This window comes from Thamnophis elegans, chromosome 1, assembly GCF_009769535.1.
Source record: "Thamnophis elegans isolate rThaEle1 chromosome 1, rThaEle1.pri, whole genome shotgun sequence".
In the NCBI taxonomy this organism is placed as follows: domain Eukaryota; kingdom Metazoa; phylum Chordata; class Lepidosauria; order Squamata; family Colubridae; genus Thamnophis; species Thamnophis elegans.
The window spans coordinates 176,994,831-177,050,065 of NC_045541.1; the positions used below are offsets into that span (position 1 = coordinate 176,994,831).

The 55,235-nt window shown below is 45.1% G+C and overlaps 1 protein-coding gene across 1 annotated transcript; it reads left to right on the forward strand.

Annotated features, from left to right (window-relative positions):
• Nucleotides 1–883: 883 nt before the first annotated feature.
• Nucleotides 884–35,718, forward strand: GNA15 (G protein subunit alpha 15). The gene is made up of 9 exons (XM_032226824.1): nt 884–972; nt 3,136–3,209; nt 5,678–5,950; nt 15,598–15,782; nt 18,344–18,498; nt 21,173–21,301; nt 23,449–23,578; nt 25,708–25,861; nt 34,986–35,718. The coding sequence occupies exons 3-9, from the start codon at nt 5,824–5,826 to the stop codon at nt 35,216–35,218; spliced, it is 1,113 nt and encodes a 370-aa protein (XP_032082715.1). The 5' UTR covers nt 884–972; nt 3,136–3,209; nt 5,678–5,823; the 3' UTR covers nt 35,219–35,718.
• The last annotated feature ends 19,517 nt before the right edge of the window (nt 35,719–55,235 follow it).

Sequence of the window (55,235 nt, forward strand, 5' to 3'; positions counted from 1 at the left end):
TTCTTCTTTCTTCCATCCTTCTCTTTATCCTCCTTCCTTCTTGTCCTCCTCCTTCTCTCTTCCATCCTTTTTCTTCTCAACTCCTTCTTTTCCTTTCCATCCTTCTCCTCTTCCTTCTCCCTTCCATCCTCCCTCCCTCACTTCTCCTTGTCCCTTTAATCCTTCTTCTGCCCAATTCCATTTCCCTTTCATTCTTCTTTCTTCCATCCTTCTCCTTCTCTTTATCCTCCTTCCTTCTTGTCCTCCTCCTTCTCTCTTCCATCCTTTTTCTTCTCAACTCCTTCTCCTTTTCCTTTCTATCCTTCTCCTCTTCCTTCTCCCTTCCATCCTCCCTCCCTCACTTCTTCTTGTCCCTTCAATCCTTCTTCTACCCAATCCCTTCTTCTTTCTCCCATCCTTTTTCTTCTTCACAATTCTTTCTCCTCCCTTCCCCCTTCTCATTTATTTATTTATTTATTTGTTTGTTTGTTTATTTAATCAAGCATGTATTAGATAACGGATATAAGTAGAAACATGATTATGAATACATAAAATGGATAAATATAAAAGGGGACAGTAGGACAGGGACAATAGACACATTGGTGCGCTTATGCACGCTCCTTACAGACCTCTAAGGAATGGGGTGAGGTCAACACTAAACAGTCTTTTTCCCTTTCATCCTCCTTCTCCAACTTCCATCCTTCACCTTCTCTGTCACTTCTCCTCCTTCCATCTATCCTTCTTTCCACCACGTCTCCCCCTTCTCCTCCCCCTTTCATCCTTCACCTCCTCCCCCCTCCTCCCTTCCATCCTTCTCCTTTTTCTCCCCTCTTTTGATTGGGCGCAAAGCGATTTTACACAACCGCATCCGGAAAGTTTTGCAATTTGCCTTTCCTGTAATTCGCAGCCTTGTCAGCGTTAGGATCCGGGCTGCCAACCTCCGCGATTTTGGGATTCCCACCGGGCAGCGCCGTCCAAAGGCCACCCCGCAAGGTAGTCCCCTCCCCCCGGGGGTGGGGCAGATGGGGAAGGGCCCCCACCCAGCCTGGCACAAGCCCGGAGAAGCGGCGGGCGGGAGGAATGCGCCACGGAGCTCTGGAGGGTCCTCCGAAGCGAAAGGAGGAAGCGTCGGGTTGGCTCCAAGTTTGGTTTTAACGCGATGCTTTTATGTGAACTTCTCCTTGCTTCATAAACTGGGGAGGGGGGGGGTGATTGGAAATCTCCGCTGATTGGATGATTAGGAAGGATGGGGCTCTGGAAGCAGAGACCCTCCCTTTGAAGGCGGTGTCCTCCTCCTCCTCTCCTCCTCCATCATTCTCTTTCTCCTCTCCTCCTTTCGTTCTCCTCCTCCATTCTTCTCTTCCTCCTCTCCTCTTAATTCTCCCCCTCCTCTCTTCCTCCATTCTTCTTCTCCTCCTCTCCACCTTCATTCTCCTCCTCCTCTTATCCTCCTCCCTTCATTCTCTTCCATCTCCTCTTTTCATTCTCCCCCTCCTCTCCTCCTCCATTCTTCTCTTCCTCCTCTCCTCCTTTCGTTCTCCTCCTCCATTCTCCTCTTCCTCCTCCTCTCCTCTTAATTCTCCCCCTCCTCTCTTCCTCCATTCTTCTTCTCCTCCTCTCCACCTTCATTCTCCTCCTCCTCTTATCCTCCTCCCTTCATTCTCTTCCATCTCCTCCTTTCATTCTCCTCCTCCTTTCATTCTCCTCCTCTCCTCCTCCATTGTTCTCTTCCTCCTCCTCTCCTCCTTTCATTCTCCCCCTCCTCTCCTCCTCTATTCTTCTCCTCCTCCTCCTCTCCACCCTTCATTCTCCTCCTCCTCCCCTTATCCTCCTCCCTTCATTCTCTTCCATTCTCCTCCTTTCATTCTCCTCCTCTCCTCCTCCTCCATTCTTCTCTTCCTCCTGCTCTCCTCCTCTCATTCTCCTCCACATCTCCTCCATTCTCCTCCTCCTCTTCTCCTCCTCCCTTCATTCTCTTCCTCCATTCTCCTCTTCCTCCCCTCCACCTCCATTCTACTCCTCCTCCTCCTCTTCTCCTCCTTCTCCCTCCATTCTCCTCCTCCTCCTTTCTTCTCCCTTCCTCCTCTCCTTCTCCTTCTCCCTTCATTCTCTTCCTTTTCCTTTAATAATCCTCCTCCACATTTTCCTTCCTTCTCCTTTAATCCGCCACCACCTCCTCCTCCTTTTCCTCCTCCTCTTCCCTTCCTTCTCATCTTATAATCCCTTTCTCCCTTCCTCTTCTTCCTCTCCCTTCATTCTTCTCCTCCACCTTTAATCCTCCTTCTCCTGGCCCAAAGTTAAACCCTGGCTTATTTTTTTTGGTGGGCTCAGAAATTAAGTGGGGATAAACCTGGTTAATCCTGGGATGGGAGACCACCAGGAAATCCCGGGAACATTGATTAAAAAGGAAAAAGGAAAAAAAAACACATCATAAAAAGAACCACAAACCAGAACCTTGCTGCATGGACCTGCCCACTTACAGCATTGAGCCCAGACTAAAAAAAGATTTTGCTTTGAGGTGGAATGTTAAAGAGGGGGCACCAGTTTTCATGGAGGGCATCTAGACGGACAGAGGCAACTTCAGGAAGAGAAGATAAATGAGATGATGAGACCCATGCCATGAATTCTTCTGAGATCAAAATTTTATTTTGGAGTCCTGGGTGCAGATGACTTTTCCAAGACAACCCCCTGCCCTCCCCCCCGATTAACCGAATGGAAAATTTTGAAATCTATTTTAAGAAGAGGACTGTTTGCACAAAATAGGGCGATTTATTTTGAAGAAACTGCTCACCTGGACAATGGTCTTCCCTCCCTTGTCTAAAATCAAAGCAGAACACCTTTACCCACCTGAAAAGGATGCCCACAGGATTGGGGGTGGTCCATTACTGGAGGTTTTGAAAAATAGACTGGAGAACCCTTTGACCAGGATGGTATAAGGTTTCCTGCCTTGAGCCGAGGGTTGGACTAGAGGACCTCGGAGGTTCCTGCCAGCCCTATGAGTTTATGTTTTTAAATTGCTCGCTTGGGTGATGACCTTATTTTTGCTCTCTTCGTCTTGAGATTTTAAGAAAATTTTAAGACAGAACAAGGAAATGAAACTTGGGAGTGGGGTGAATTGTCAGTTTTCATTCTGATGGTGTCACTTCTCTCTTTCAGCTGATAAAGCGAAAAAGAAACAAGTGGAAGAGCGGAAGAAAACTGGATTCTCATAAAACCCCTGGATTATCAGGGTGAGCCTTGCTGAATCAAAAGCAGAGGAGAAACTGGGATGGAGAACAAAAACAGAATAGAGCAGAATAGAATATAATAGAATTACAGAATAGAATAGAGTAGAATAGAACAGAGTAGAATAGAATAGAGTAGAATAGAATAGAATTACATAATAGAATATAATAGAATTACAGAATAGAATAGAGCAGAATAGAATATAATAGAATTACAGAATAGAAGAGAGTAGAATAGAATTACAGAATAGAATAGAGTAGAATAGAATAGAATTACAGAATAGAATAGAGTAAAATAGAATAGAATAGAATTACAGAATAGAATAGAATAGAGCAGAATAGAATAGAATTACAGAATAGAATAGAGTAGAATAGAATAGAGCAGAATAGAATAAAATTACAGAATAGAATAGAATAGAGTAAAATAGAATAGAATAGAATTACAGAATAGAATAGAGTAGAATAGAATTACAGAATAGAATAGAGTAGAATAAAATAGAATTACAGAATAGAATAGAAAATAGAACAGAATTACAATAGAATAAAATAAGGAATAGAGCATAGTAGAGCAGAGTGAATTAAAGTGGAATGGAATAGAATAGAATTACAGAATATAGAATAGAATAGAATTACAGAATAGTAGAATAAAATAGAATAGAATAGAATTACAGAATAGAATAGAAAATAGAATAGAATTACAATAGAATACAATAGGGAATAGAGCAGAGTAGAGCAGAGTGAATTAAAGTGGAATGGAATGGAATAGAATAGAATTGCTGAATAGAATAGATTAGAATAGAGTAAAATAGAATAGAACAGAATATGATATATGGCCGTGATGGCGAATCTATGACATTTCTGACATTTTCTCTCAGCTCCAGCGCATGCTGGCCAGCTGATTTTGGCCTTGATTTCCGTCCGTTTTTCCCCCTCCAGAGACTTCCCTGAAGCCTCTGGAGGGAGAAAAACGGCCCAACGGGCAACCCAGAAATCTGTTCCCGGTTTGTGTGTTGGGCTATTTTTCACCCTCCCCAGGCTCCTAGAAAGCCTCTAGAGCCTGGGGAAGGGCGAAAAACGGACCTACTGGGGCCACCGGAAGTCAGAAAATGGGCTATTTCTAGCCTCCAGAGGGCGTCTGGGGGTGGGGGGGCATATTTGTCTTCCCCAGGCTCCAAGAAAGGCGTGTGCGGGGTGTGTGTGTGTGTGTGTCACGCGTGCCTGCAGAGGGGACACGATGCATGGGAGCATTAAATTAAGCATGTGCGATAGCATGCACATACGTGGTTTTGGCACCTGAGGTGAAAAAGGTTCGCCATCACTGATATATGGTATATGGAATAGAAGGGAATATGGATCAGGACCGAAGACAATAGAATAAAGCTGGAAGGGACCTTGGAGGTCTTCTAGTCCAGCCCAGGGAGGAGACCCTGAAATGTCATTTCAGACAAATGGCTGTCCAGTCTCTTCTTAAAAACTTCCAGTGTTGGAGCATTCACAACTTCTGGAGGCAACGTCTGTTCCACTGGTTAATTTTCCTCAATGTTAGGAAATTTCTCCTTAGTTCTAGCTTGCTTCTCTCCTTGATTAGTTCCCACCCATTGCTTCCTGTCCTGCCTTTGGGTGCTTTGGAGAACAGCTTGACCTCCTCTTCTTTGCGGCAGCCCCTCAAAGGCTGGGACACTGGTATGTCACTCCTAGTCCTTTTCTCTAGACTAGTCATATCGAATTCCTGCCATCGGTCTTTATATGTTTTAGTCTCCAGGCCTTTCTTCACCTTACTTGTTCTCTGCACATTTTCCAACATCTTTTTGGGTAGTGCAGTGCCCAAAGTTGGTTGCAGTTATTCCAGGTGGGGTCTTACTAAGGCTTTAGTAAGGTGGCGCAGTGGTTAGGGTGCAGTACTGCAGGCCACTTCAGCTGACTGTTATCTGCAGTTCGGCTGTTCAAATCTCAACGGCTCAGGGTTGACTCAGCCTTCCATCCTTCCGAGGTGGGTAAAATGAGGACCCGGATTGTTGTTGGGGGCGATATGCTGACTCTGTAAACCGCTTAGAGAGGGCTGAAAGCCCTATGAAGCGGTATATAAGTCTAACTGCTATTGCTATTGCTTTATCATCAATGACGGTCAAGTGGCGCAATGGTTAAATGCAGCACTGCAGGCTACTTCAGCTGACTGCAGTTCTGCAGTTCGGCTGTTCAAATCTCACCGGCTCAGGGTTGACTCAGCCTTCCATCCTTCCGAGGTGGGTAAAATGAGGACCCGGATTGTTGTTGGGGGCAATATGCTGACTCTGTAAACCGCTTAGAGAGGGCTGAAAGCCCTATGAAGCGGTATATGAGTCTAACTGCTATTGCTAAGTAGCTTCCCATGAATGCTGGAGAGTGAAACTAGCCTAGCCCACATTGCTGGCATCCGTGGGGTTTTTCCCTGCTGAATTGTTTGATCTCATGCTGAAATTTGATCTCCAAAACAGTTTCTGCTGGACGCCACTTCCCAGATGATCCTCCGCTCCGGCCGCGCCTCGGTGGAAGGGCTCCGCCAGCACTCCTGTTTTAAATCCTGACCTCGTCGGTTCCCCCTCTGATTTTGGGAAAACCTGGAGCGGGTTTGGGAAGCACCATGGTTTGGTGCCTGTGCTTAATGTCCGAGGACGAGAAAAATGCCATGGTGATCGATAAAGAAATCAGCCGGCTGCTCCAAGAACAGAAGAAACGAGATCGGCAGGAGTTAAAGTTACTACTGTTGGGTGAGTACAATAGAATAGAATTCTTTATTGGCCAAGTGTGATTGGACACGCAAGGAATTTGTCTTTGGTGCATATGCTCTGAGAGAGAGGGAGGGAGAGAAAGAAAAAAAGAAAGAAAGAAAGAAAGAAAAAGAGAGAGAAAGAGAGAGAGAAAGGGAGAAAAAGAGAAAGAAAGAAAGGATAGAATAGAATTGAGAATAGAATAGAATAGAATTCTTTATTGGCCAAGTGTGATTGGACACGCAAGGAATTTGTCTTTGGTGCATATGCTCTGAGAGAGAGGGAGGGAGAGAAAGAAAAAAAGAAAGAAAGAAAGAAAGAAAAAGAGAAAGAGAGAGAGAAAGGGAGAAAAAGAGAAAGAAAGAAAGAAAGGATAGAATAGAATTGAGAATAGAATAGAATAGAATTCTTTATTGGCCAAGTGTGATTGGACACGCAAGGAATTTGTCTTTGGTGCATATGCTCTGAGAGAGGGAAGGAGAGAAAGAAAGAAAAAAAGAAAGAAAGAAAGAAAGAAAGAAAGAAAGAAAGAAAAAGAGAGAGAAAGAGAGAGAAAGGGAGAAAAAGAGAAAGAAAGAAAGGATAGAATAGAATTGAGAATAGAATAGAATTCTTTATTGGCCAAGTGTGATTGGACACGCAAGGAATTTGTCTTTGGTGCATATGCTCTGAGAGAGAGGGAGGGAGAGAAACAAACAAAGAAAGAAACAAACAAAGAAAAAGAGACAGAAAGAGAGACAGAAAGGGAGAAAAAGAGAAAGAAAGAAAGGATAGAATAGAATTGAGAATAGAATAGAATAGAATAGAATTCTTTATTGGCCAAGTGTGATTGGACATGCAAGGAATTTGTCTTTGGTGCATATGCTCTGAGAGAGGGAGGGAGAGAAGAAAGAAAAAAAGAAAGAAAGAAAGAAAAAGAGAGAAAGAGAGAGAGAAAGGGAGAAAAAGAGAAAGAAAGAAAGAAAGAAAGAAAGAAAGGATAGAATAGAATTGAGAATAGAATAGAATTGAATTCTTTATTGGCCAAGTGTGATTGGACACACAAGGAATTTGTCTTTGGTGCAGATGCTCTCAGTGTACAAAAGGAGAATAAAATACATTCATCAAGAATCATAACGCACAGCTAATCTCAACCATTAACAATTAGCCTACTTAATACGTTGTCTATCCTATAATGTGACTGTATGGTCACTTCAACTCCGCGGTACTGTATTGTTTTAAGTGTAAAAATAATAAAAATATATTGGGAAAAAAAAAGAATCATAAAACACAACACTTAGTGATAGTCACTAAGTTACTAATAAGCAATCAAATTATACTAGGAAACAAATAAAACAATATAAAATTGAAAGATCCAAGCAGCATGGTAAGAGTCATAAGTGGGAAGAGATAGATCCTAGGAAGGAAGAGAAGAATAATAGCGATATAATCTTAAAGTAAATAGTTTGACAATGTTGTGGGAATTTAGTAGTTTGGCAGAGTGATGGCATTCGGGACAAAACTGTCCTTGTGTCTAGTTGTTCTGGTATGCAGTGCCCTTTAGCATCGTTTTGAGGATAGAAGTTTCATCTTCTACCCATAGAATAGAATAGAATTCTTTTTTGGCCAAGTGTGATTGGACACACAAGGAATTTGTCTTTGGTGCAGATGCTCTCAGTGGGTACATAAGGAGAATAAAATACATTCATCAAGAATCATAAGATACAACACATAAGATACAACACTTAATTTAGTCACTAAATTACTAATAAGCAATCAAATTATACTGGGAAACAAATAAAACAATATAAATTTTAAAGATACAAGCAACATGGTTATAGTCATAAGTGGGAAGAGATAGATGCTAGGAAGGAAGAGAAGAATAATAGCGATACAATCTTAAAGTAAATAATTTGACAATGTTGTGGGAATTTAGTAGTTTGGCAGAGTGATGGCATTCGGGAAATAACTGTCCTTGTGTCTAGTTGTTCTGGTATGCAGTGCCCTATAGCATCGTTTTGAGGATAGAAGTTTCATCTTCTACCCTTAGAATAGAATAGAATAGAATAGAATTCATTATTGGCCAAGTGTGATTGGACACACAAGGAATTTGTCTTTGGTGCAGATGCTCTCAGTGGACATAAGGAGAATAAAATACATTCATCAAGAATCGTAAGATACAACACATAAGATACAACACTTAATTTAGTCACTAAATTACTAATAAGCTATCAAATCATACTAGGAAACAAAACAATATAAAATTGAAAGATACAAGCAACATGGTTATAGTCATAAGTGGGAAGAGATAGATGCTAGGAAGGAAGAGAAGAATAATGGTAATATAGTCTTAGTAGGTAATTTGACAGTGTTGTGGGAATTAGTTGTTTAGCAGGGTGATGGCATTCGGGAAAAAACTGTCCTCGTGTCTAGTTGTTCTGGTGTGCAGTGCCCTATAGTGTCGTTTTGAGAGTAGATAATTATACAGGCAGTCCTTGACTTACGACAGTCCACTTAGGGACCGTTCAAAATTACAGCGGCCCTGAAAAAAATAAATGACCAGACTGTTTTTCACACTTAATGATTGTTTACAACATCCCCATGATCCAAATTCAGACACTTGGCAACTGACTCATGTTTATGACGGTCGTAGTGTCCCGGGGTCAGGGGAATCCCTTTTTGCAACCTTCTGACAAGCAACGTCAATAGGAAAGCCGGATTCCTTTAACGACCGTGTTATTAACTGAATAGCTGCAGTGATTCCCTTAACAAATGTGGCAAGAAAAGTCCGAAAATGGGGCAATACTCACAAATTTCTCACGTAACAACATCGATTTTGGGCTCAGTTGTGGTTGTAAGTCGAGGACTACCGGTGTGTAGTATTATGGGTCAGATAGCCACAGGCATGAGTAGCTTAAGAGTCGTGGTGGCGCAGTGGTTAGAATGCAGTATTGCAGGCTATTATGCTAATTTGCGTCTGCCAGCAGTTTTGGCAGTTTGATCCTGACCTTTTCAAGTTTGACCTCGGCCTTCCATCCTCCCGAGGCCGTTTTTCAGATCTCTGTAATGCAGCAAAGTCTAGTTTTGAAAAAAAAAACAAAAAAAAAAAACCCGGCTTATGTTTGTTGTCTCCAAATAGTTGCTTTCCACCTTTCCACTCTTCCCTCCTTCTCTCCTCATCTCTCATTCTCTCTCTCTCTCCCTCCCTCTCTCTCTATTTCATTCTCTCTTGTTTGTTTTCCTCTCTCATTCTCTCTCTTGATTTTTCCTCTCTCATTCTCTCTCCCTCCCTCGCTCTTTTATTCTCTCTTGTTTGTTTTCCTCCCTCATTCTCTCTCTCTCTTTTTCATTCTCTCTCTTGTTCCTTTTCCTCTCTCATTCTCTCGTTTCTTTTCTTCTCTCATTCTCTCCCTCCCTCTTTCATTCTCTTGTTTGTTTTCCTCCCTCATTCTCTCTCTCTTTTTTTCATTCTCTCTCTTGTTCCTTTTCTTCTCTCATTCTCTCTCTTTCATTCTCTCTTGTTCTTTTTCTTCTCTCATTCTCTCTCTTGATTTTTCCTCTCTCATTCTCTCTCCCTCCCTCGCTCTTTCATTCTCTCTTGTTTGTTTTCCTCCCTCATTCTCTCTCTCTTTTTTCATTCTCTCTCTTGTTCCTTTTCCTCTCTCATTCTCTCGTTTCTTTTCTTCTCTCATTCTCTCCCTCCCTCCCTCTTTCATTCTCTTGTTCTTTTTCTTCTCTCATTCTCTCTCTTTCATTCTCTCTCTTGATTTTTCCTCTCTCATTCTCTCTCCCTCTCCCTTTCATTCTCTCGTTTGTTTTCCTTTCTCATTCTCTCGTTTCTTTTCTTCTCTCATTCTCTCTCTCCCTCTCTCTTTTTCATTCTCTTTTTCATTCTCTCATTTGTTTTCCTCTCTCATTTCCTCTCTCTTTTTCATTCTCTCTCTTGTTTCTTTTCCTCTCTCATTCTCTCTCTCATCTTTCATTTCTTTTCTTCTCTCATTCTCTCTCTCCCTCTCTCTTTCATTCTCTCATTTGTTTCCCTCTCTCATTCTCTCCCTCCCTCTCTCTTTCATTCTCTCTCTTGTTTTTTCCCTCTCATGCTGCTTCCTCCCTGTCTTTTTCATTCTCTTGTTTTCTCTCTCTCATTCTCCCTCCCTCCCTCCCTCTCTCTTTCATTCTCTCTGTTGTTTTTCCCCCTCTCATTCTCCTTCCCTCCCTCCCTGTCTTTTTCATTCTCTCTCGTTTCTTTTCCTTTCTCATCCTCTCTCTCTTTCATTCCCTCTCATTTCTTTTCCTCCCCCATTCTCTCTCTCTTTCATTCTCACTCTTATTTATTTTCCTCTCTCAATCTCCCACTCTCCCTCTCCCTCTCTCTCTCTCTCTCTCTCCCCGCCTCCCTTTTAATAGCAATAGCATTTAGACTTATAGACCGCTTCCCAGTGTTTTCCGCCCTCTCTCAGCAGTTTACAGAGTCAGCTTCTTGCTCCCAACAATCTGGGTCCTCAGTTTACTGACCTGGGAAGGATGGAAGGCTAAGTCAACATTGAGCCTGGTGAGATTCGAACTGCCAAATTGCCGGCAGCCGGCAGTCAGCAGAAGTAGCCTTCCAAGGTGAGTAAAATGAGGACCCAGATTTTTGGAAGGGCCATGTGCTGACTCTGTAAACTGCTTAGAGAGGGCAGTAAAGCACTGTGAAGCAGTATATAAGTCTAAATTCTATCGCTATTAGAACACAGGTGGAATAATTTTATCTCCTTTAATCTCTCCTGCAGTGTTATCTATCAGAGTGTGTGGGTAATGGTTTCCTGTGTCATTCATGAAGTCTTTAGTGGTAGTCCTTGACTTACGACCATAATTGAGCCTGGCAATTATAGTCAGAAAACATAAGAGTTGTGAAGTGGGTGATCTTTACAATATTTTTTTGCAGGAATTGTTAAGCGAATTCGTTGTTAACTGTGGAACCAGGTTGTAAGTAGCTTTTTTGGGGGGTGTGGGGGAGCCTGTCATAACTTGCTACATGGTTGCTAAGTCATTATTTGTAAATCGAGGACTACCTGTATAATAGAAGGAAGAAAAGTGATTTGCAAGCCTCTTATAATACTTCCAGGGACGTGGTGGCTCAATGGATAAGACGCTGAGCTTGTCGATCAGAAAGGTTGGCAATTCAGTGGTTTGAATCCCTAGCGCGGCATAACGGAGTGAGCTCCCGTTCCTTGTCCCGGCTTCTGCCAACCTAGCAGTTCAAAATCACGTTAAAAATGCAAGTAGAAAAATAGGGACCACCTTTGGTGGGAAGGTAACAGTGTTCCGTGCACCTTCGGCGTTGAGTCATGCCGGCCACATGACCACGGAGACGTCTTCAGACAGCGCTGGCTCTTCGGCTTTGAAACAGAGATGAGCACTGCCCCCTAGAGTCTGGAACGACTAGCACATATGTGCGAGGGGAACCTTTACCTTTATAATTCTTCCAGATTCTCTTTTGGGGGGGCCATTTTCCTCCGACTATCCAAAATCTAAAAACCCGAAGCAAAATAATAAATTTGGGCAAGGAAGTGTTAGCATCAAGCAAATACGACTTCCTGTAACCCCATAATGGTCAAAAAGGTCAAGATGGCAGCCACAACACCATGAGGAAAGTGCCACTTATTTTTAACGCCGGACATTAAAGCAGACAAGCTATTGTTTTTTCCTCCCAACCTATAAAAAATACCCCTTTTTTAAAAGAAAAAGCCAAAACTACATCTGTTCGATTCTGGTGAGGCACCTATTTATTGCTTTAGGCTTAAAAGTAAAAACACGCCTGTAAAACTGAGTGTTTATGCAATTTATCGGAGGCTGTTTTCACGATTAACGCTTGTTATGAGAAATGTCCAGGGTGTGTGCCAAAATCCAACAAACTTTACTGCTGCAGCTCCAAATATTATTGTTAAACCCACGCCCGTTTTTATGGATTCATGAAGATTAAAAGCAGCTGAATAAAAAGTTTCAGGAGCCCTTAGCTTGCTATCACCTGCAACTGGGATGCTTTTGGGAAAGAGACAATGATGAAGCCAGTTTCCGATAGCTGAAGTGAGACTTTAGTTAGTTCGAGAACGGTAGATATTTCCACTTTAGGTTTGGGAATGACCCCACTTAAAAGTGGGGTTCAATTGAATTTTCATGATGCTGGGACAGTAAAGCCATGGAAAGTGGACTTCTCAGCTAGATATCTACTGACAAAAAGGGGGCCAATCTGCAATTTCCACTACTGGTTCAGGTGAACTAGTCCAAACCGGCTGAATGCCACCTCAATGTGTATGAGCTTTGCTCGCGCATGCACATTCCGGCGGGGGTGGGTTCCTGCCAGTTCTAGCCTCTTCTATAGAAGAGGTTCCACAAATCTACAGTGCTGTTTAGAACCGGTTCCAGCTCCCTCCCTACGCCCGTCCGCACATCATCAAGATGAAGAGTGAGAGGAGGAATTCTGGGAGTTGAAGTCCACAAGTCTTAAAGCTGTCAGGTTTGAACACCCCTGGGGTTTTTTTTTCCTACAGGGTTAGGGGTGCAAAGGTCTTGTAACTTGACAGCTTTAAGACTTGCACACTTCAATGCCAGAGTTCCTGAGCCAACATGACTGGAGGAGGAATTCTGGGAGTTGAAGTCCACCAGTCTTAAAGCTGTCAAGTTTGAGCACCCCTGGGGTTTTTTTCCTACAGGGTTAGGGGTGCGAGAGTCTTGTAACTTGACAGCTTTAAGACTTGCGTGCTTCAAATGCCAGAGTTTCTGAGCCAACATTTTGGTTGCTAAGCAAGAGCGTTGTTAAGTGAGTTTCACCACATTTTACAAGTTGGTCACGCCCATCCAGTCACATGACTGCCAAGCCACTCCCATCCGGTCACATGGCTGGCAAGCCACTCCCACAAAGCAGGCCACACCTACAGAAGAGGTTCTAAAAAATTTGGAAACCCACCACTGCCTTCCGGGCTGGGTTGCTCCTGGCATTACTGCCAGTTCGGTGTGCACAAAAATGTGTGCATGCGTATTTGCACAAAAACAGGTCTGCGCATGCGCAAAACATTAAAAAAAGGAAAACAAATAAATTTGTGCAATTACAATTGATCTGCGCAAGCGCAGAACCGAAAGTCAAGATGGCATCCCCGTAGGAGAAACCGGTCTGGGGGTGTGGCAGGCCTGGATCGCTGCCGGTTCCAGCGACCCAGCCCATCAAATCAATACCGGTTCGGCAAATCTGTTCGAACTGGTAGGAACCCATCTCTGGCACCTTCCACACATTCACACGGTCTTAAACACATGCCGAAATAGGATGGCATAGAGCCGGGGCGGGCCCAGCTACCAGTTTCTGCTACCGATTCGGGCGAACCAGCCCGAACCGGCTGAATACCACCTCTGAAGTCCACGCACTTCAATGTGTGTGTGTTTCAATGTGTTGTTAAGGTTAGGAAATACTGATTTAGATGCTGGCTGGAGAATTCTGGGAGTTCAACTGCACAAATCTGGCTGAGGGATTCTGGGAGTTGGAGTCCACACACTTTAACGGTGCTAAGGTTGAGAAACATGGTCCAGAGGCTAGCTGGGGAATTCTGGGAATTCGACTCCACCAACGTGGCTGAGCAATTCTGGGAGTTGAAGTCCACGCATCTTAAAATGGATAAGGTTATGAAACACTTTTTCTAGAGAAACACTTCCCTGTTCTTTTATTTTCTCCTTTTCAACTGAAGCGACTGGGTTCCAAGCCAGCAAATTGTTCCCTGTAAACCTGGAACTTTGCCATTGAATCACTAACTTCTTCCTTCCCCAAAGACTGAATTTGGTCTCTTGTGTTGATCAATGCACTCCTAAGTTCCTTCTTATCACCTCCAGCCTAATGGTTATAAGAGGGTTGGTTGTAAGATAGGCAGCTCCATAAATGTTTTAAATAAATTAAATCAATCAGTCATTGCTGGCACCGGTGATTTAGTGCCTTTGAGCACCTGGTACCATCGAAGGAAACGCTTGCAAAATTGTCAAACTGAATAGCAGAATTGGGAGGGACCTTGGAGGTCTTCTAGTCCAATCCCCTGCTCGAGCAAGAGTCTTTATAACACTCTGGACATATGGCTGTCCAGTCTCTTCTTAAAAGCCTCCAGTGTTGGAGTACCCACAACTTCTGGAAGAAAGTCATTCTACTGATTAATTGTTCTAACTGTCAGGAAATTCCTCCTTGGTTCTCGGTTGCTTCTCTCCTTGATTAGTTTCCATCCTATGTTTCTTGTTCTGCCTTTGGTGCCTTGGGAGAGTAGCTTGACTCCCTCTTCTTTGTGGCAGCCCCTCAACTATTGGAATACTTCGATCATGTCACCCGTAGTCCTTCTCTTCATTAGACTAGATATACCCAGTTCCTGCAACTCCTGATCGTATGGGTTCAGTTCCCTAATCATCTTTGTTGTTCTGAAAAGCAGAATAGGAAGGGACCTTGGAAGGCTTCTAGTCCAGCCCCCCTGCTCAGGCAGGAAACCCTACCCCATTTCAGACAAATGGCTCTCCAACATCTTCTTAAAAACCTCCAGTGTTGGAGCATCCGCAACCTCTAGAGCAGTGTTTCTCAACCTTGGTAACTTGAAGATGTCCGGACTTCAACTCCCAGAATTCCCCAGCCAGCATTCACCTGCTGGGGAATTCTGGGAGTTGAAGTCCAGACCTCTTCAAGTTGCCAAGGTTGAGAAACACTGCTCTAGAGTAAGCCGTTCCACTAGTTAACTGTTCTCACTGTTAGGAAATTTCTCCTGAGTTCTAAGTTGCTTCTCTCCTTGATTAGTTTCCACCCATTAGCAATAGCAATAGCAGTAGACTTATATACCGCTTCATAGGGCTTTCAGCCCTCTCTAAGTGGTTTACAGAGTCAGCATATTGCCCCAACAATCCGGGTCCTCATTTTACCCACCTCGGAAGGATGGAAGGCTGAGTCAACCCTGAGCCGGTGAGATTTGAACCGCTGAACTGCTGATCTAGCAGTAGCCTGCAGTGCTGCATTTAACCACTGCGCCACCTAAAGGCTCATTGCTTCTTGTTCTAACCCTCAGGTGCCATGGAGAATAGCTTGAGTCCCTCTTCTTTGTGGCAACCCCTGAGATGTTGGAAGACTTATATCATGTCTCCCCTGGTTCTTCTTTTCATTAAACCAGACATTAAACCAGACATACCCAATTCCAGCAACCATTCTTGATACGTTTCAGTCCCCAATCCTCTAATCATCTTCTTCTCTGCACTCTTTCTAGAGTCTCAACATCTTTTTTACATCGTGGTGATCAAAACCGGATGTAGGATTCCAAGTGTGGCCTTACCAAGGCCTTATAAAGTGTATTAACCCTTCACGTGATCTTGATTCTATCCCTCTGTTGAGGCAGCCTAAGATTGCATTGGCATTCGTCCCGCTTCTAAGGTGCTTTTGATGGCGTTGCCCGCTGTCTGGTCCAATTCTTTTGAGACTGTGGTTGATTTTACTGGCAGGTGATAAGGAAGTTGGTCAGGATGATGCCGCAGCATCTAGGCCTCCGTACAAAGAGGGTTGGACTAGAAGACCTCCAAGGTCCCATCCAACTCTGTTATTCCTGTTAAGTTGGACTAGACTTGGAGCACAGATGTTCTACTGGAAAATCAATGTGGTTTTTTTTGTGTGCATTATCCATCAGGCACCGGGGAAGGTGGAAAAAGTACCTTCATCAAACAGATGAGGATTATCCATGGAGTGGGATTCACGGAAGACGAACGGAAGGAATTTGCCAAAGTGGTCTATCAAAACATCTTCACCTCTGTCCAGGCCATCATCAAAGCTATGGAGAGCCTGCAGATTCCTTACGGCCAGGAGGAGAATGCAGTGAGTATCCATATTGGGCCTCCGGGATTGGGCTGCCTATAAATTTAATAAATAGAAATAAATAGAAATAGAAATATACAGGCAGTCCTTGTTCTGACCCAGGCTTCCCAAAAGCACAAAGCCAATTCCTCGTCCCGATAAAACCCCTTTATTTAGGTTAAAGGGAATTCCTCTCCTGCAAAATCCCAGCCAGGAGTCTTTCTAGAGATTTCACAACTACAGGCCTGTATCAGGCTTGGAGAGCTGCCAGGCCGATATCTTCCAAACGCCCCTCTGTAGAAGATAATACTTGGCAAGAAGTCAGGAACAGATCTTCACCCTAAGGAATTGAACTAATTGTCTCCTGCAAACTCCCCTCCCCTTTCCTTCCTCTTTATTCCCTATGGGAGGGGCCATTCACCATCCACCTCTGGCCTTACTCCCGAATTGGCCCTTGTTCCTTAGCTGTTCCTTTCATCTGACAACTCTGTGCATGGGCACAATGGGAACAGGCTCCAGCTGTTCTTCTAACCCACTAATCTCTGACTCCAAAGGCAGCTGATAACTGTCAGACGGCCCTGGCCCCCTCTCTGCCTCCGACGCAGAGCCCTCATCCGAGCCTTCCCCAGACTCCAGGACTGGCCCATCTTCCTCCCCAACCTCCTCACTGTCCGAATCTGATGCCAGATCTGCTGGCTGCTGGCAGGCCACAACAGTCCTCAACTTACAATCAGTACAACCAGCGGCTGTTGGAAGTTACGACGACACTGAAAAAAAGTGACTTATGAACTGTTTTCACACTTACGACCATGGTAGCATCCCCATGGTCACACGATCAAAATCCGGACTCTTGGCAACTGGCATGTATTTATGACGGTCGCAGTGTCCTGAGGTCACGTGGTCGCCAGTTGCACACTTTTGATAAGCAAAGTCGATGGGGGAATCCAGATTTGCTTAAGGACCTCATGATTCACTTAACAACCATGGGGATTTGTTTTAACAGCTGTGGCAAAAAGGTTGTAAAATGGGGCAAAACTTATATAACAACCTTCTTGCTTAGGAACAGAGATGTTGGAACTGAATTGTGTTTGTGTGCTTCATCATTAATTGGCTTTAGAGCAAGGGTTGGGGAACTGTGGCCCTTTATGACTTGTGGACTTCAACTCCCAGAATTCCTGGCTGGGGGTTGAAGTTCCACAAATCTGTATTGATTATGAATGACAAACAGATCAGGGTTGTCCTGAAATGACTTCACACCTCCATGATCATTGTCTTTCCCTTGGCAGCATTCATGAAATGTATTTCCTCTGATTATTATCACCCTCATTTAACAACCTCATAATCCCTGGTGGGGTGGAGTCTGGGAACTGAATGGAGCTAGCAGAGTTTTTACTGGCCGGATGCCCTTCCTGTCACCAGTGCGGAGTTTTGTTCAGCAGATATATTCTCATTGTGCCCAGAGAAATATCTGCCTCTACCTAGGATTGAACTCACAGCCTCCTGATTGTGAGGTGAAAGCTCCCCCTCTAGGCCACCGCATCACTCACTGTCTCCTTTGACTATGCATCTAGAATTTTTCTACCCAACATTTTCCATTCTGCTCTGAACAGAATAACAGAGTTGGAAGAGACCTTGGAGGTCTTCTAGTCCAACCCCTTGCCTAGACAGGAAACTGTTCTGACCCCCCCCCTCCATACGGTGAGTCACAATGACACAAGGTTACTGCTAGACAATTTATTCACAACAAATTAACACACTGACAAGACTTTGGCAGCAACCCAGACTTCCACAGGTAAGAAATACACACAAGAGCTTCTCCAGCTTTAGTATAATAGTTGAGTTCTGCAAACAGCCTCCTCCCAAAGTCTCTTCTTATATACTCTCTTGGGAGGAGCCTAATCACAACCACCTGGCCCCAATTATCTTCTGTATCTCCGTAGTTGCTGTCGGCGCTTATCTGCCCGTCTTTGCCTGGCGTCCGGGACCAACTCCCTTAGCTCCTCCCCACTGCTCCAGGGCCTGATGTCAAGGACAAACTCCCCTTGGCTTTCAACCGCTGCTCCATGCCTCAGGCTCCTCCCGGTGGCCAACCAGCCTCTCTGGTCCCTGCTCGGGGTCTGAACCCTGTCCAGGGTCCTCCACATCTTCCAGACCCGACTCATAGGGTCCCTCGTTATCGAAGTCTGTTTGCAGCTCCAGCAGCTCCTGCTGGGCCACAACAGGAAACCCTATACCATTTCAGACAAATTGCTGTCAAGTCTCTTCTTAAAAGCCTCCAGTGATGGAGCATCCACAACATCTGGAGGGAAGCTGTTCCATTGATTAATTGTTTTAACTACCAAGTAGTTTCTCCTTAGTTCTAAGTTGCTTCTCTCCTTGATTATTTTCCACCCGTTGCTTCTTGTCCTGCCTTCAGGTGCTTTGGAGAATAGCTTGGCTCCCTCTTCTTTGTGGCAGCCCCTGAGATATTGGAAGGCTGAGACCATCTCACCCTTAGTCCTTTCTTCTCCCTAAACTAGGCATACCCAATTCCTGCAACCGTTTTTCCTCTCCGTCATAAAACCGTTCTTTTCTGCCTCTAGCAAAACGCCCGGCTGCTTCTGAGCGTTGATGCCTACAAAGTGGCCTCCCTGGAGCCCCACCACGCCAGGATCATCAGTGGCCTCTGGAAGGATGCTGGCATCAGGACTTGTTATAAGAGGAGAAGTGAATTCCACCTGCTCGATTCGACGTCCTAGTGAGTCTCTTTAATCCTTGTTCACTCCTTGTTTGGAGTGACCACCGCAGAGGTGGGTTCCTACCAGTTCGCACCAGTTCGGTAGAACCGGTTCGTCAAATCTACCAAACCGGTTAGAAGAGGTTCCACCAGAAAGCAGGCCACACCTACAGAAGAAGTTCCATAAATTTTTGAACCCTCCCCCCCACACAGAGAAAGAAAAAGAAAGGAAGAAAGAAAGAAATAAAAAAATAAAAAAAGAAAGAAAAAGTGAGAGAGAGATGAAAGAAAAAAGGAAAAGTACAGAGAGACAAAAGGAGGATGAGAGAGAGAAGAGAGAGAGAGAGAGAGAGTGAAAGTGAGAGGAGAGAGAGAGGAGAGAGAGAGAGAGAGAGAGAGAGAGAACACATGGCCGGCAAGCCACTCCCACCAGGTCACATGGCTGGCAAGCCACTCCACAAAGGAGGCCACACCCACAGTAGGGTTCGAAATTTTTTGAAACCTACCCACTGGACCACCGCATGTTCTTACCTTGGGTTGATGGTTGATGATAGAGAAAGTAAGATCCAACACCCTACCAGGTTTTTTTTAACTTCTTGGCACTGTGGTGGTGCAAAGATTTGTGTGCTTCCTGAGTAGGCAGTGGACGCACACCAGAACAACAACAACACAAGGACAGTTATTTCCCCCACGCCGCCATCACTCTGCTGAACAACTTATTCCCACCACACTGTCAAACTCTTTAGTAAGACTGTTTTCATATTATTATTATTCTCATCTTTCCTATTACCTATCCCATTTCTACTTACGACTATCACTTTGTTACTTGTATCTTTACAATTTATATTCTTTTATTTAGTTTGCTAGTACAATTTATGTTGATTCTATCACTCAGTGTTGTATCTTAAGATTTATGATGAATGTATTTTTATGATCTGTCATCATGCTTTATCACTTACTAGCTGATAACTAGTAAGCCTGGGTATGTATTTAACCAAAGCCTGTATTAGAGGGAGCCCCCTTGTGGAGTGCTGCAAAGCCGTTAGCATGACAACTCCACTGTGCTGTACAGTAGAAGTCGTTTTAAGGCACCACAGGCTGTATCTTAACAGAACTTGAATCCAAAATGCACACTATCAGTGTCAAAAGTACTGTGAGTTGACACTATAGATAGAATTCAGTCCTTTTCATTTCAGTGGTCCAGGTGTTCCGGAGTTATGCTGGAACACCCACACATGGACACACACCCACACCACACACACAGATAGATGATAGATATATAGATAGATAGATAGATAGATATGAGATAGATAGATAGATAGATAGATAGATAGATAGATAGATAGATAGATAGATAGATAGATAGAGTGGTGGGTTTCAAATTTTTTTAGAACCCCATCTAGGTGTGGCCTGCTTTGTGGGAGTGGCTTGCCAGTCATGTGCCCGGGTAGGAGTGGCTTACCAGCCATGTGATTGGGTGGGCATGGCCAACCTGTAAAATGTGGTGAAACTCACTTAACAACGCTCTTGCTTAGCAACCAAAATGTTGGCTCAGAAACTCTGGCATTTGAAGTACGCAAGTCTTAAAACTGTCAAGTTACAAGACCCTTGCACCCCTAACCCTTTAGGAAAAAAACCCCAGGGGTGTTCAGACTTGACAGCTTTAAGACTTGTGCACTTCAACTCCCAGAATTCCTCCTCTCGCTCTTCATGTTGATGATGTGCGGATGGGCGAGGGGAGGGAGCTGGAACCAGTTCTAAATGGCACTGTAGATTTGTGGAACCTCTCCCGTAGAAGAGGTTAGAACTGGCAGGAACCCTTCCCTGGATAGATAGATAGATAGATAGATAGATAGATAGATAGATAGATAGATGGATGGATGGATGGATGGATGGATGGATGATGGATGGATGGATGGATGGATGGAAGGATGGATATGGATATGGATATGGATATGGATATGGATATGGATATGGATATGGATATATAAGATACAGATAGATATAGATATAGATAGATATAGATATAGATGATATAGATATAGATATAGATATGGATATGGATATGGATAGGATATATATAGATATAGATATTAGATATAGATATAGATATAGATATAGATATAGATATAGATATAGATATAGATATAGATGATATAGATATAGATATAGATATAGATGTATATGATATAGATATAGTATAGATATAGATTAGATATAGATAGATATAGATTAGATAGATATAGATATAGATATAGATATAGATGAATAAGATAAGATACATAACTTTTATGTATTTAATTCCTTGTGTGTCCAATCACACTTGGCCAATAAATAATTCTATTCTATTCTGTTTTGCTCTGCTCTGCTCTATTCTATTCTTATTCTACTCTATTCCATTCCATTCCATTCTATATTCCTTATTCTATTCTTATTCTTATTCCTATTCCTATCCCTATCCCTATCCCTATCCCTAACCCTATTCCTATTCCTATTCTTATTCTTATTCTACTCTATTCCATTCCATTCCACCACAACTTTCCCAGATTTCAGGTTGGCTGGGGAATTCTGGGAGTTGAAGTCCACCTATCTTAGAGTTGCCAAGTTTGAAAGGCACTGCACTAGAGAGGTGTGTCCACTCATTTTCATATTTCTCCGTGCATCGCCCAGAGTGACCGGTGTGTCTCTGTTTCAGTTTCCTTTCGAATCTGGATCGCATTGCTTCTGAGGGGTATATGCCAAACTCCCAGGATATTCTGAGAACTCGCGTGCCCACGACGGGCATTAACGAGTACTGCTTCTCGATGCAAAAGGTGACATTAAGGTAAACTGAAAAAAGATTCATCCCAAGTGTTTATGTTTCATAATGGATTCCTTAAAATAAAGATACAAACCCGGGTCGGTAGCTACACTGGTAGTCCTTGACTAATAACAGTTCACTTACTGACCGTTCAAAGTTATGACATCCCTGAAAAATGTGACTTATGACTGTTTTCACACTATGACCCAGTGGTAGCATCCCCGTGGTCACACGATTTACCTTCAGATGCTTGATAACTGACTCGTGTTTATGCCGGTTGCAGTGTCCTGGAGTCTCCCGATCCTCTTTTGCGACCTTCCGACAAGCAGTGGGGGAAGCAGATTCAACAACCACGATACACATTTAACAACTGCAGTGATTCACTTAATGAAGGTGGCAATAGAAGTCGTAAAAGGGGGCGAAACTCACAATTTTCTTGCTGAACAACAGGAATTTTTGGGCTCAATTGTGGCCATAAATTGAGGATTACCTGTGATCCCTTCATGATTTGTGGACTTCAATTCCCAGAATTCCTGAGCCAGCCATGCTGGCTCAGGAATTCTGGGAGTTGAAGTCCATAGGTTGTAAAGGGGGCCATAATTGCTCATCCCTGTCAGAATTGCGAGATTAAATATCCAGGAAGGGTCAGTCATATTTTGAGAGACTTTTGTGTCGTTGTGTAAGAATGACACACATGAGCACAAATGGCAGAAAAAATGCCCTCCTCTTCTGAGATGGGAACGCATTGCAGTCTCATCCCTGAGATCCTCGCACTTACGACCACGGCAGCACCCCCGCAGTCACATGATCAAAATCTGGTTGCTTGGCAACCGGCATCTATTTACAATGGTTGCAGGGTCCCTGGGTCACGTGATCACCATTTGCGACCTTCCCACCTGGCTTTCGACAAGCAAAGTCAATGGGAGAAGCCGAATTTGGTTAATGACTATGTGATTCACTTAACAACTTCAGTGATTTGCTTAACAACCATGGCAAAAAGAAAAAGGTCATAGAATTGGGTATGACTCGCTTAACAATAAACTTGTTTAGAGTGGAGATTCTGGTCCCAACTGTGATCATAAGCCAATTGATGAGAACAGAGCAGGAAGGGACCTTGGAGGTCTTCTAGTTCAAACCCCTTGCTCAAGCAGGAGACACTCTACCATTTCAGATAAATGACTGTCCAGTCTCTTCTTAAAAACCTCCAGTGATGGAGGCACCCACACCTCTGAAGGTAAACCCTTCCACTGGTTAATTGTCCTCACTGTCAGGAAGATTCTCCTTAAGTTCTAGGTTGCTTCTCTCCTTGATTAATTCCCATCCATTTCTTCTAGTCCTGCCTTCTGGTGCTTTGGAAAATAATTTGACCTCCTCCTCTTTGTGGCAGTCCCTCAAATATTGGAAGCCTGCTATCATGTTACCCCTGGTCCTTTCCCCTCCTCTAGTTTGGCCATGCCCAAATCCTGCAACCGTTCTTCATATGTTTTAATCTCCAGGCCTTTAATCATCTTAGTTTTGCCAAAGTCTAGGAGAGGCATGATAGCAGTCTTCCAATATCTCAGGGGCTGCCACAAAGAAGAGGGAATCAAACAATTCTCCAAAGCACCTGAAGGCAGGACAATCAGCAACAGATGGAAACTAATCAAGGAGAGAAGCAACTTAGAACTGAGGAGGAATTTCCTGACAGTGAGAACAATTAATCAGAGGAACAGCCTGCCTCCAGAAGTTGTGAATGCCCCAACACTGGAAGTCTTTAAGAAGATGTTGGATAGCCATTTGTCTGAAACGGTATAGGGTTTCCTGCTTAAGCAGCGGGCTGGACTAGAAGACCTCCAAGGTCCCTTCCAGCTCTGTTATCCTATGCTCTCAATGTCCTTTTTGTCATGTGGTGACCAAAACTGGATGCAGTATCCTAAGTGTGGACTTACTAAGGATTTATAAAGCGGTACTACATTAATACTTCATCTGATTTCGATTCTATGCCTCTGTTTATACCCTACAACCCAGGATTGTATTAGCTTTTTTGGCTGCTGCTGAACATGGCTGGCTCATATTTAAAGAATCATCCACTAGGACTCCAAGGTCCCTCTCACAGTTACTGTTTTTGGTCCAGGATTCGCCTAAGACAGTGGAGGACTATAGATTTTTTTTTTCATTTCTATTTTTTTTAGGATCGTTGATGTTGGTGGGCAGAAAACCGAACGCCGGAAATGGATCCACTGTTTCGAAAACGTGATTGCCTTGATCTACCTGGCCTCTCTGAGCGAATATGATCAGAAGCTGGAGGAGAATAATACTGAAGTAAGGAGCAGCGTTGAGGCAGGAATATTTGGGGGAATGTGGGGCTAGGTTCATGGTGGCTAAGACGCTGAGCTTGTCGATCAGAAAGTCAGCAGTTCAGCTGTTCGAAGCCGTTCGAATCCCTAGCACTGCATAATGGAGTGAGCTCCCGTTACCTGTCCCAGCGTCTGTCAACCTAGCAGTTTGAAAGCACGTGAAAAATGCAAGTAGAAAAATAGGGACCAACTTTGGTGGGAAGGGAACAGCGTTCTGTGCGCCTTCAGTGTTTAGTCATGCCCGCCACAGGAACACGGAGACATCTTTGGACAGGGCTGGCTCTTCGGCTTTGAAACGGAGATGAGCACTGCCCCCTTGAGTCGGGAACGACTAGCACATATGTGCGAGGGGAACCTTTACCTTAAGGAGCAGCGTTGAGACAGGAATATTTGGGGGAATGGAGGGACAATTAAGGGATAGGATTGTGTATGCCTGCCTCTCTCTCTCTCTCTCTCTCTCTCTCCTCTCTCTCTCTCTCTCCCTCCCTCCCTCCCTCCCTCCCTCCCTCCTCCCCCCCACTCCCTTCTAGCACTGAGGATGTTACCTAGTTGGGTAATGAAACTTCTACAAGGGAACAACCAAGCTCAGAGAACACCGAGGTCCCCACGTCTTCCTCTTCCTCCTCCCTTTTTCTTCCCCTTCTTCACCACCACTCCACAAACCTCACTCCCTTTTAGCCCTGATGATATTACCTAGTTTGGTAATGAGATGTCTACGAGAAAACAAGCAAACAGCCAAGCTATACCAAGAATCTCATAGTCATTTTCTTCTTCCTCCTCCTCCTCCGCCCCCTCTGCTTCTTCTCCACTTTGTAAAACTTACTCCCTTTTAACACTGATGATATTACCTAGTTTGGTAATGAGATGTCTACGAGAAAACAATAGCATAGCACAGCAATAGCAGTTAGACTTATATACTGCTTTATAGGGCTTTCAGCCTCTCTAAGCGTTTACAGAGTCAGCATATGCCCCCACAGTCTGGGTCCTCATTTCACCCACCTCGGAAGGATGGAAGGCTGAGTCAACCTTGAGCCGGTGAGCCGAACTGCAGATAGCAGTCAGCTGAAGTGGCTGCAGTACTGCACTCTAACCACTGTGCCACCTACAGCCAAGCTGTACCAAGAACCTCATAGTCGTCCTCCCCTCCTCCTCTCCTCCTCCTCCTCCTCCTCCTCCTCCTCCTCCTCCTCCTCCTCCTCCTCCTCCTCCTCCTCCTCCTCCTCCTCCTTTCCCACCACTTTTTCTCCTCCACTCTATCAAAACCTCACTCCCTTCTAACCAGTGGTGGGTTTCAAAAATTGTTCGAACCTACTCTGTGGGTGTGGCCTGCCTTTTGTGGGAGTGGCTTGCCGCCCATGTGACCGGATGGGAGTGGTTGCCGCCCATGTGACGGGATATGAAGATGCCGACGACCCTTGTCAGAACCACCTTAAATTACCTCTCACACAGCACTGGCATGCATAAGAATATGATGTAAACTTCTTTTTGAAAAGGCATCTTTGGTTTGGCGTTAAAACAACTTCAAGACTTGCAATGTTCTGATTGGCACCACAAAGCCAGTAGTCATCCTTACCTTTCACAGAGGCACGAGTTTTATAAATAGGAGCATGATAGTGTAGAATAATCATATCCAAGGACCAGTGGGGGGTTTCAAAAAATTTTTGGAACCTCTTCTGTAGGTGTGGCCTGCTTTCCGGGTCCACTGGTGGAACCTCTTCTAACCGGTTCGGTAGATTTGACGAACCGGTTCTACTGAATAGGTGTAAACTGGTAGGAACCCACCTCTGCTTCTAACACTGATGATGTTACCAAGTTGGGTTATGAAATGTCTGCAAGAAAGCCACTAACCTCAGGGAACAGCAAGGCCCCTACAGTTCAACCCTGAGCTACAAATATTCTCTTCTGTCAGAATTTACACATATTTTTCTGGCCTTCTGATCCAGCTGAAATGTCCCTTGGTCGTCTCTCTGGGTGAAACCGATGTTTCCAAAAAAGCCCTCAGCCACAAACTCCAAACCTCACCATGCTGCTCAGTTTATGATTTTTTTCCTTCTTTTCCGCCCTCCCTTCATCCCCCCTTTTCTTTCCTATCAGAACCGAATGAGGGAGAGTTTAGATCTCTTCAGGACCATTCTGGAACTGCCCTGGTTCTGGAACAACTCGATTATCCTCTTCCTGAACAAAATGGACATCCTGGAGGAGAAAATCCTCACCTCCGATTTGGCTGCCTATTTCCCCACTTTCCCAGGTAACGTTTCCTGCTTTGGGGCCGACGGGCATGCTGTAAGGAGCGGTTAGAGAGGGCTGTCCCAAAGCGGCACGTTCTAGAAAAGGATTGCAGAATTGAGTGCAAATTGGAGGCCTGCCTCCCCTAATCCGAACCCTCAGCTAAATTATGGGGAAGTTGCTCTTCGTTACCCAGTTATAGGTAGTCCTCAACTTACGACCGTAAACGGGGCTGGAATGTCCCTCGCTAACTAACATAGCCATTAAGTACCCAATTTTACAACCTTTCTTTTTTTGCCACAGGTGCTAAGCAAATCGCTGCAGTTGCTATGCAGATCGTGTCGTTAAGCAAATCACTGTTGTGGCCCGCCAGCGTCCAGCGAGCTGGCGGCAGATTCGGACAGTGAGGAGGTTGGGGAGGAAGATGGGCCAGTCCTGGAGTCTGGGGAAGGCTCTGATGAGGGCTCTGTGTCGGAGGCAGAGAGGGGGCCACGGCCGTCTGACAGTTATCAGCTGCCTTCAGTGTTAGACATCAATGAGGCAGAAGAACAGCTGGAGCCTGTTCCCAGGGTGCGTATGCGCAGGGTTGCCAGACGAAGGGAACAGCTAAAGAATAGGGGTCGATTTGGGAGTAAGGCCACAGGTGGACGGTGGAATGGCCCTCCCAGAGGGAATAAAATAGGAGCGAAAGGGGAGTGGAGCTTGCAGGAGGCAATTTGTTCGCTTACCATATTTTTCGGAGTATAAGATGCACCTTTTTTCCTCAAAAAAGAGGGCTGAAAATCTGGGTGCGTCTAATACACTTGAATACAGAATTTTTTTGCCTCCTGAAACCCCAACCCCTTCATCAAAATGGCCATGCATAGCTTGTAGAAAGCTTTCACAGAGTTCCTGGGGGCTGGGGAGGGCAGAAATGAGCAAAAAATGGGGTGTTTTTTGCTCAATTTTGCCCCCCCCCAGCCCTCAAGGAGCACTCTGTAAGCTTCCTAATGCCCTTTTTTGATTAAAAAAAAAACAGGCCAGTTTTCCCAAAAAAGAGGCCACTTTTTGCTTGTTTTTGCCCCCCACCCTCCAGGAACATTCTATAAGCCTCCGAAGGGCTATTCATGCCCTTTTTTTGAAAAAAAAACACAGGCCGTTTTTGGGAGGTGTGTAGTGTGCAAAAACTTTTTTAAAAAAAAATTGCCTCTTCAAAACCTTGGTGCGTCTTATACTCCAGTGCATCTTATATTCTGAAAAATATGATAATTAGTGTGAAAATTTCTCTGTGACTCGCAGGCACTCCTTGCCAAGTATTTTCTTGTACAGTATACAGTGTTGCGTTCTCCAACACCTGATAAGGTCTGTGGTTGTAAATTCACCCTTGAAAAACTGCTTGTCGGGACTTTGCTGGATGTGAATGAGAGGAAATGAGAGGAAAAAAAGGGTTTATTGGGACAAGGAGTCTGCTCGTGATTTTGTGAAGCCTAGGTCAGAAGGATCACTTCCGCCATTCACTTTGCTGTGTCAGAAGCCGGATGGGAAGGTCGTAAAGGGTGATCACGTAACTCCGGGACCCTCCTACCATTATAAATCCATGCCAGTTGTTGCCAAATGCCCAAAATTTTGATCGCAGGGCTGGAGATGCTACTATGGTCATAAGAACAAGGACTGGTTGTAAGTCACCTCTTTTTCAGAGTTGTTGTAACTTCAAACAGTTGCTACCTGTGCTAAGGCACTGTTAGGCTGGTTCGAATATCTGGAAATCACATTATTACAGCTGAAAATTGGGCTTATTAAAGCTTCAAACTGAACTGATATTTTTGAGACAGCCTGTATTATCTAAAAGATAAAATCCCTTTCCCCCCTCACAAACCTCTAGGGACATCACTAAAAATCCATTTAATTTTCAGGGCAAAATATAAAGCGGAGATATAAACATAACTAGGGTAAACTAGCAAAGATAAGGAATAAGAAATGATATGAAATTATATTTGGGTTTGTTAGATAAGCTCCCCATTGGGAGAGCGAGTACGTTCAGCAAAGTGTTGTGAGAGTTGTGTTGGAGAACACACAAACCAGCATACAGAGATACTGCAGTTTAAATAGGCTTTTACTTTCGTGGAAATAGAGGTATCAGAGTCCATCAAACAGTCCAAGTCATACACGGATAAGACAGTCAGTCATCAATGTCTTTCAGTTAAGGGATAATCCAATAACATAGTCCATAATCATACAAACAGTCCAGTACTCAAAGTTTGCTAGCAGTTGCAAAACTTACAATAGCTCACGGCACTTTCTAACAGCCAGCTTCCAAAACACTCAGATCAGATCAGCCCAGCATCTAACAAACAGAGAGAGAACTAACAGTCGTTCTGGCTCCCTCTTATGGCCGATTGAGGAAAACAGCAACCAATCACATTTTAAGGTATGATTTAAAGAAACAGGTACAACATTGTTATATGATTTATATATTGCCAACCCAACCATTAGAATTACATTCCAAACAGGGTTGGTGGAAATACCATCCCAAGGAAACATAAACTGAGTTTTGAAATATACACCAACCATAATAGAAAAAGAAAGGGAGAGAGGAGGAGAGAATGAAAGGAAGACGGGGAAAGAAGAAAGAGGTAAAGAGAGGAGGATGGAAGGGGGGGAAAGAGAAGGAGAGAGGGTAGGAAGGGGAAGATGAAGAGTAGGAGTAGGAAAAGGGAAGGGAAGAAGGAAGTGGAAGGAGAGAGGAAGGAAGGAAGTAGAGAAGGGAGGAAGGGAGAAAAGAAAGGGAAAACAAGTGATGTTACAAGGAGGAAGGGATAGTAAATAAAGCAACCCAAACTATACATTATAACTTACTAAATGAAATAATAAATGTATAAGAATGATAAATGTAAAGAGAATAACAATTATGTGAATGTATACTTAAAATGGATTGCAAAAGGATAAAACAAATAAAAATTATTCGGGAAAAAATCAGGGCAAAATTACAAGCATGTATTGCCATAGCTCTCCCCCAGAAGTCTTTAAATTCCCGGTCCAGGCTACATTTGGTGATTTCCTTGTGGTGTCCCATCCAGTGGCTATCCAGGTCTATCCGTGCTTAGTTTAAGATTAGTTAAGTGCTGCCCCTGCTGGGTCATTCGCTTTCCAAACCTACGGTCACAAATGTACTGAGAAATAGTAACGGTTAGTCCTCGACTTGCAACAGCTCGTTTAGTGACTGTTGAACGTTACAACGGCACTGAAAAGAAGGGACTTGTGACCATTTTTCACACTTACAACTTTCGCAGCATGGCTCCCCGTGGTCACGTGTGTTCAAAACTCAGGCGCTTGGCAACCGAGTCATCTTTACCACTTAACAACTGCAGCGATTCACTTAACAACGGTGGCAAGGAAGGGGACGTAAATGGGGCAAAGCTCACTTAGTGAACGTCTCACTTAACTACAGAAATTTTGGGCTCCGTCCCGGTTGTATGTTGTGGAGTATCTGTGTAATCTCCATGCATCGCCAAGTAGATCCATTCATGCCTGCCCTGGGAGGCAATGAAGACAACTTTCAGATTCGACGTTCTGTGGAGTCCCTGGTGCGCTGTTTCCTTGCAGATATTTCATCACCCAACTAGGTAACCTCATCAGGCATCTGTGATGAAACATCTGCAAGAAAACAACCACGCTCAGAGAGCAGCCAGATCCCCGCAGTCAACCCTGACCTAATTCCCCTTTTTGTGTGGCTTGTATCTAGAAAACACACATATTTGTTCTGACTGAGGCTTCCCAAGAGCATGAAGCGAACTCCTTGTCCCACAAAAAAACCCTTTTATTAATTTGACTGTGAATTCTGCTCATTCACATCCAGCAAAGTCTTTCAAGGGAGGATTTACAGTCACAGACCTTATCTGGCTTGGAGAGGTGCCAGCCGAGATCTGCAAACCGTGGCAAGGAGTCTGGGAGAGTCACGAACAATAAGAGAACGAATTGTTTCCTGCAAACTCCACTCCCCTTTCGCTCCTCTTCATTTCTTCTGGGAGAGGACATTCATCGTCCCACCTGTGGCCTTACTCCCAAGTTGACCTTGTTCCTTAGCTGTTCCCTTCACTCTGGCAACTCTGTGCTGCGCACACTGGGAACAGACTCAGCTGTTCTTCTGCCCCACTGATCTCCAACTCCGAGGAGCTGATAAACTGTCGGATGGCTCTGGTCCCCCTCTCTGCCTCTGGAGCACTCGTCAGAGCCTTCCCCAGACTCCAGGACTGGCCCAAGTTCCTCCCCAACCTCCTCACCGTCCGAATCTGGCGGGCCACAACAATATCTTTCTGCAATGATATGGGATATTGGGGGGGTCCGAAGGAAGGGGCAGATTAAGTAATGGTCAGATAAGAGGCAGCTGAGCCTGCAGAAAGAAAAGGGGGGTGGCAAACATCTCAGAAGGAAGCTCCCTTAGTTTCTTGGGCTGTGGAGACAACAGGGATATACAGGTGTATCACTAAACATCTGTAGAGATTCTCAGCCATCCAGGTCATGGTTGTCCCAAAGCTTTTTTTCAAGAGGCAACTGAACTTTCTTTGTTTCTCTTCGAAGACATTTCGCTTCTCATCCAAGAAGCTTCTTCAGCTCAGTTAGAATAGAATAGAATAGAATAAGGAATAGAATAGAATAGAATAACAGAGTTGGAAGGGACCTTGAAGGTCTTCTAGTCTAATACCCTTCTCAAGCAGGTGACACTATACCATTTCAGACAAATGGCTGTCCAATCTCTTCTTAAAAACATCCAATGTTAGAGAGGTTGTTTCTTGGTTAGTTCCATCCAGTGGTGGGATTCAGCCGGTTCGCACCTATTTGGGAGAACCGGTTGTCAACTTTCTAAGCAGTTCGGAGAACCGGTTGTTGGAAGAAATCTTATTTTGGTTTTTTTCCACTTCACAGGGCTAATCCTGTAAGGAAGGCAGGAAGGAAACATTCTGGTGTTGTTTCTAGCCTCATCTTTATTGCCCTGCTTACAGAAACTGCCTCTCCGATTAACCCTTATTACCATTGTAACAACTAAGGCGAAGTGCTCATCAACCTGAGTGACATTGACTTGGTCACACCCACATGATCACATGACTACCAAGCCCCGCCTACCCAGCTGGTCATTAGGGCAGAGAACCGGTTGATAAATTATTTGAATCCCACCACTGGTTCCATTCATTGCTTCTTGTCCTGCCTTCTGGTGCTTTGGAAAATAAGTTGACCTCCTCCTCTTTGTGGCAGCCCTTCAAGGGTTGGTGGCACAGTGGTTAAATGCAGCATTGCAGACTACTTCAGCTGACTGCAGTTCTGCAGTTCGGCTGTTCAAATCTCACCGGCTCAAGGTTGACTCAGCCTTCCATCCTTCTGAGGTGGGTAAAATGAGGACCCGGATTGTTGGGGGCGATATGTTGACTCTGTAAACCACTTAGAGAGGGCTGAAAGCCCTATGAAGCGGTATATAAATCGAACTGCTATTGCTATTGCTATTCAAATACTGGAATGCTGCCATCGTGTGTCCCGTGCCCCCCGGTCCTTCTTTTCTCTAGACTGGCCCTATCCAATTCCTGCAAAAATATGTTTTTTGCCTCCAGGCCTATGATCATCTTAGTTGCTCTTCTCTGCACTTTGTCCTAGTCTCAACACATTTGTGGGGTTATAGCCAAAGAAGGATGTTTAGAGGACATACTGGGGCTGTGGTTAAAGTGAAAATAGGGCCCAGCCCTGAATGATTTCCTGTGGCATTCGAATGAACAAAACACGTTGGTTTAGTGACGATGGTGGCCAGCCACACCTCTTCTTAGAATTGGCGCACAATTCTTTCATCTTCACGCTGTTGTCCCTTTAAGTGTTTTTCAACCTTGGCCAGGAATTCCCCAGCTGCTTCTTGGCAACTCTATGATAGGTTGACTTCAAGGTCCAGTATTCCTCAGCTAGCTAGCCATTGGCTACTTTGTGATCGTGGACTTCGTGTCCCAGAATTCCTCAGCCCTTGGCAATTTTATGATACCTGGGAGAGTAGAATAGAGCTGGAAGGGACAGAATGAGAATGTTTTAACATATTAACAGAGTTGGAAGGGACCTTGTAGGTCATCTAGTCCAACCCCCTGCTCAAGCAGGAGACTCTTCACCATTTCTGACAAATGGCAGTCCAGTCTCTTCTTGAAAGCCTCCAGGGATGAAGCTCCCACCACTTCTGAAGGCAACTTCTGTTCCACGGGTGGATTGTTCTCACTGTCAGAAAATGTCTCCTTATTTCTAGGTTGAATCTCTCCTTGGTTAGTTTCCATCCATTATTCCTTCTCTGCCCTTCGGGTGCTTTGAGAAATAGCTTGACCCCCTCCTCTCTGTGGCTGCCCCTCAAATATTGGAAGACTGCTCTCATGTCTCCCCTGGTCCTTCTCTTCACTAGACTAGCCATGCCCAGTCCCTGCAACCATTCTTCATATGTTTTGGTCTCCAGTCCCCTAATCATCCTTGTTTCTCTCTGCACTTTTTCTAGAGTCTCTGCATCTTTTTTATGGTGTGGTGACCAAAACTGGATGCAGTACTCTAGGTGTGGCCTTACTAAGGCTTTATAGAGTGGTATTAGTGCCTCACTTGATCTCCTAGTCCAGCTCCCTGCTCAAGAAGGAGTCCCTATACTATTTCAGATAAGTGACTGTCTCGTCCCTTCTTAAAAACGTCCAGTGATGGACCAAAGGTGCTTTTTCAGGAGGCAACTGGACTTCCTTGTTTTTTTCTTTTGAAAACGTTTTGCTTCTCATCCAAGAAGCTTCTTCAGCTCCGACAGGATGGTGGGGAATGGAAGGATTTATACTCCTTGCAGACAGCTGGTCATTTGCATCCTTTGAGAGGGTCCTTGAAGCCCTTGGAGGTTTATCCATGTCCTCAGGGTCACCTGATTGGTGCGAATGGTTCCTGGAGACTGCTATTTTTTCCTCTGGAAATCCATTCCTTCTCCCACACCATTCCAAGGGTGTTCATCCCAAAATTGTTTAGCTAAAAGTCTGTAGAGATTGTAAATCGCCCAGGAGAGGACTGTGTTGTGTTGTGTTTAGAGAAGGATTGCTTCTGTTTGGACAGCTGCCAAAGAGGCGAAAGGTTTCTAGCTTCTTTGTTGGTTGCCAAACGAGAGCCGGTAAAAAGGTTGTTGCTGTCTATTTCCCCTTCTGCGGAATCCCTGGTGCCCTCTGCGGTTGGTTGTTTCCTTGAAGACATTTCATCACCCAACTAGGTAACCTCATCAGGGCATCTGTGATGAAACATCTGCAAGAAAACAACCGAGCTCAGAGACGACCCAGGTTTCCCGTAGGTCAACCCCGAGCTACAAGTATCCTCTTCCATTAATTCCCCTTTTTTGCGTGGCTTGTATTCCATTTAGACAAGGGTGAAATCAACTTACCTTTCTACTGGTTTGGTAGCAATGTGAGCGTGCACGAAGCACCTCTGCGCATGCGCAGGCCCTTCCACGCATGCGCAGAGCATCAAAAACAGACATGATGACGGGCAGGCGGAGCCTGCTACCGCCTGCAAAGGTAAGTGAACAGTGAGCAGGAGGAGAATTCACTGTGCCACATGATTTAGATTAGCTAGAAAGCAGGAAATCCTACTTTCAAGCTAATACAAATTGTGCCTCACAGCTGATTGTCGGAAATACCAGTTTAGGTGAACCGGTAGCTTTTTTACCACCAGTTTGGGACAACCGGTAGCATTTCGCCCCTGTGTTCAAAGCAGGGGTGTCAAACTCGATTTTATTGAGGGCCGCATCAGGGTTGTTTGACATTGGGGGGGGGGGGCTGGGTGTGTGGGACAATAGGGGATCAACGGTGGTCGTAAGTCGAGGACTACCTTTAAAGGCAGTGGCTAGGCCAGGGGTCGGCAAACTTAAACACTCAAAGAGCCATTTGGACCCGTTTCCCACAGAAAAGAAAACACTGGGAGCCACAAAGGTCCTAACCGGAAGCCCCCTGTTCAATGCTGGAGCTGACCGGAAATTCAGTTCCCCCCCTCCTAGTGCGGCGTCCTTTTTCCTCTATCTGTCATAACCGAAAGCCCTATCAATGGCGGAGACAACTGGAAACCCCCCCCCCCTTGCCATAGAGTCTCCTCCTGACACACTGTGCTTCTCTCCCCCCCCCCGGAACCTCCTCTCAAAATTGTGGTGCCGACCGGTGACGGACCCACAACAGAGGCAGCCGCAGTTTGCTGACTCCTGGGCTAGGCAATCGCCTCCGAGCGCTGCTGCACACGTTCCTAGATGTGCAGCCATGGAGCAATGTAGATTATTCTTTATACTATTTATGTTGTTTGTACTTCATGTCCTGGCTTGCACCAGTGAGGCTAAAACCAATTTCGTTGTATTCATGATGTACAATGACAATAAAGCAGTGGTGCAATTCAGTCGGTTCTATCCAGTTCAGGTGAACTGGTAGCGGTGGCGGCAGGAGGCTCCGCCCACCCGCCCAGACATCATCACATCCTGTTTTTGAGCCTCTGCGCATGTGTGGAGGTGATGCGCGCGTTCACATGTGTAAAAGTACAGTGTTTTTGGAGTATAAGACGCATCTTTGTTCTTCCAAAAAGAGGGTGAAAATCTGGGTGCTTCTTATACACTAAATACAGCATTTTTGGCCTACCGAAACCCTGCCCCCTTCTAAAAAATGGATATGCAGAGGGTTTGGGAGGCCTCCAAAGTGCTCCTGGAGAGGGCAAAGCGAGCGAAAAATGGTCCGTTTTGTGCTTGTTTTTGCCCCCCCCCCAGCCCCCAGGAGCATTCTACAAGCCTCCCAAAGCCTATGCATGCCCTGTTTTTTTGCACAAAAAAAATGGCCCCTTTTTTTTGCTTGTTTTTGCCCCCTCCCCAGCTTCCACGATCACTTTGCAGGCCTCTCAAACTCTCTGCATGCGCCGTTTTTCACAAAAAACGCATGCAGAGGGTTTGGGAGGCTTGCAGAGTGCAAAAATGTTTTTTTTTTTTAAATTTACCTCTTCAAAATCATGGTGCGTCTTATACTCCGGTGCGTCTTATTGTCTGGAAAATACATTAAGCAGATTTCACTCCTGCAATATACTATACTGTATTATACTATAATCCAGGCTTAAGGCTGCAGGGGGAGGGAGGCCTCAGTGAATTCACACAACCTCTTCTCCTTTCCCAGGTCCCAAGCGAGACATTCACGCGGCCAAATGCTTCATCCTGGAGATGTACAGCGACATCTTCCATCAGTTTCTCGACGGGCCTCTATGCAGCGGTTCCCCTTCGTCCTCCCGACCCCGGTTCCTTTACCACCATTACACCTGCGCCACCGACACGCAGAACATCTGCGCGGTTTTTGCAGATATCAAGGACGCCGTTCTGGCAAGCTACTTGGAAGAGTTTAACCTGGTTTGAAACAAGCCGGCTCCAGCTGCATCACGGAATTTCTGGGCTCGCCATCCAGATGTTGCCTCGGACTCGTGAGAAAGCGGAGAGACTGAATTCACAAGGAAGCATTCCTGTGGGTGGAGCCGGGGTGAAGGAGAGTCACTGTTTCTCATATCCTTTGCCCCGTCTTCCTGTGGGAACCTTGGATAGAACTGGGGCAGAGGGGATATTCAGCCGGTTTGGAGCGGTTCGCCCGAACCGGTTGTGGAAATTGCAGGCGGGGCTTCCCACCCGCTCCTGCTCTGTGCCGTCCTATTTAGGCACGTTTTCAAGCCACGCGCATGCCAGCAAGCCGCGCACGACAGTAAAGCACATGCACGGAAGGCTGTGTGCATGCGTTGATGCGCCCGCTCACATTTGCGAACCAGTTGGTGAATGCCTCCCCTGAACTGGGGGCAATCTAGAGTCCCACTGCTGGGCAGGATTTTTTGAAATAATGTTGCAGCTGCACCACTGAGCAGATGTACGACTTAAACAGAGTAACAGAGTTGGAAGGGGCCTTGGAGGTCTTCTAGTCCAACCCCCTGCTCAAGCAGGAAGCCCGACACCATTCCAGACAAATGGGTTTCCAATCTCGTCTTAAAAACCTCCAGTGTTGAAGCAGCCCCAACTTTTGAAGGCAAGTCGTTCCACTGATTAATTGATTAAATTAATCAATGAAACTGATGATCTGATTAAAGTCTTAGTAAGGCCACACCTGGAATAACTGCATCCAGTTTTGATCACCACATGACAAAAAAGATGTTGAGACTTTGGGGGAAACAATGCAAAGAAGAGCAACTAAGATGATTAAAGGCCTGGAGACTAAAACATACGAAGAATGGTTGCAGGATTTGGGTTTGGCCAGTCTAGAGAAAAGAAGGACCAGGGAGGATGTGATATTCCAGTATCACAAAGAAGAGGGAGTCAACTTATTTTCCATAGCACCAAAAGGCAAGGGAAGAAACAATGGATGGAAACGAATCAAGGTGAGAAGCAACTTGGAATTAAGGAAAAACTTCCTAACAGTGAGGGCAATTAACCAGTGGAACAGATTGACCTGTGGGTGTTTCATCACTGGAGGTTTTAAAGAAGAGACTGGACAGCCATTTGTGTGAAATGGTATAGGGTCTCCTCTTTGAGGAGGGGGGTTCGACTAGAAGACCTTCAAGGTCCCTTCCAGCCAGTGGTGAAATTCAAATTTTTTACTACTGGTTCTGTGGGCGTGGCTTGGTGGTGTGGCAGGGGAAGGATACTGCAAAATCCCCATTCCCTCCCCACTCCAGGGGAAGGATACTGCAAAATCTCCATTCCCTCCCCACTCCAGGGGAAGGATACTGCAAAATCCCCATTCCCTCCACACTCCAGGGGAAGGATACTGCAAAATCTCCATTCTCTCCTCACTCCAGGGGAAGGATACTGCAAAATCCCCATTCCCCCCACACTCCAGGGGAAAGACACTGCAAAATCCCCATTCCCTCCCCACTCCAGGGGAAGGATACTGCAAAATCCCCATTCCCTCCCCACTCCAGGGGAAGGATACTGCAAAATCTCCATTCCCTCCTCACTCCAGGGAAGGATATTGCAAAATCCCCATTCCCTCCACACTCCAGGGGAAGGATACTGCAAAATCTCCATTCCCTCCTCACTCCAGGGGAAGGATACTGCAAAATCCCCATTCCCTCCCCACTCCAGGGGAAGGATACTGCAAATCTCCATTCCCTCCTCACTCCAGGGGAAGGATACTGCAAAATCCCCATTCCCTCCCCACTCCAGGGGAAGGATACTGCAAATCTCCATTCCCTCCCCACTCCAGGGGAAGGATACTGCAAAATCTCCATTCCCTCCTCACTCCAGGGAAGGATACTGCAAAATCCCCATTCCCTCCCCACTCCAGGGGAAGGATACTGCAAAATCCCCATTCCCTCCCCACTCCAGGGGAAGGATACTGCAAAATCTCCATTCCCACCCCACTCCAGGGAAAGGATACTGCAAAATCCCCATTCCCTCCCCACTCCAGGGAAAGGATACTGCAAAATCCCCATTCCCTCCCCACTCCAGGGGAAGGATACTGCAAAATCTCCATTCCCTCCCCACTCCAGGGGAAGGATACTGCAAAATCCCCATTCCCTCCCCACTCCAGGGGAAGGATACTGTAAAATCTCCATTCCCTCCCCACTCCAGGGAAAGGATACTGCAAAATCTCCATTCCCAACCCACTCCAGGGGAAGGATACTGCAAAATCCTCATTCCCTCCCCACTCCAGGGGAAGGAAACTGCAAAATCTCCATTCCCACCACTGTGGGGCCAGCCAGAGCAGTACTTGCCGGTTCTTCAAACTACTCAAAATTTCCACTACCGGTTCTCCAGACCCTGTCAGAACCCGCTGAATTTCACCCCTGCTTCCAGCTCTGTTGTGATTGATTGATTGATTGATTGATTGAATTGTTCTCACTGTCAGGAAATTTCTCCTTAGTTGTAGACTGGTTCTCTCCTTCGTCAGGAGGGCCCCGTCTTACAAGAACTGAAACGTTGCATGATCAAATTTGACCGCTGACGAGAAGGAGAACATGAAGAGGAGCAAACAAGTTGAAGAGATAAGGAAGTCAACTATGAAACAAATGGAGCTAAGAAAGTTAACTCCCACGGTATCTTGGTGTTGAACCCAGCAGTGTGAGAAGGCAGCTGAAGTCACGCAGAGTGCAATGTGGGACAAAATGCATTTTATCAGAAGATAAAATGAAGGCTGGACTGAGGGCTGGAGGGAAATCAACGTAACCTAAAGATTATGTAGATAATAATGTGAATTATGTATGTGTGTAGTACCTATGTACAAGTAGGCCTTGACTTACAACCATTTGTTTCAGGACATTCACATTGACGACAGTGCTGAAAAAAGTGAGTTATGGCCATTTTTTCACACTTACAACCCTTGTTGACTCCCCATGGTCACCTGATCAAAATTCAGACACTTGGCAACGGTTCGTTTTTATTCCGGTTGCAGGGTTCCCTGGGATCACATGATCAGCTTTTTGGGATCTTTTCAAAGCAATGTGGAAGCCGGATTCACTTTGCAATTGCGATACAAACTTAACAACGGCAGTGATTCACATAATTGTAGTAGGAAAGGTCATATCTACACAGGTTATGGAAGTATAACCATAATATGCCGAGTATATGCTCCTGTCTTCTCCAATCTCTCATCTGGCAAGTGGGTGCTTGTGTGTGTGTGTGTGTGTGTGTGTAATGCTTATACAATTGCAGTTAATAAACTTTTGTATGTTAACAGAGTCCTTCTGTGTTTGGGGTGTGATCGTGAGCAATTCATTACAGGGAGAGGAGGAGGAGGAAAGAGGGGGGAGGAGGGGAGAGGAAGAGGAGGAGAGGGAGAGAAGAGGAGAGAAGAAGAAGAGGAAGAGAAGATAGAAAGAGAAAGAGGAGGAGAGGGGGAGGAGAGGGGGAGGGAAGAGGAGAGAGGGAGAGGAAGGGGAGAGGAGAGAAGAGGAGAAGAGGAAAGGAGGAGAGGGAGAAGAGGAAGAGGAAAGGCAGAGAAGAGGAGGAAGAGAGGGAGGGGAAGAGGAGAGGGGAAGAGGAGAGGGAGGAGAACAGGAAGAAGGGGGAGAGAAGAGGGAAAAGGGAGAGAAGAGAAGAGTGGGGAGAGAAAAGAGGGGAGAGGAAGGAGGAAGGAGAGAGTGAGGGCGCGAGGAGAGAAGAGGAGGACAGCAGAGGTGGTATTCAGCAGGTTCTGACCAGTTCTGGAGAACCGGTAGTGGAAATTTTGAGTAGTTCGGAGAACCGGTAAATACCACCTGGCTGGCCTCGCCCCCATCTATTCTCTGCTTCCCAGTTGATCCCAGCTGATCTGGACGGAATGGGGATTTTGCAGTATCCTTCCCCTGCAACACCCACCAAGCCAGGCCACACCCACCAGGCCACACCCACAGAACCGGTAGTAAAAAAATTGAATCCCACCACTGAGTAGGAGGAAGAGGAGGAGAGTCTTGACGTAAGGACAGGAGGGAGGAATGGGCAACACAATTGAAAGAGTTGGGGCTGTTATGGGCTCAGGAGAGTGCCTTCTGATATGGATGGAGGACTATTGTCCAGAGTAGACATCACCTCCTCGAACTTGATGCTCTGTTCTGAGAACCAGGCGGGTGGGAACAGAGACCAGGCAGATGGTGAAGTCAAAACAACCTTGATTTGAGCTAACAGATAAAGCTAACCAGTGAGGCAACAGGAGAAAACTCCCTCTGACAGCTCTTTATAGCAGCTGTCAGACGGGCCGACCAATGGTGAGGCTGCGTTCTCCCGCCAAGCGGCTGTCACAGTTCAGCCAATGGGAGGATCTTCAACATAGCTTCGAGGACTTTACACTTGACAGCTTTAAGATGTGCGGAGTTCCACTCCCAGAATTTCCCAGGCAGCCATGCCGGACTAGAGAATTCTGGGAGTTGAAGTCTTAACCCCTCTTAAAGTTGCTACACAGGAAACAGGCTCTTGCACACCAATAGTTCCACGCGGTCCTATATGTTAGCAATAGCACTTTAGACTTATATACTGCTTCACAGGGCTTTAACAATCTGTTTAATAATTTAATAATTATTTACAAGCTGACACCTGGCACTGCCCAGGTATTTATCCCAACCCTTCTCTTACCATGAATGTAGAGCCGAGGTGGCGCAATGGTTAGAGTGCAGTACTGCAGGCCACTTCAGCTGACTGCTATCTGCAGTTCGGCGGTTCAAATCTCACCGACTCAAGGTTGACTCAGCCTTCCATCCTTCTGAGGTGGGTGAAATGAGGACCCAGACTGTGGGGGCAAAATGCTGACTCTGTAAACCGCTTAGAGAGGGCTGAAAGCCCTATGAAGCGGTATATAAGTTTAAACTGCTATTGCTAACTGCTATGTGGCCGCAAGTTCCAATGTTGGATTTTCCCTCTTACCACGGGGAGCCCCCTTGTGGAGTACTGTGAAACCATTAACCATGGCAACTCCACAGGGCTGAACAGTAGAATCCATTTTAAGGCAGTGCAGTAGAAGCTATTTTAAGGCAGTACAGTAGAATCCATTTTAAGGCACAACAGGCTGTATCTTAACAGAACGCACACACCCTGAGGGGTGTTAGGAGTGTCTTACCCCCACAGTATTAGTTTCCAGAGGGTAAGAAATCTGTGTACCAGGTTTGATTGAAATTGCTCAAGGCATTCCAGAGTTATGCTGGAACACACACACACAGCCAGTTTTATATTAGAGAGATTTATTATTTTGCACAAATTGAAAAAGGGAAGAGAAATTCCGAGGCCTGCCCCTTGGGCAGGAGCGAAAGTTTTTTTTTAATTGAAAATTTTTGGAAAAAAAAACTTTTACAAATGTTTACCTTCCCCCCTACCCTCCCCCCCAACCTTCCCCCCCCCCCCGACTTCCCAGAACCAATACAGGGTATAAATCTTTAACAAAGAATCCTAAAATAAACTTTAAAAAAAGTTAGTATCATCTTTCATTTGAGCTTTAACTCCTCTTTGCTAGGCTAACTCTAAACAGATTATGTCATTCCTTATTTCTTCAGTCATAAACTATCTGGAATTTCTTAGTCCCATATTTATTTGAGTATAGTCAATCCATCTTCTCCAATCTAGTTTATATCTCTCATTGAGTGATCCTTGAGATATGCTGATATTTTAGCCATCTCTGCTAGGTTGTTACTTTTAATGTCCATTCTTGAATAGTAGGCAGATCTTCCTTCTTCCAGTATTGCGCCACCAACAATCTTGCTGCGGTTGTTAAATGCAAAATCAAGTTAGCCTCTATAACTACAATCAGTAATTATACCTAACAAGAATAACTAAGGGGTAAACTTTATCCTTTTTTAAAGAACATTTTGCATAATCCACCATATTTTTATCCAAAATGCTTTTACCTTTTTACAAGTCCACCATATGATAGTATGTAGCATCGAGACAATCACATCTCCAGCATTTGGGTTGTAAATTCGGATATATACAGGCCAGTTTTTTTAGGCTCTAAATGCCGTCTATAAAACATCTTATAAAAGTTTTCTCTCAAATTCTGGGCTTGTGTAAACTTTTACAAGTTTTTTTTTTTAAGGGAATTTCTCTGCTTTTTTGGTCTCATGCATTCAAGCACATGATGTGCTTGATCCAAGGAAGAAAGTTGGCGATGCGGGAATAAACACGTGGAGGGACTTGATTGCCAAAGGAAACAATGCCTTCCACGATTCCTTTGCACACTATAGGCCCCCCGGAATCTCCCTGAGGAATGGATGGAAGCAAAAAAAAGAGCTGGAACAGAAAGCTTAGAATGGATTTCTGGAAAAGTGGCTCTTTCCCGGGTAGCAGGTGAATGAACCCACCCACCCCTCCGTCCAAAGAACGAAATAACAGAGCTGGAAGGGACCTTGGAGGTCTTCTAGTCCCACCCCTGCCTAGGCAGGAAAGCCTACGCCACTTCAGACAAATGGCTATCCAACCTCTTCTTTAAAACGTCAGTGTTGGAGCATTCACAACTTCTGGAGGCAAGTTGTTCCACTGATTAATTGTCCTCAATGTTAGGAAGTTTCTCCTCAGTTCTAAGTTGCTTCTCTCCTTGATTAGTTTCCACCCATTGCTTCTCGTTCTGCTTTCAGGTGCTTTGGAGAATAGCTTGACTCCCTCTTCTTTGTGGCAACCCCTGAGATATTGGAAGACTGCTATCATGTCTCCCCTGGTCCTTCTTTTCGTTAAACTAGACAGACCCAGTTCCTGCAACCGTTCTTCATATGTTTCAGCCTCCAGTCCCTAAATCATCTTTGTTGTCTCTTCTGAACTCTTTCTAGAGTCTCCACATCTTTTCTACATCGTGGTGATCAAAACTGACTGCAAATATTCCAAGTGTGGCCTCACCAAGGCCTTATAAAGTGGTGTTAACCCTTCATGTGATTTTGATTCTCTCCCTCTGTTGATGCAGCCTAAAACTGTGTTGGCTTTTTTTGGCAGCTGCTGCACACGGCTGGCTCCTATTTAAATGGTTGTCCACTAGGACTCCAAGATCGCCCTCACAGTTACTACTATTGAATCAGGTACCACCTATACTCTACCTGTGCATGTGGTTTTTCTTGCCTAAATGTAGAACCTTCCTTTTTTCACCCTTAAATTTCACTGGTGAAATCAGTTTCGCTGATTGTTCTAACTATTTGGGGGAATATTAAAAGAGGCAAAATATTATATTTCCCCCAAAGGAGGAATAGAGAAAAAAATGTTAACAAAGGCAGAAAGCAACCTCAATAACCTCCAGCAGAGGCCTGAAGTCTTTAGAGATGGATATTTTCTGTCCATTAAGAAATACTGGGCCAATCTATTCACAACAAAACACCACCATCGGCTCCATCTGATGGGATTAAGAAGGACAGGACCTGATTTTTAGGGCATAATAGGATTAAAGGTAAAGTTTCCCCTCGCATGTATGTACTAGTTTTCCTGACTCTAGGGGGCGGTGCTCATCTCCGTTTCAAAGCTGAAGAGCCAGCGCTGTCCGAAGACGTCTCTGTGGTCATGTGGCCGGCATGACTAAACGCCAAAGGCGCATGGAACGCTGTTACCTTCCCACCAAAGCTGGTTCCTATTTTTCTACTTGCATTTTCACCTGCTTTCAAACTGTTAGGTTGGCAGAAGCTGGGACAAATAATGGGAGTTCGCTCCATTACGCAGTGCTAGGGATTCGAACCGCCGAACTGCCGACCTTTCTGATCAACAAGCTCAGCGTCTTAGCCACTGAGCCACTGCATCCCCGATATAGGATTAACTCGCCACGATTAGAATAGCAAATTCCCTCCCTCCTCCTCCTCCCCCTCCCTCTTCCTCTGCCCCCCTCTCCCCTCCTCCTCTTCCTCCTCCTCCTCACCACTCACTACATTGCACAAACCCCTGAAGCATCTTAGAGCCCTATAAAAATCCATGTACTCGTCAAACCGATTTATCAGCTGTCCCAGAACTACATAATAAATGTCCTTTCCTTGCAGCCACTCTGCCTACATTTTATTTCCAGCGTCTTTCTCCCGATTGAAAGTGTACTGGGTTTTTCTTCCAACCCAGGGATTGGGACTCCCTCATCCCTGCCAGTCCTTTAGGACATGAGATGGGAGTGGTAGTCCATCCCTTTGGAAGGCAACATGCCAGGGCACAGGAGGATGATAGCGCTACAGCGCTAAGCAAGATTCCCCAATCTGATAGGGGCTGATGTTTACATTTATACCTTATTATTCCATACCATGAGAACTAGCATCTTTCTGAGATTTTAAGGGATCAGGGCCTAGCCAAGTGGTGGAATGTTTGATTTGATTTGATTTTATTTGATTTTCTTAATATTTGTAGCCGCCCTTTCCCTGAGGGGACTCAGGGCGGCTCCATAAAATCGGTGGTTTGCAGCACCTTTCATGCTTAAGGTGGGACTAGAGCTCTCCGTCTCCTAGTGATTGTCCAAAGTCACCCAGCCAGCTTTCATGCTTAAGGGTGGACTAGAACTTTTTCTTTCTTTCCTTTTGCACTTCTCCTCCTCTCTTCCTCCTCTCTTCTTTCCTTTTGCACTTCCTCCCTCCCTTCTCTCTTTTTTCATCCCTCCTCCTCTTTCTCTTCCTCTTCTATTCCTTCTCCTCCTTTCTTTTTGCCCCTCCCTCCTCCTCTCTGTCTCTTTCCTCCTCCCTCTCTCCTCCTCCTCCTCCTCCTCCTCCTCATCCTCCTCTGTCTCTTCCTTTTGCATTCCCTCCTTCTCTCCCCTCTTTCCTCCCCTCCTCCTCTTCCTCTTCTTTTCCTTTCTTTTACATCTTTCTCTCCCTCCCTTCCCTCTCTCTTTCACCCCTTCTCTTCTTCTCTTCTTCCTTCCTCCTCCTTTTCCTTTTTGCACCTCCCTCCTCTCCTCTCTGTCTCTTTCCCTCCCTCTCCTCCTCCTCCTTCCTCTCCTCTCTTTCCTTTTGCATCTCCCTCCTTCCCTCCCTCTCTTCCCTCCCTCTCTCCTCCCTCTCTTCCTCTTCTTGTTTTTCTTTCCTTTTACATCTTTCTCCCTCCCTTCCCCCTCTCCCTTCCCCCCTCCTCCTCATCTCTTCTTCTTCCCCTCCTTGTATCTTCTCCTTCCCTCTCCCTCCCTTTCTCTCTCCCTCTCCCTTCCTTCCTCCCCTTTTCTTTTGCACCTCCCTCCCTTCTCTTCGTCTTCTATCCCTCTCCTCCTCTTGTTCTTTTTCTTCTTCCTATCATTTATCTTGCCTTCTCTTTCCTCTCTCCTCCCTCCCCCTCCCCTCCCTCAAATTCCTGAGATGGAAGGACCCCAAAGGACTCTAGCCCAGCTCCCTGCTTAGAGCACAGCAATGTCTCTTTACAACTTTGCAATGTCAGCCGTTTCCCCCCTGCTTTGGCTCTGTTGGAAAACCCACCGCTTCCCGCTTCCTTCAACCGCCAATCTGGGCCCTGCCCAGCCCCTCCCTCCCTCTCCTCTGGACCTGCAAAGCTTAGACCAGAAAGGAGCTTCACTTACTCCATGCAATGAACTGCAGTCATCACCCACTGCGGAGCCACCAGAAATCCCCCACGGACGAACTCATCTTCGGACTTCAAGGCTGCCATGTATGGCCTGGAATGGGGTACAGCTTCATGCCCCCCGATAATCCGACTCTTCAGTGGACCCACGTGAAAATTGGAGGAATGTTCAGTTGCAGTGTGTGGGTTGTTTTTTTTTTTAATCACAGGGGTATAGATAGTCCTCCACTTACGGCAGTACATTCAGTGCCCATTCAAAGATACGACGACACTGAAAAAAGGGACTTATATGGCCGTGCTTAACACTTACGACGACTGCAGCCTCCCCCATGGTCACTGTGATCAAATTCAGAGGCTTGGCAACCGATTCATACTTATGACAGTTATAGTGTCCCCAGATGGTCACGGATCAGCTTTTGCGACCTCCTGACGAGCATTGTCAATTCACTTAACAACTGGGTTAGTAACTAACAACGATTCACTTAATGGCTAAGGCAAGACTACCTGATTAAAGTCCCAACAAAGTAGCAGAAACGGCATGGCTAATCTAGTGAAGAGAAGGAGCAGGGGAGACAGGATAGCAGTCTTCTAATATTTGAGGGGCTGCCACAGAGAGGAGGGGGTCAAGCTATTCTCGAAAGCGCCCAAAGGCCAGACAAGGAATAATGGATGGAAACTGACCAAGGAGAGATTCAACCTGGAAATAAGGAGAAATTTCCTGACAGTGAGAACAATCAACCCATGGAGCAGAAGTTGTGGGAGCTTCATCACTGGAGGCTTTCAAGAAGAGACTGGGCTGCCATCTGTCAGAAATGATGAAACCTATGGCAGGGTGCCACCTATGGCCATCTGGAGCCATTTCTTATCCCCCCCCCCCCCCCCCCGATTTTACTAATGTGTCATCCGAATTATTTGTTTTATACTTTGTTCCTTTCTCTTTCTTTTTTTTATTAAAGTTTTTATTTTATTTTTGATTTTCAAACCAACACAAACACATAAAATCTTCCTTTTTTACATACTGTAGAAAGGTTTCAGTTGGTACAAAAGGCTTTCGTGCATCTCTTCCACAGTCCTCAAGCATAATTCATATTAACTCAAGTATTTTAACTCAGATATTTATACGTTACCGTCATCGTACCTCCATTTCATTTGACTATAGCGTTTAAACGTCCTTCATCATAAATATACCAAGATTTAATACATAACCACATACTGGCATTTCCTTTACTATTTCTAAAATCCTCCAATAACTCTGAATCCTTATGTACCTATTCTAGCTAACATAATATTAATAACAAGTTTTCTATCCTTCTTTCCAAATCACTGTTTACAATTTACATCTCATTTCCTTATATTGTATACGTATGTGTGTGTGTATATATATATGGAGTGTGATCTTCCTCCCATATTTGGGCATACCCGGGGTTGTGACTTTAAATATATACCTTTCACCCTGGCCTGGCTAATAAGGAGTCGAGCTCTGTAGCTCAATGGTTAACACATCTGCCTAAGAGGCAATAGAGCACAGGTTCGATTCCCAGCAAGGGTATGGCTAGCTGATGAGAACTAATAGCTTGAAATAGATCTATACTAGTCTCCCTTTATTTATTTATCAGCACAAATATAACATACATATTTGTGTTTTATTTGTGCTGATAAATAAATAAAGGGAGACTAGTATAGATCTATTTCAAGCTATTTAGCTCTCAGCAGCCAGCCATACCCTTACTGGGATTCGAACCTGTGCTGTATTGCATCTTAGGCAAACGTCTTAGCCATAAGCCACAGGTCTCCTCCTTATCAGCTGAAGCCAGGGAAGAAGGTATATATTACATACATACATACATACATACATACATACGCGCGCGTGTGTGTGTGTGTCTGTGTTTTATTTATGCTGATCAGCACAAATAAAAAACACACAAATATAACAAAGGCAACAGTAAAAATATTGGGTTTCTGTCGTGATGGCTCTTGTGACGAGCCGATGACAGATGATGGAAGCAGTTAGCTTCCTCCCATAATTGGGCTTACCCAGGGGTTGTAAAATTTTATATATATATATATATATATATATATATATATGTTATATTTATGCTGATAAATAAATAAAGGGAGACTAGTATAGATCTATTCAAGCTATTTAGCTCTCCATCAGCTAGCAATACCCAAGTTTTTTGGGAATCGAACCTGTGCTCCATTGCCTCCCAGATATATATATCTCCTCGCTTAAACTGCAATCAGATAAAGACGTTTTTATCTTGTGGGTTGGGTAGAGTCAAGTCATGCGCCAATTTGGGAGCCCACAATCCCTGGCCTGCAGGGGGTGGCACTGCAGCCCATTTTGGAGCTTATGGCCCTACGAGAGCATATTGTATGCCAAGATTTTCCAGCAAGACGGCCCATTTTTTTTATTGCACAACATTTTTTCCATGTGGGAAGCAAGATTAAGGATTGGGATGGGAAGGCTGAGGAGGCAAGCAATTTTCAGAAAATGCACAACCTTCCAAATTCTACGACCTTCCACCATAACCATGATGTAAAATAGAGGTTGGGCTCTGGAAAGAGTGCAGAGAAGAGCAACAAAGATGATTAGGGGACTGGAGGCTAAAACATATGAAGAACGGTTGCAGGACTGGGCATGGCTAATGAAGAGAAGGACTACAGCAGAGGTGGGTTCCTATCAGTTCGCACCTATTCGGTAGAACCGGTTCGTCAAATCTACCGAACCGGTTAGAAGAGGTTCCACCAGTGGACCCGGAAAGCAGGCCACACCTACAGAAGAGGTTCCAAACTTTTTTGAAACCCACCACTGGTCCTTGGATATGATTATTCTTCACTATCATGCTCATATTATAAACTCAGAGCCTCTGTGAAAGGTAAGGATGACTATGCGTTTTGTGGTGCAATCAGAACATGCGTGTGTTGAAGTTGTTTTAACGCAAACCAAAGATGCCTTTTCAAAACAACAAGTTTTACATCCTATTCTTATGCATGCAAGGGTGTGTGTGAGGTAATTTAAGGTGGTTATGACAAGTGTCGTTGGCATCTTCCTATCCCGTCCACATGGGCGGGCAAGCCACTCCCATCCGGTCACATGGGCGGCAAGCCACTCCCATCCAGTCACATGGGCAGCAAGCCACTCCCATAAAGGAGGCCACACCCACAGAGTAGGTTCGAACAATTTTTGAAACCCACCACTGGACTAGGGGAGACATGATAGCAGTCTTCCAATATCTCAGGGGCTGCCACAAGAAGAGGGAGTCAAACGGGTGGGTTACTGCCGGCGTTACTGCCGGTTTGCTATGCCTGCATGTTTACAGCTGCCTGTAAATAGTTCTGCACATGCGCAGAACATTTAAAAAGGGCAAAAACACACATGCCGGCGACCAGGGAACTGGTTCGTAGCGTTGCCAGCCTGGGTTGCCGCCAGTTCTGTGACCCAGGCCAATATTCCACTACAGATTCAACTCAACCAGTGCGAACCCGTAGCAACCCACCTCTGGAGTTAAACTATTCTCCAAAGCACCTGAGGGTAGAAGAAGAAGCAATGGGTGGAACTAATCAAGGAGAGAAGCAACTTAGAACTGAGGAGAAATTTCCAGACAGGTTAGAACAATTAATCAGTGGAACAGAATTTGCCTACAGAAGTTGTGAATGCCCCAACACTGGAAGTCTTTAAGAAGATGTTGGATAGCCATTTGTCTGAAACGGTATAGGGTTTCCTGCCTAGGCAGGGGGTTGGACTAGAAGACCTCCAAGGTCCCTTCCAACTCCGTTATTCTATTCTATTCTATTCTGTTCTGTTCTGTTCTGTTCTATTTTATTTTTATTTTTTTTCCTGTAAATGTGTTTTTTATTTTCCATTTTCATTTTCGTACAGTCACATATATACTGTGCATAACCAGGGTCATATAACATTAAACAATAAACACAGCCATTCCTCTTGTCAACAAAACCCCCCAAAATAAAGACCCAATGTACCTCTTTGACCCTCCATACACCCTTTCTTTCGCCCCCCTCCAACTTTCCATCTTCCCTCCATCCTTCCCCTCTATCCTACTTCCCCTCCCCCTCTACGACTCCCCTCTCCCGGTACACTCCCTCCCTTCCTTCTCACCCTCCCTCCAGTCCTCTCTCCCACCCTCTCTACCCCTCTTTCTTCTAACCCTCTACTCCTCCCTTCGGTTTATTTCTACTATCTATTAATATATTCAGCTTATCCTATTTTAATGTTCTATTTTAAATATCCTCAAACCATGTGGCCAAGTAGATACATTTTGCCCTGAAAATCTGGAACACTTGGAGACTGGTGCATTATTTTTATTTATTCATTTTATTTTTATTTATTATCTTAGTTTATTTTTTTAAACTTTACTGTACTGTACTTGTTTTACTATTCATTTTATTTTGTTTTACTTTTTTACTTTACTTTTGATTTCATTTATTTGCATTTTGGCATGGGGCTTGAGGATGGTAACGAAAGAAAAAAAGAAGAAGCATTCTAATTGATCTGACATTTTTAACCCCAGTGTTTATCAACCTTGGCAACTTTGAGAAGTGTAAACTTTAAGTCCCAGAATTCCCCTGCCAGTATTTGGACTGCGGAGGGACTTCAATTCCTAGAAATCTGCAGCCACCATGCATAGCATCTGAAAGTTGCCTATTCAAAAACTTTTTAAAACAACCATTAGGGGGCAGCAAGGCATGTCAGTTTACTGCCATCTACTGCTTATTCTGGAGTTTTGCAGCCCAAAACTGGGACTTGTTGCTGATTCTCCTCTCCAGGCATCAGCCTCTGTCCAGAGCAGAGGTGCCTCAACCCCCATCTAATGCAGAGGTGGTGGTATTCATCAGGTTCTGACCAGTTCTGGAGAACCGGTAGCAGAACTTTTGAGCAGTTCGGAGAACCGGTAAATACCGCCTCTGGCTGGCCGCACCCCCATCTATTCTCTGCCTCCCAAGTCCCAGCTGATGTGGAGGGAATGGGGATTTTGCAGTATCCTTCCCTTGGTGGGGGAGGGAAAGGAGCAGGGGTGGGTTTCAACTGGTTCGCGGCGGTCCCTGCGAACCGGTTGGTCGCCGAACCCGGAAGTAAGTAACTTCCGGGAACGGCGAAGGGCCCACCCGCGCCCCGCGCGCCCGCGCCCGCTTCTTACCCGGTTTTGACGAATTCTGTGCTTCCATGCATGCGCAGGACGCATACAGCGCCTGCGCGATCCTGCAGGAGCAGCTGGAGCATCGCACAGATGCTAGTACGCATGCATGTGTGAGGACGCCGCCGGCCTCGTTCCAACCGAATCGGTTGGAACGGGGCGAGAGAAACCCACCCCTGGAAAGGAGAGTTTACAGTATCCTTGCCCTGCCACGCCCACCAAGCCATGCCATTTCTACAGAACCGGTAGTAAAAAATTTGAGTCCCACCACTGATCTAATGGTATCTTCTCCAACCAGCTACCTGTCCCAATTGGCAGCAATGGGGTTTGCTCGCTAAGGATGTTGGGAGTTGAAGTTTGAGATTATTAAAAGTTTTGTTGGGGTGGAGGGGCGGGGTTATTATACGAGTCACTTGATAAAGAACTATCAGATTAACAGAGTTGGTGGGGACCTTATAGGTCATGTAGTCCCACTGCCCGCTCAAGCAGGAGACTCTATACCATTTCTGACAAGTGGCAGTCCAGTCTCTTCTTGAAAGCTTCCAATGATGAAGCTCCCACAACCTCCGAAGGCAACTTCTGTTCCATGGGCTGATTGTTCTCACTGTCAGAAAATGTCTCCTTATTTCTAGGTTGAATATCTCTCCTGGATCCATCCCTTATTCCTTCTCTGGCCTTCAGGTGCTTTGGAAAATAGCTTGACCCCCCTCCTCTCAGTGGAAGCCCCTCAAATATTGGAAAATGTTATCACGTCCCCCCCTGGTCCTTCTCTTCTCTTCACTAGACTAGCCATGCCTGCTTCCTGTAACCATTCTTCATGCTTTTTCCTCCAGTCCCCTAATCATCCTGGTTGCTCTTCTCTACACTTTTTCTAGAGCCTCAACATCTTTTTTTAGAGTGTGGTGACCAGAACTCTAGGTGTGGTCTTACTAGGGCCTTACTTATAGAGTGGTATTAGTATCTAGGTTTAGGTTTATTAGATTTATATGCTGCTCTTCTCCCAAGGACTCAGGACGGCATACAACATTAAAAGAAACACATAATACAAAAGTTTTAAAAAATTTAAATAGAATATCCCAAACCCAATTAAAATTGACAATGACATTTTTTTTTTAAAAAAATTAAAATTAAAATTAACAGTGATCAATAATTTATTTTGTTTTGTTCAGGCCAGGCTGGCTTGCTGGAAAAGCCAACTTTTTAGGGCGCCTCGGAAGGACCGGAGGTCGGGGATTATACGAAGCTCCGGGGTCAGCTCATTCCAGAGGGAAGGCTCTCCCACCGAAAAGGCTCTCCCCTTGGGGGGTCACTAGCCGACACTGTCTGGCCGACGGCACCCTGAGGAGGCCAACTCTGTGGGATCGCACTGGACGATGGGAGGCTACCCGTGGCAGTAGGTGGTCTCGCAGGTACCCTGGGCCTAAGCCATGGAGCGCTTTAAAGGTCATAATTAGTACCTTGAATCGCACCCGGAAAACAACCGGCAACCAGTGCAGGACGCCTAAAAGGGGTGTAACATGGGAGCACCTGGGTGCCCCCATGATAACCCGCACAGCCGCATTCTGGACCAGTTGAAGCTTCCGGGTGCTCTTCAAGGGAAGCCCCATGTAGAGAGCGTTACAGTAGTCTCTCTTGATCTTGACTGTATCCCTCTGTTAATGCAATATAGGATTGATTAGGATTTTTGGAACAATGCTGTTGCTTCTGCTCCTCTCGTTTTGAATTGCAGCAGCCTCCCAGTTCAGTTTGCTCCGATGGTGTTGGACTTCAAATCCCAGAATTCCAAAGGGCACGATCGAATGTTAGATTTCCGGGAAGTGAAGTTGAATAAGGCAAGAGGTAGGGAAGACCAAACCAATGTCAGCAGGTAGAATAACAACCAGCCTTGGAATTGACCATGGTGAGATCTAAGATCTAAATGCCCCAACACTGGAAGTCTTTAAGAAGATGTTGGATAGCCATTTGTCTGAAACGGTATAGGGTTTCCTGCCTAGGCAGGGGGTTGGACTAGAAGACCTCCAAGGTCCCTTCCAACTCTGCTCTTGTATTGTATAAGTGCTTAGAGCTATTGTCTTCTAGGATCAACCCTCAACGGTAAAAAAAAACCAGCAGTCAAGAGGTAGTCCTCAACTTATGATCACAATTGAGCCAAAAATTTAGTGAGAAACAGGTTAAGTGAGTTTTGCCCCATTTTATGACTTTTCTCCCCACAGTTGTTAAGTTAATAATATGGTTGTTAAGTGAATCTGGTTTCCCCATTGAATTTGCTTATAAGAAAGTCCCAAAAGGGGATCACATGACCCTGGGACACTGACCCGACATAAATAGGTGTCAGTTGCCAAGTGTCTGCATTTTGATCGTGTGATCATGAAGGTGCTACAATGGTCCTAAAGTGTGAAAAACAGGCATAAGTCCCTATTTTCAGTCCCATTGTCACTTTGAACGGTCGCTAAATGAACTGGTGTAAGTCAAGGAGTACCTGTACACCACAAACTGGTTCTTGGTAGGGCAGCTATGAAGTCATGGAAAGATATTCAGATGCCGGGAAGCCTCTGTTCCTACAAACATCAGAATTATGCAAGCAATGGTCTTCCCAATGACTTTTTTTGGAAGCCAAAGTTTGAAGAACTTTGAGGAAAAGTTGGACTTTGGAGTTTAGGAAGGGTATTGATGCTTTCAGCCTTTGCCATTGGGGAAGACTGTGGGTAGTCAAGAAAACAACCAATGCATTGATGAACAAGTGAATCCAGAGTTCTCACTCAAGGTGACACAAGTGACCAGGCTCAAATTATCGTATTTTAGACACATGATGCAAAGATAAGAGTTCCTTGGAGAAGTCCATCATGCTGGAAAAGGTAGAAGGGAAGAGAAGACGAGGAGGACCAGGAGTCAAGAAGATGGGGGCACCATTGGAAAAGTTGAAGGACCAGGTTGGAGCTAGTTATGGAGAAAATCTATCTATGTGGTTGATTAGATGGCATATCATCCATCCATCTTTCCATCCATCCATCTATTCATCTTTCCATTCTTCCTCCTTTCTATTATTTATCCATCTATCTTTCCATTCTTCCTTCCTTCTATCATCTATCCACTCATCCATTCATCCTTCCATCCATCTATCTTTCTGTCCATCCATCCATCATGCTATCTTTCTTTCTTTCTTTCTTTCTTTCTTTCTTTCTTTCTTTCTTTCTTTCTTTCTTTCTTCATTTGTTCTTTCTTTCTTTCATTTGTCCTTTCTTTCTTTCATTTGTTCTTTCTTTCTTTCATTTGTTCTTTCTTTCTTTCATTTGTTCTTTCTTTCTTTCTTTCTTTCTTTCATTTGTTCTTTCTTTTTTTCATTTGTTCTTTCTTTCTTTCTTTCTTTCTTCCTTCCTTCCTTCCCTTCCTTCCTTCATTATTTCCTACCACCTTTCCACTCACCCACCCATCAATCTTTCCATTCTTTCATCCTTCTATCCTTTCTTTCTTTCTTCCATCATTCTTCCATCCATCCATCCATCATCTATTCTTCCAAAAAAAAAATGTAAATGTAAAAAATGCATTCTTTCATCCTTCCATCCCTTTCTTTTATCCATCCATCCAACCGTCCATTCCTCGTCATGAATGTTCTTCCCCCTACTGTTTTTTTCCCCAAGATACTTCATATATACTTCATTAAGTTTTATTCAGCTGAACGAAACGGCGACCTGTCCGTAGAATTACAGCACTCAGCATCTCTGATTCTGTGGCCTCCCAGCTGTGGACGATGGTTGCCAGAGGGGATGATGGTTGTCAGTTCTGAGTCAACAGTTGTGTATTCATCCCTTTTAGAATACATTCAACCACAAACAAGTCCTTGGGAGAAGGGCGGCATATAAATCGAATAAACCTCAACCTCAACAAACAAGCCAAGCCCATTTCCCCCCCAGACAACTGCATGTATCCTGTGGTTAGTTTAGAACTCGGCGTCTCTTGTGAACCGAGAATAGTGGGTTAATTGAGTTAACGGTAAGGGAAACACAGGCTTTGATTTAATTTCATATTGGAAATCTTCTCAACATAGGCTCTATGAAGAGGTGGGTTTCACATAATTTTACCACCGTTTCGCTGTGCACTGAAACTAGGTGCTTTCTTTCGCACGTGCGACTTGCATGATTTAGGTTTAGATTTATTGGATTTATATGCTGGCCTTCTCCCAAGGACTCAGGGCGGCTTACAACATAAAAGAAAACACACATTACAAAAATTAAAAGGGACATTAAATAAAGTATCCAAAAAAACCCCAATTGATATTTACAATAAAAATTTAAAAATTAAATTAAAATTAACAACCAAATCATTCCTATAATTTATTCTATTCAGGCCAGGCAGGCTTGCTGGAAAAGCCAACTTTTTAGGGCACGCCGGAAGGATCGGAGGTCGGGGATAATACGAAGCTCCGGGGGCAGCTCATTCTAGAGGGAAGGGGCTCCCACAGAGAAGGCTCTCCCCCTGGGGGGTCGCTAGCCGACACTGTCTGGCCGACGGCACCCTGAGGAGGCCAACTCTGTGGGATCGCACTGGACGATGGGATGCTACTGGTGGTAGTAGGTGGTCTCGCAGGTACCCTGGGCCTTTAAAGGTCATAATTAGTAGCTTGAATCGCACCCGGAAGACAACCGGCAACCAGTGCAGGCCGCCTAAAAGGGGTGTAACATGGGAGCACCTAGGTACCCCCATGATAACCTGCGCAGCTGCATTCTGGACCAGTTGAAGCCTCTGTGTGCTCTTCAAGGGCAGCCCCATGTAGAGAGCGTTACAGTAGTCCAGGCAAGCATGCATGCATCTTAGAAAATGTAGCTACATAGCATAGAGCTGAGGCCCGCAGGTGGCCACTACCAATTGGCCTGAACCAGTCTGAACCGGCTGAATACCACCAGTGGCTGTACGTGCTTTGCAAACAAAGTGGCTGTGTGGAATGCAGATTGTGTATCAACCAGATGATCTTCATTGGTTCACCCAAAGCACCCAACTACATCTGGATTCTCGAGTGTTTGGCAACCTGACGATGCATGGACTTCAACTCCCAGAATTCCCCAGTCAGCTAGGCTTCTGAGAGTTGAAATCCACAAACCTTTTTTAAAAAATTAACAGATTAACAGAGTTGAAAGATACCTTGTAGCAGTGGTGTGTTGCAGGTGGTGCGCCCCGGTACGAGTGTACCGGTGCCTGCCGGGAGCACCGGGTAACATTCTGGTATGGTGCTCCAGAGCGTGACCCGACAAATGTGCGCACGACAAAACTGCGCCGACAAAACCGCGCCGAGAAAACTGACGTCATAAACGCACCCACAACAATGCGCC

Excerpts from the sequence above, each read along its gene's own strand:
- GNA15 (XM_032226824.1), top strand. The coding sequence starts at position 5,824 with ATGGTTTGGTGCCTGTGCTTAATGTCCGAGGACGAGAAAAATGCCATG. Across the intron at positions 15,783-18,343 it reads ACGGCCAGGAGGAGAATGCA|CAAAACGCCCGGCTGCTTCT; the intron begins GTGAGTATCCAT and ends TTCTGCCTCTAG. Across the intron at positions 21,302-23,448 it reads ATGCAAAAGGTGACATTAAG|GATCGTTGATGTTGGTGGGC; the intron begins GTAAACTGAAAA and ends TATTTTTTTTAG.